Source organism: Coenobita brevimanus, chromosome 1, assembly GCF_032717465.1.
Source record: "Coenobita brevimanus isolate Jiangsu-jjx chromosome 1, ASM3271746v2, whole genome shotgun sequence".
In the NCBI taxonomy this organism is placed as follows: domain Eukaryota; kingdom Metazoa; phylum Arthropoda; class Malacostraca; order Decapoda; family Coenobitidae; genus Coenobita; species Coenobita brevimanus.
Window position 1 is genome coordinate 21862351 of NC_136954.1, and position 72089 is coordinate 21934439.

The following is a 72089-nucleotide window of genomic DNA, read 5'->3' on the forward strand; positions in this document are numbered from 1 at the left end:
ACACCTGTACAATTTCGTGATGATATCTTGAGCGGTTACGAAGTTGTGCTACACACACACACACACACACACACACACACAGACGGACAAATTGCAATCAATTCCAGCTTCGCTATCGGGGCTGGTAATAATAAGAATTAGAACCCCTCGAAACTGTCCAAGGATAATTTTAATTAAAAATATAATCCCACACCATTGCCTTCTAGAAGCTGAGCTGTATGTAAGGGATCTTGAGGTCAAAGTCACAGATCTGCATGTCACCTTAGGTCATCAAAATCTTTAAGTCCACCAAGTTTGGTGGCTCTGTCTTTATTCCTTCATGTAAAATCTGGTAACTTTTCTTGGCGAGTGGTCGAAATTGTTGGAGCATAGGCGATATTAGAGAATAATGATCCGATCTGGTCTGTACTGAGCACTGCATTCCGGCCAAGTCCCAGGTGTAAGCCATGATTTTTTCTGCTATCTAACGTACGTGGTTCTTGAGCTGTAGTTATTATTTTTTTTTTTTCTGGATCCTGTCGGGGTCCGGTTGTCGGATCAGGATGATATTTGATCACATGAAGAGGCTAACCAGTACCGTACTAAAATATGGCAATTAATGAAGGCTGTAGCTCAAACGGTGTACGAATGGCTGCGATTTAGGTCTTCCCTAGAATAACAACATTATTAATAAAATAGACAAAAACAAAATACTTCCCACAGGGATGTGGGAAGTTTTAATGATGTTGATAGTGGTGATGGTGATCGTGATGATTTTAATCGTCAGGTAAAGGGTAAGTTCAATATAACAGTATAAAAGAGCATAACAATATGAGAGAATATAAATTGCTGTAAGGTTTGCATTATAATACAGTGTTCCATTATCTGACTAACTGCAACGTCACTTAGACGAAATGTTCATTTGGCAATTAATTACCACCACCACCACCACAATCACCACCATCACCATCATCATCATCATCATCATCATCATCATCATCATCATCATCATCATCATCACCACCACCTTCATCATCATTTTCATCATCATCATCTTTATCATCATTACGGTATCTTTTTTTAACCTAAGATTGTAAAATATTTGGAAGAAATGGAGAGACAGGAAATTTACGTATCATATGCAAATAAAACCACCTATAAAACTGTGTTACGACGTACGGCACGGTGTCCAAACCATTTGTATTACTTGATATTTTTGTAAACAGATGCGTCAAGACGGGGGCGGTATTCTCGTGCGGTTAGCAAGCTTATCAATAACTTTTCCTTACCGGTTTATTCATTATTCTTCTCCGTTACTATTCTTCTGTGTTATTCATGCAATGTAGGTCGACAGGAAAACGATATAAGCTAAAACGAGGATATTTGTGGGTAGTCTGGAAAATAAATCGTCAAGGAAGAGATGCTACGAAGTCTTCTTACCCGACGAGAATACGGGCCGGTGTAATAACGAATGGATTTTGCAGCACGTAAATGAGTGTTAACATGGGCTAATTACGAGTATTTTTTTTTTATGTGTCCGACTCTGGGCATAGGCTACACAGCCTGCTCCCAAGGCCTACCACACACCTCAACATGTCACCACTTCGGCGCTATCACCCACCGTCCATATTGAAAACATGCTGGGGCTGTCTTATACAGGACTGATGTATCGGTATTAGCGGGGGTATTTTTACATGTCGGCTGGTCTTATACTTTTCATAAAATTCAGATCCAAAAACTGTTCCCTGCCCCAGCGGGGAGCTGAACTGGGGTCCGTTAGGACTGCAGGCCACCTCTCTACCGATGGAGCCACCGCGTCCCCTAATAACTAATACCATTATGGGTTTAGCTCCTCACACTTTATACCTTATTTTGTCTACCATGATGTCGATGTCAGGACAGAGAGAGAGAGAATTATAATTCCAGATTAAGGCCTGTATTCTCGTCGCTTGAGGAGGCTTCTTAGCACCTCTCCCTTAGAAATGTAGTTTTAGATATGTATGGTTAATATACTTTTTGTAAGCTATTTTTGCAGAGCATGGCGATATTAGAAGGATTTATGTAACACAGGGGAGGACAGTAAGGTGTACTCAGCAAAATAAATCGCTTAGGAAAAGGTATTAGGGTGCTTCCTTACTCGACAAGAATACGAATCCTAACCAGCTCTCGTGACCAGACAGGAAACACAAGGGTAATTACGCTTGCATTTAGACAGATTATTGATCAGACTTTATTTCCTTTATTTCCATCAGTGAGAAATAAATACAGCAGTTCTTTCAGTTCACCATATATCACTGGCAAAGCCCAGCTCTTACCACAGGCTGTGAAATTTTGAACCCGTGTCTAAAGCCAATAAAAATAGTAGCCACATTCTCGGTAGGTTAGGATGCACTCTGTCACCTCCTCCTGATGTGTTTATTTTTGCAGGTGGTGCTGTTGCGGACGTGAATATCGCTCTAGTTTTTAGTCTGACAGTTACGAAACTCGTGCGCAGTAGTATGAAAAGTTTGATTCCGTAGAACCCATTACCTTGTTTCGAAAGTCACTGTCCACTCATTATTTTTATCGATGTGCAACGATCGAGGTTTATGTCGGTAACTGTACACTGGAGGAAGTTCCGCGTTTCGCCTACTGCTTCGAACCATTGAATGTGAGAGAAGTGACAGCTAGGTAGGCCCAGACACTCGCCTCTGTGGTAGGCCTATCCTCCTATATGGCACTGTGTGAGAGGAATTGGGACGGGAAGAGGAGGAATAGGAGTCATCACCTCCTCCAGTCCTTCTCCTCGCATAACCTCATCCCTCTCACAAATACCAAATAAGCGAGTACCAGTCTACTGCTTCGCTATCACGTGTCTTTCATTTAGAGATTCGAACTGGCAGGAGAGTTTTTATAAGTCCATATAATTATTTTTGTATATTATTTTTGTAGCGTTTGTAAAGATGAAGATAGCATAAAAGAAGACAGAAAGGTGTAATATACAAAATAAACTGGAAAGGAAGGAAACCTGGAAACTTTTCTTAGCTGACGAAAATTTGATTCCAGGACCGTGAAAGTTGGACCACCTCCTTAAGGTCGGCAGTGCTGTCTTGAAATGAAGCCGACGGCTGGTGTGTGTCGTTTTGATGTTTTATATTTTTATTTTTGACCTCCCAAGACGTCGATAGGTGTTCACAATGAGTGTACATCAGTGGTATCTCTGGCCCGTATACTGATGGGAAGCTCTCTAACATCACTTCCTTAGCTCCTGTTTTTTAAGTCATGCCTTCCTCTTCTGTGTTGCTTAAATCATTCCAATATCACCATACACTGAATCAGTTACGTACAAAACGACATTAACCAGCTGCATCCAAGCATAAATCGGGAAGGAAGAGGTGTTAGGGAGCTTCCTAACCCATTAAGAATACGAGCCCCTAAATATATGTAGGTGGCTGTTTTATCCTTCAGTGGTATAATTATTGAGGTTAAGATGGAGGGGTATATGAGAGAGGGAGGTCTGGACGGGGGAGAGGGCAGCGAAATGACGGGGGACAGGGCGACATAGCGTTTTGTTTGTGGCCCTTACGGGACTGAGGCGTCTGGCAAAAGATAGATAGAAGAATACCAGTGTGAAATGAGCACAGAGTCCGGATTCACAGCCAGACGTACGATCAGTTCACTATCGTATCTTACATTTGTTTCTGTAGGACGGATAGTAAGAACAGTGAGTGCAGTATATCGCCACACCATTCGTTCTTGTATGAGTTACGACAGAGGTGTGTGTGTGTGTGTGTGTGTGTGAGAGAGAGAGAGAGAGAGAGAGAGAGAGAGAGAGAGAGAGAGAGAGAGAGAGAGAGAGAGAATGGAAGCTTGTGAGTCTGCAGGTGAGAATCCAGGCCCAGGCAGTAGGTAACAGTCGTACCTGGGAGATTTCGTGACAACTCTTTCTCACCGATTTATTTGGGTTCTTACCTGTTTTTATCCTTCTGTATGTTACTGAAGCAAACTGTATTGCTATTAAAAGCTATAAATATCATAAATGCCAATACTAACGTCAATGATGCCAGATAAATCACTCTGAAGGAAGAGCCATGAAGTTTCCAATGCAACGAGAACACAGCGAAACCTCTTTGTGATACCTCTTTGTTGTCTTGGTTTCGCAGGCTTCCCAAGTGTACAGGGACGGAAGACGAGTGCATAATGTTCAAGCCAGTCATATCTTGAACACACACACACACACACACACACACACACACACACACACACACACACACACACACACACACACACACACACACACACACACGGGAATAGTAGGTAAGAGGAAAGAGGTTAGGTTCTTTATAATATCAGAGAAATAAACAACTGAGTTCTTTGCCGTTTCTTTGGACTAAATTAAGTCCTCCGTTGGAAGTTAAAATAACAAAGTTCTTTAGTCTCAACCAAAACGTTGTTCGTGAGAGATACTAATATTTCTGCTGTCCTGGGTTTGTCTTGGGGATGGTAAACTAGTCATTAACGGAAAATGCGTAGTCGATGATTTGCAGTAAAAACAAAAATTCTTTTCGGTATTATCCTTCCACATTTTTAACCCCGTTCCATTTCAGCTGAGAGCTAGTCATTAGGGCCTGAGTATTAATATTGTCAGCATTTGCCCTTCCATGGTCGGGACAGATTTAACGTTCTAGTCCAGTTAATCCAGACGATGTAATTAAGTTGATAGTGAGTCATCGGACCTGCAGATGTTAAGAGGAATGGAACTACCCTGAAAGAGGTCGTATATATATATATATTATGAGACTGCACTTCCCGCTTGTAATTATTGATAACACCGAACCTAACGTACACTTACTTTCCGACTCCTCCCCCTCCACCTCCTCCATCCCCCCAACTTTAACACCCCCTCCCCTGCCATGAGCCAGCCAGATAAGACCACGACGAGATAATGTACCACCCTACATCTTGCCCTACTCAGCCCTCTCTCTCCCCACTTTCCTCTCGTTTCATTCGCCTCTGCTGATCGTGTTCTCCTCCCTTCCACCTTTTTTCCTTCCATACCCTTTCACTTTATTTTTCTGTCCCCAGCCTCTCTGTGTCTGTCTCCCCATCCCCTCCTCTCAGTTTTCATTTCCCTTTTCCTCCCACACCTCACACTCCCTCTACTCCCTTTCCCTCTAACTCTTCACAACTACCGGTACTCTCCTCCTCCTCCTCCTCCTCCTCCTCCTCCTCCTTCCCTCCCAAACTAACACATCCTCTCTCCCAGCCTCTTCAGCCTTTCTCCCCTCACTCCTTTCCCCCCTGCTCACTCACACCTCTCCTCCTTATCCTTCTCACTCCTCGTCTCTCCCTTTCCTTTCCATTCTGACACTTTTTCCCCTCCATCCTCTCTCCATTCCCCCACTTTCACACGCTTTCTCCCTCCATTTCACTTCACCTTCACCCCTCCCTTCTTGCATCTTGCCTTCCTCCACCTCTGTCTTTCCTCGTATTTTCCCTTCTCCTTCCACCATTCCCTTCTCTCTCCCACTAACCCTTCCTCTCTCCCTCACCCTTCCTCTCTTTCCCTACTTCTTTCTTCTCCCCATCATCTCATATGTCGCTCTCCCCTTTCTTTAATCTTTTCCTTTCCCTTCTCACATTCGTCTCTCCCTTACCCTTCCCCCCCTTCTTCCCTCCTCTCCTCGCTCCCTCTCTCCTCTCATCCCCCCTCTTCCTCTCTCCTCCTCTTACACACCCCCTCACCGTCATCTCCTCCCTCACCCAAAAATATTGTTTCTCCGCCTCCCTCCTCGCTTCTCTGTCTTCTCACCCTCACTATGAGTCTAGTCTTTGCCCTCTCTTACACCCCCCCCCCCACCTCCCCGTGACACAGCTTGTTTCCTTTCCCTCTCACTTTTCTTTTCCTCCTCCTCACTCCTCTCCCCCCTCTCCTACTCCTACTTCACACCTCCATCTCCTCACGTTTCTCCTCCCTCCCCTACTTCACGCCTCCTCTTCTCTCTCTCTCTCTCTCTCTCCTTTCCTTCCTTTTACTCTCCTCCCCCCTTCCCTCTCCTCATTCTTCTCCTCCCTCTTGCCCCTCCTCAGTTTTCCGTCTTTCCCCTCTCACTCTTCTCCTTCCTCCCTCTTCTCACTCTTCTCCTCCCTCCCTCTTCTCACTCTTTGCCTTCTTCCCTCTTCTCACTCTTCTCCTCCCTCCCCTCCCCTCCCCTCCCCTCCCCTCCCCTCTCTCCCCCTACCTTCATTTCTCTACCCCTTCCCTTACTCCTTTTCCCCTTTCCTCTCACTCCACTCTTTCCTCCCTCCTCACCCCTTCTTACACCTATCTTTCAGGTATATAATGTAGAATAAGATCTCCTTTCCCTCTCTCCTCTAAATTTCCATGACAGCTTTTCTATGTTGCATGGTAGTTCTACTCACTATTTCCTGTCGGCTTCAGCTGGAAGGTTTAGTGGGGGGAGGGGAGCCTTTCTGCTTTTCTGTCATTGTCTTTAGCTGACAGAACAGTTTCGTCAGCTATCAGCCACGAATGGACCAACAGGTATGTTTTTGTTTGCTTTCCTTTGTGCCCCTTGTACTCTTCCCCTTACTCCTTTCCCTCTCACTCCTTTTCCTCTTCTCCCCTTCATATCTTGCTTCCCCACTACCCCCTTCACTTCTCTTCCTCCTTCTCTCTTCCCTGTCCTCCTGTTTCTCCTTCCCCACCCTCATTCCCTTCCCATCTTTCCCCGGCCCCTCTCCTCAGTCTCCCTACCCCATACACTCACTCCTCCTCCTACATCACACTCCCTCCCTGCCTTCACTCCCTCCCCACCCTTTCACTCTTACCCTCCACCTAGTTTTTCTCTCCGCTATCTCATTCCTCCCCCAGTCTTCTTCCCTTGACACTCCTCGTTTCCTACCTCAGATACATCGCTTCCCCCTGCCCTCCCCTGTTCCATCTCATCCCTTCATAGTTCATTTCCTAAACTTATCCTCCCACATCTCTCTCTCCCCTCCTCTTTTATCTTGTTTCTCCCTCTTCATTCATTCCTCACATCTTCTTTCCACCTGTCGTCCCTTCACTCCTTCTCAGCCCTCCTCCTCTCGCCGCCTCATTCCTCCTCTGTCCCTCCTCCCTCAGACTTTCCCTCCTCCGCCTCCACCATCACACCGGCCTCACTCCATTTCCACTACAAAGATAAGACTTCAGATAATTACCGCCACATAGTTTATATAATTCCACCAACACAAGATAGCGACCTGCCTGTTAGTGTGGCCTTATAGACTACGCCGACCACGGTAGATATTAACCTCCTGTGATGGTAGATATTGCCCTCCTATGATGGTAGATATTAACTTCCTGTGATGGTAGATATTAACTTCCTGTGATGGTAGATATTAACTTCCTGTGATGGTATATACTAACCTCCTGTGATGGTAGATATTAACCTCCTGTGATGGTAGATATTAACTTCCTGTGATGGTAGATACTAACCTCTTGTGATGGTAGATATTACCCTCTTGTGATGGTAGATATTAACCTCCTGTGATATTATATATTAAACTCCTGTGATGGTAGGTATTAACCTCCTGTCATGGTATATATTAAACTCCTGTGATGGTAGATATTAACCTCCTGTGATGGTAGATATTAACCTCCTGTGATGGTAGATATTAACCTCTTGTGATGGTAGATATTAACCTCCTGTGATGGTAGATATTAACCTCTTGTGATGGTAGATATTAACCTCTTGTGATGGTAGATATTAACCTCTTGTGATGGTAGATATTAACCTCTTGTGATGGTAGATATTAACCTCCTGTGATGGTAGATATTAACCTCTTGTGATGGTAGATATTAACCTCTTGTGATGGTAGATATTAACCTCCTGTGATGGTAGATATTAACCTCTTGTGATGGTAGATATTAACCTCCTGTGATGGTAGATATTAACCTCTTGTGACGTCATTTTAGGTATGTTCCCGCTGCAACCATACGACTTTGTTCAGTGCAAGAAAGGCCTGTTGCATTTGTTGTTATTGTAGTTGTTGTTGCTTCTGCTGCTGTTGTTGCTTTTCTTGTTGTTGTTGCTTCTGCTGCTGTTGTTGCTTTTCTTGTTGTTGTTGCTTCTGCTGTTGTTGTTGTTGTTGCTGCTGCTGTTATTGTTGTTGTTACCCCAAACTTATCTTGACGTGAAGCAGGACGCCAGGCTAAAGTTACTCATCTGCCGTCCACCATCCTCCTTTCGGGGTATAGAGAGAGAGTTGAGGGACGTTTTTATAGCGGCCGTGACTATATCGGTGCCACCACGTGAAGGCGTCTTTCTCCGGCACCCTTGTAGTATTGGGGTGTATGAAGTTTAGTGAGGGTAAATTCTCTCTCTCTCTCTCTCTCTCTCTCTCTCTCTCTCTCTCTCTCTCTCTCTCTCTCGTTCTAAAAGTCTAAGCTGGATTGTCTGGATATAACAAGAAATACACGTAAAAACAAATCCCTGGTGTCCCTAATAGGAGAGGAACCTTTGTGTCCCCCCCCCCCATGTCTTATCTCTGAGGGACGAGGCAGGTGTTAACGTTATCTTTCCACCTGATTATGCTGAGGGAGGTGACAGCCCCTTCACTACCAGGACGTGTTTCTCGCTTCATTATTGTGCTGTTTACAGACGGTTTTATTCAGCTAAGGAGGGATTTAGAACTGGAGGGATTAATATGGTTTTGATTAAATCCTTGGTTCATATTCTTGTCGGTTAAGGAAGCTCCCTAGAACCTCTTCCTTAGCGATTTATTTTTGGTTATGGATGGTTAATATGATTTTGTACCATTAATATGCAGAGTATGACGATAATGGAATGATTTATGTAACACACAAGAGTACAGCAAGATGTGATAAACAAAATGAATCGCTAAGGAAAAAGTGTTAGGGAGACTTTTGGAACTGCAAGGAATACCATCTTTAATCCATCAATAACCCTTCAGTAATCCTTTGGTAATCCTTTGGTAATCCTTCAGTAATTTTTCAGTTTCCTTTGGTAATCCTTGAATAATCCTTTAATAATCTTTCAGTAATCCTTCAGTAATACGTCAGCATCCATCACTAATTCTTCAGTAATCCTTCAGTAATCAATCTGTAATCCTTTAGTAATCAATCTGTAATCCTTCAGTAATCCATCTGTAACCTTTCAGTAATCCTTTCACTACTATACATTGTTCACTTCAACCTGGCCCAAAATCGCCATCTCTCCATCTTGATTGCTGAGTTGTAGCGAGCGATTAACGCTAGAATATAGTACTAGTCACGAAGAAGTGCCATGGAAAGGATGTAGCGCTGCAACATTGTCTTTTTCTGCCACTGAGCGACGCGAAATAAGCTACACAAGGACGAAAATCTGGGCCAAGTTAAAGTGACTGAACTGTAGGATCTTCTGCTTGGCTAAAGAAGACTAATATCACTTTCAACACAACATTTTTATTTATTTATTTATTTATTTATTTTCTTGTTCAACCCTTGCTCCCTCCAGACGTGATTTTCCAAGCAAAGGAGAGACGTTTGGAGAGGAACTGATGTAACACCAGTTATTTCACAGGCACATATTTTTTGCTTTAATGTGTGTGTGTGTGTGTGTGTGTGTGTGTGTGTGTGTGTGTGTGTGTGTGTGTGTGTGTGTGTGTGTGTGGCTGATGGGGTTTTAACAGTCTTTCCACAGTATTATGCCAGTGTGGTGAGAAGCATTAATAGCCTTTTACCACACTCGTGCGTTTGTCTCTATTCAAACGTTTCCTTGAAGATTAATGAGGGTAAATCTCCCCCCCTTCTCTCTCTCTCTCTCCCTCATTACGATTGATATGCAACCTGATCGTAGTCTAACTCTGCCTCACCCCAGCCCATATCCCGCAACAAATGTCTCATTGCTACTTAACCCCTCAGCTGCAATGAATTTCACCGAGTTTAATAAAATCGTCTGGCATTATCAGTTTTCCAGAGCCAAATGAAATCGTCTCGTGGGAATAATCAGAATAAAATACAAAGTTTACCTGCTGCGGCGAAAGGATTGACGATTTCAGGCTCGCGTACGCAACCTAAGCTCAATAAAATCGTTTGGAGAAAGCTGTAATGAAACATTGGAGTAATTCCCACCATAAAAGAGTTAATGGCAGCACACGGGCAAGAGAGTTTGGTGTTGTACGATTTTCATTTTATTTTTTTATTTTTTTGCCTTACACCATAATTTACTGGTACATTCCGATTTTGGTATAATTCCCCCACTTTTATTTGGTTCAGAGTTTCGTCTTCTTCCAAATTTTTTCACGTGGCTTAGTACCAAAGATAGACAATGCTACGAGTTTATGTCCTTTCCATGTCATTTTATTTTTTTCGTGGCTACCATTATAGTCTGTTGTTAATATATTGTTACGGCTCAGCAGTGAAGATATAGAGATGACAGTTGTAGGCCACGTCAGTGTAAAAGGAGTATAACCCCCAGCTCCTCCTCCTCCTCCTCCTCGCATCTACTAACCTTTACATTCAGAGAGGCTGAATTTTGATGCAAGATGGAATCGCTCAGCATCTTCAAAATAAAACTCTCTACATTCCTGGCACATCTATTAACATTCCCAGGGTCTTCTGACTCACTTCCATGTATTCCCCTGGCGTTATTTACCGATCATGAGAGGGTAAATATTGACAATATTAATACCTGTAGGCCCCCATGACTCTCTAAGATAATCGTTTGTTTGGATTTGACATGAAGATAATGAATTTGCTCCGTCCATTTTAGCTTAGCCGGTAATATAAGCACTCTCAGGCTCCAGTGACTCACAGTTAACATGCTAAAGTTGTCCTAACCATGACCTTCATACACAACGAAAATTGATTGAAAATTACAAACCCATACAACCATCTCCCCAATCCAGCCTCTGCCAAAATTATAATCGTTTACTTTTTGGTCAGTTACGCTCGCTTTTAACATTTTATTATATATTGATTTTTTGGTTGCATTCGTTATTGGTAGGTGATTTTTTTTGCCCCATAATTGTTCCGTTAGACTTGCTTCTGACGGTATGCTTTATTTGACTATCCTGCAGCTGAATGTAAAGTTTTCCTGTGAAAAAATAATTAAAATAAAAATGGTACCCGAAAGATTATGTGCAGATGCTTTGGTCAAAATAATTTCATACTTTCCTCCTTCATATTTCTAGAGTCGACTTTACTCCATTCTCTGGTGGAGAAATAGGTCTGGATGGTTATGAGGATGATGACATGTCGGTGACGATGATGATTGATGATGATGACGATAGCAGTGACGATGACGATGATTCATGATGATGGTGATGATGGCGATGATGATGATGATGTTGATGATGATGATGATGATGATGGTGATGATGATGATGATGATGATGATGATGGTGATGGTGATGGTGATGGTGATGATGATGATGATGTTCTGTTGCATTCTCTTCTGGCAATGACCTTGATCGTTTGTTTATATAATCCGGGATTGATTTCACCCTTGTTGGCAATACAATAGGCATTTCTATATTAATGTTTCGTTTCCTTCCTCCAGGTGAGTTTTGCTTTGTGTACCTGCCTGTGGGCGTCGCTGTGGTATGTACTGAACTCATATTCTTTACCATACTCCATTTTTCATCTGATGGAACTGGGCAACTTCCCTCTACTTGCAAAATTATGGGTGTACGATAGTGAACCTTAGTTATGGGATCGGAATGTGTCTGTTGTACGCGTGTCAAACACATCTTCCAGTCCCACCAGCTGCCACAGCCGCCACAAACTACCATCACTACCACAAATTACCATCACCACCACAAACTACCACCACCACCACAAACTATCACAACCACCACAAACTACCACAACCACCACAAACTACCACAACTCCCTCGAACTGCCACAACCGCCACGAACTGCCACAACCACCACAAACTGCCACAACCATCACAAACTGCCACAAACTGCCACAACCACCACAAACTGCCACAACCACCACAAACTGCCACATCCACCACCAACTACCAGAACCACCACAAACTACCACATCCACCACAAACTACCACAACCACCACAAACTACCACATCCACCACAAACTACCACATCCATCACAAACTACCACATCCATCACAAACTATCTGAACCACCACAGACTACCACAATCATCACAAACTACCACAAACACCACAAAGCCCACCACCCGACCCCGGGCGTAAAGTAGGCTGCCAGAATAGACCTAATTACTGCTTCTCAGTTACCTCGGACAGGCAATTTCCTCAATATTGAAGGTCTGTGTTTCTTGTGTATTACCCTCGTAGTTCTAACTCGCTGTGTTAATTACAGGCCTGTTTTTAAGGCACAGTAATTTGTTCTGTAATCTGGTAATCACCATTCCCAGACATGTCTCACGGGTACAGAACCAGACAATAATATCGTTCTACTTTTTTGTCGAACAGTTATGAAGCTTATATAACATTCTGGAAAGTTAATTCGGTTTCAAAGATTACTAGGTTTTGAAAGTAGCTGCTCATTCCAGCTTATCCTACGTCTTCTTCACACCTCCATCTCATTCACGTAGCCTACATTTTCCTTGACAGTTCTTCATTCTCATCCCCTACACATGGTCGAGCCATCTCGGAGTCTTTCCCTTAATACTTTCAGTCACATCCACACCAATCATATCCACAGGAGTCACATCCACACCAGTCACACCCACACCAATCACATCCACACTAATCATATCCACACCAATCACACCCACACCAATCACACCCAGTCACAACTACACCAATCACATCCACACCAATCACATCCACACCAATTACTTCCACGCCAGTTACATCAACACCAATTACATCCACACTAATCACATCCACACCAATCACACCCACACCAATCACATCCACACCAATCACATAAACACCAACCACATTCACACCAATTACATTCACACCAATCACATTCACACCAATCACACCTACACCAATCACATCCACACCAATCACACCCATATTATAATTCACCTGGAAGTATTAGACCAATTCAGTCAAGCTAACAGGTTTTGCGGTTTACTTGAGCCCACAAAACATGTATGAAAATTAGACAGATCCAGTAAAAAAAAAAAATGATCCCCATCATTGTCTGGCTCATGATGGATAAGCAACAAGCGTCCGCTCGCTGACACGTCAGTCCCCTTTAGGCTGTTGTAGACAATGTATTTAACTAAGGTAGAGATGCTCAGAGCGCTCCTTTAGCACCTGAAGTATGCCCCTGAAGTCTTTCCTACACACGTATTTACACATTTACAAATCACACACCGTGGCACTGAGTTACGACCGAACTGTGATATGTTTACGTCGACAGTGTGATAAATATGATACGTTGAGCAATTATCAGATCAGTGAGGGAGAAATTGCATAAAATTGTGCATGCATAGACCTGCCCCCCCCCTACACACACACACACACACACACACACACACACACACACTGTGAGGCCCTGTGTGTGATGTGCGAAACGAAGGGAAAGAGGGTGTTTTTGTGACTGTGTGTGTGTGTGTGTGTGTGTGTGTGTGTGTGTGTGTGTAGGGGTTGTGGACAAAAAAGACTAGATATATTCTGGCCTTGGCCAACCCCTCACTGGATCCGGCGTCAGACTGGAAAAAAAAAATTCATCGCATGGATTCCTTCAGTGGCCATCACGGAAAAATAAATGGTAAACAGTCCATAAATTAAAGAACTGCCAATGAAAGAAGTATTGTTTAGTGGAAAGATACAGTAATTTCGGGGTGACTTGGAACCTCGTCAGTTGTAAACAGAGACTGATTATAGGTGTGTATCTATAACCAGGTGAAGAATGATAGGGGTTGATGAGGAGGCAGAAGGTAGAGAACGGAGGGAGGGGGAAGGAGAGTGGGAAGCAGAGGAGTTAGGTAGGTAGGTAGGTAGAGAGAGAGAGAGAGCACAGAAGCAGCTATAGAGAAGACAGGGAAGGAGAGTTATAGCCTCGCAAATCTGAATGCCAGAGACAAACTGTTCCAAAAACTGTGTCGAAAGCTGTGATTTACATCGGGGGGAATTCTTTTACGGTGTGGTCTGGGGGAGGGGGGAGTTCCAAGCAGGAATTCATAAACAGACTGACGCATACAAAAACAGCCATTACCGTCCCTCATACTTTGTCAGGATGAGGTAAAGTTAATTCGGGTTACCACTCTCTCTTTCATTGCAGGTGCCTCTTAAAGATGGTAGTGGTTCATGCAGGGGTTTACTAGCTTGAGCAAAATGAAAAACACGTCCTCGGGTTGAAGGTTTAGCCCGACTGAAAGACACATGGAGGAAGAACCAGAAAGAGAAACAGAAAGGAAAGACAGAGAGAGGAGGGGGGAGAGTGTACGTAAGTTTATATACATTTAAATAAAAGTATAAAAACCTGGATAAATATAAATATGCATTTATACATAGATACATACATTCGTATATGGATATGTGCATATTTCTGTGTATGTATATCTATGAATATCTCTCTATCTGTCTGTATTTACCCATCAACTTACATGTATGAATTTCTGTATATCTTCACCTGTCTCTGTCGATCGATGTTTATATTTTTCTGTACCTATCTGTCTATCTCTCTGTGTATCAGTCTATCTATCTACATGTCTGTCTTTATACTATATAATTATACATATACAGTATATCCTACTTAACACTGCCAGTCTCACTCTCTCTCTCTCTCTCTCTCTCTCTCTCTCTCTCTCGTCGGCCATTTTGAATGAGAAGAAAATTACAGGTGAAATGCAGCCTGGCTTGGGTGTTGAGTGTCGGATGTACGAACACGGCTGGTGCCACTGACGCCAATCTGCACTTCACTAGAAAAGGCCATTTGGTTCGCCAATATGGTTTTTAGTATATTCGGGTTACTACCACACGACTTTATTATATTTAAGAAGGGTTTCTTCTTCGAAACAGGTTTTTTACACCTATGTCTAACACCTGTAGTTCGATAAATCTATCCAAAGCTGAATATAACAGTGAGGGTATAGCAAGAAGGAAATGAAAAGAACGTTCTGAAGCTCATTCACTTCAAGCTGGCTCAAATTTCATGTTTTTGCGTATTATTTCAAGTAGTTCAGTAGCCCAGGAAGACAATACTGCGTCACTACATGCATTCTGTAGTACTTCTTCGTGATTAGCATCATATTCTAGTGTTAATCTATTGTTATGACTCGGCATTGAAGGTGGAGGGATGGCAATTTTAGGCCAAGGTACAGTGGGTTGGAGGAAAAAGTAATATCATAGGTGAAATATTATCCAGGGAATTTAACTGTAAAAAATCAGGCCTCGTTGCAGTTATAGTGAGTCGGGATTTACAGCAGTATAAATACTCTCTTGGGGCTGTGTGTACTCGCTGTTTATATTATCCCTTCAGTCACGTGACAGATTTATACTGTATGCATTATTCCTGCTGTGTTCAGACGATTATTCTTCTCTTAAGACTGACCTCTAGTGGTCAAGAGGTAAATAGAGGGTTCCAGAAGTCTCTCCAGCTAAGTTGAATCGTTGAGAGAGAGAGAGAGAGAGAGAGAGAGAGAGAGAGAGAGAGAGAGAGTGAGTGAGTGAGGGTCTTTCACTGTGAAACACTGGGTAGGGGCGAGTCACTTTCCCATTAATAGATAGTAGTGTTCCTGCGTCCTCAGTATCAGATAGATAATGATGTTAATGGGCCCTTTGACTCAGATAGTGGTGTTCCTGCGCCCTTAGAATCAGATAGTGGTGTTAATGGGCCCTTAGGATCGGATAGATAGTGGTGTTCCTGCCCTTAGGATCAGATGCGCTTCCAAACCCATAAAATACGACTAGAACATGTATAAGAGAGAAGTGAGGTCATGTCAGGTGCGTACAGGTCATCCGCAATACGTACACCCGAGGAAAGTTCCGCCTTATACACCTGCCTGCGAGTTCGTACCTTTATGTGTGAGACAACCACTAGCGAAGCAGTAGCCAGACACTCAAATGTCTGGCACCACTGTGTGAGAGGGGAGAGGTTAAGGGAGGAGGAAGGTTGGGGAAGCTGATAGTTCCTACCCCTCCCTCATCCATCCCCATCCTTCTCACAGTTACCAAATAGATGAAGGTTGGCCACTGCTTCGCTACCACTTGTCTCACGTTTACTATTTCGAAGTGGTGAGCGAGTGTATAACGCGGAACTTTCCTCGGGTGTACTGTACATCGCTAAGAAGTGTCCTGTCGCTCGTCTCACCTGGTTTTCTCTCCGTGGATTTGACTCTCAGCCTCTTTGGTCACAGGAGCCTGGGAGCCTTAATGGAGTAGGTTTGTACTCCAACATAACCCCAACCTTACATGGGGAAAACGGACATGATGATGATGATGATGATGATGATGGTGATGATTATCTCTTCACCACCAGATACTCGTGCCAAACGTTGGGGAATTAAAAAACAAAGTAGACTTTATTTATTGTTACATTGTTTTGTTTTAATTTATGTGTGGTAATATCCAGTTCTGTTTTCATAATGCAATTAGTGGAGCGAGTTCTGCATATTTGATGGAGGTATTTTATGTTGTGTGAATTAAACTGAATATTTATCCCAGTGGCAGTCCTCTCTCTCTCTCTCTCTCTCTCTTTCTCTCTCACTTCCTGCAGCAGAGTGAGGGTTTATGTGGGTTCCGTCCAGAGCCTGACTTCGTGATTTATAGCACCACTTTCAACCTTCCGACGACTTTGGTTTTGGATACTCTCTCTCTCTCTCTCTCTCTCTCTCTCTATTCAAAAGGGATCCAAGGACGGGGCTGTAATGGAGGTGGGGGGGGGGGCGAAAGGAGGTCTTAAGCGGGGTTTGAGAGGAGGAGGGCGAGAGAGAGTCAAGAGGAAAACCTAAAGGTGAAAGAGGACCAAGAGGGAGATTTCTAGGAGAGGAAGGGGGACCTGAAAGGGGGGGGGGATGAGTGGGACCAAGAAATGGACTTAAATGGGAATTAAATGATGATTTATTAGGCAGAGTGAGTCAAGAGGAAGAGCTAAAGAGGGTGAGGGAAGGGAAGAATATTACTTCAAGGGTTGGAGATAAAGAGAGTACCTAGGATTGGTGCCTTATTAGGGGGTGAGAAGAGGACTTAAATAATGTCAAAAGGGGGACTAGAAGAAGACTTACGGGGACATATCAGAGGAGACGACAAAGGGGATAAAAGGGGACTCACAAGGAACGTAAGGGGTGCCACGAATGGGAGGTAAAGGGGTCTAAGAAGGAGACTTTCAAGGGGACATGAAGAAGAACTTATATAGAGAGCGACGGTGCTTAAAAGGAGAATTAAAGATGGTGGGAGAGGGACGTGAAGGGGATGAGGGAGGGCCTGAGAGGGTACTTACAGGGGCTGGCCAAGCGGAGCGGTAATATCTCAGGCCGACACCAAGCTACACCCAGCAAACATATATAGTGTTAATGGAGCCCGGGCGAGGGGGGGGGGGAGTAGAGATAAGGAGGGAGATGAGAGAGAGGTGGAGATAAGAAGGGTGATGAGAAAGGGGTAGAGGGTAAGTGGAGGAATGTAGGAAAGAGTGTAAAAATACAGTGGAGGAGGAGAGAGAAGGGTGGAAGTGAGAAGGGAGGGAAGGAGAGGCAAGGGAGGGTAAGGAATTGAGGAGGAGTTAAGAGAGGATCGGAAAGATGAAAGGTAAAGGCCTGGGGAAGAGGGAAGGGGAGAGACAGGAGGGGAGAGGAGGGAAGATCTTGAGAAGGGAAAGGAGGGGAGAGAAGGGAGGGGAGGGGAGGAGACAGAAGGGAAGCGAGTGGAGAGGAAGGAATGGGATAGATGGAAGGTAAATGACGGGGTGGGAAGAGAGAGGGAAGGGAGAGGACTGGATAGAAGGGTTGGAGATGGGGAAAAAAGAAAGTGAGTGAGAAGCGATGAAAGGAAGTGAGAAGAGAATGGAGGGGATTAGAAGGGAGAGGAGGGAAGAAGAAGGGAGGTGAAAAATAAGGGAGAAAATGGGGCCAAAAGGAGAGGAAGACCGGTAGGAGAAGGCGAGAGGGTTTCGGAAGGGTTGAGAAAAATGTGAAAGGGGAAAAGTCGAGAGGAAAGCGAGGTAGAAAAGAGGAGTGGAGAAGAATAGGAAGAACTAGAGAAAGAAGGTGCAAAACGGATGAAATAGGGCGAAGAAAAGTTGAGGAATGGAAAAGACAGAGGGAAAGATTACGTTAGGGTATATAACAGGAAGTTTATGGGTGCTCAAGATTCAAGAAGAGGGGGCGAGGAGGAGTGAAAGAGAAGGAAGAAATAGATGGAATTGAGCCTGTGAAAGTTTACACCTGCGGGCTAGTTAGAACATAGTTCAGACATAATGCCACTTGGGAGTGGTGCTGCTTTCCCTTGCCTTTAATGTCAGGACTGAGTGGGGTAGCCCACGGGTTCTGCGCTCCTAATGGAACGAGAAAAGGGTTTGGATGAAGATGATGATCGTTGGTGGTGGTAGTGGTGGCTGTGGTTGTTGTTGTTGTTATTTACTATGTTTACCATCGTCCTTTATTATATTAATCTTTCCTCTGATGGTTTTCACATCTATTTCGAAGTCTGTTTAAAAAAAAATCTAATTTCGTCCTTTCCATTCTACAATCACTTTCTCGAATATGTGTACGCAACGGTACCCCCATTTCGTATTCGCCCTTTTAAACATATATATTATAAGTAATTGTCCTTCAGTTTTGATTTTGTTTTTTATTGATATTCCTTTACTCATTTTTTCTTAGTATTTCCCACCCTTTGATATAATCCGTTATTATAGATTTTACCCTTTGCATTTTGCCAAATATTTTCTCTCTCATTATTTTTGCATGTTTCTTCCTGCTAATTCGCCTTTTTTTCTTTTTCCCTTTGTGGTTTTGCATACATTATTGAAATTTGTTGTTTTTGCTCACGTTACTGTGTGTGTGTGTGTGTGTGTGTGTGTGTGTGTGTGTGTATGTGTGTGAGAGAGAGAGAGAGAGAGAGAGAGAGAGAGAGAGAGAGAGAGAGAGAATGTGACAGAGATTTACAACTAACCTGCAACAGGTCCCATGAACTCTCCCCCACATTTTCTCCTTCCCTCCCCCGCACATCCTCCCTTATCACCTATTTCCGCCTAACACACTCTCTTTCTTCCCTCCCCTTCCCCATCGCCATACTAACCCCTTCTCCGTCCATTCCTCTCTTTATATCTTTTATATCTCCTGCACTCTCAACTCCATCCCCCCCTTCTTCCTTCTCCTCCTCCTCATCATCATCATCATCACCATCACCATCTTCATCATCTGGCATCCTTTAAATCAGACACGCACTCTCCCCTCCCACTCTAATTCATCAAGCCTTCCATCTTCCCCTCACCCCCACCCCCCATTTTCTATCCTCTCCTGCCCACAGTGTAATCTAGCAGTCTCTCTCTCTCTAATTATCTTCCATCTTCTGTCTCCTCCCCCTGTCTGTCTTCCCTTCTCTATCCCCTCATTGCCTCTCCCTCTTATATCCCTCCTATCCATTCCAAGTCTCTCTTGCATCCCTTATCCTCCCCCATTCTCCTATCAGCTCTTCCCTCTATTCCCTATCTCTCCCTTCCTTCCACTCCCCAATCCCTCTGCTCACCACCCTTACCTGCCACACCCTTTCCTGGCCCATTTCGGTATCATCCAATCTTCCATCCCTCTTCCTTTCCTGTTGCATCTGTCCTCCTTTCCATTTCCTTTTTTCCATCCGTCTTCCATCTCTCACTCATTCCTTTTCCATTCCTCTGTTTTCCCTCTCACCTTCAGTTCCCTATCTACCCCCCCCCCTTCTTTCTCCCTCCCACCCTCTCCCCATTCCCCATTCCCTCTGCCGACCCCCCCCCCCGATCCGCCACACCCTCTCCATCCCACTCCACCCCATCCAATCTTCCAAATCACCCTCCCGTCCCATCAACTAGACTACCATCCTGTTCGCTCGTTCGTCATGCAGTTTTGCTCCCCCCCTCCCTCCACCCCCCAAAAAAAAGTAAAAAATCACCCTCATTTAGCTTTCCTTCTTATTTTTAACATTGTTTTCCTTACCTTTTTACACTAGTGGCAGTAGCACCATTGTCCTCCGTCCAAGAGAATCCCTCATCAGGCCAAACTGTTATATTTTGCAGTCGCTCGTCACAAAGCTTTACGAAAATACTTTACATTTAACTTTCGCTTCCCTTATTTTGTCATTTTTCTCTATCTTTATTTTACATCCGAGTGGCAGTATCCCATTTTCCTTCGTCTCGGAGAATCTTCCATCAGGTCAAACTATTGTAATGACCACTTTTTTGTCATACAGCTTTAGCAAAAATTATGACAGTAATGGATGGATGGAGCAGGTGCAGGTGCAGAAAGAATACTCAGTAGGCGGTGGTTTCTTGAGTTACTGAACTGAGTGATACAGGTGTGTGTGTGTGTGTGTGTGTGTGTGTGTGTGTGTGTGTGTGTGTGTGTGTGTGTGTGTGTGTGTGTGTGTGCGCGTGTGTGTGGTGTGTGTGTGTGTATGTGTGTGTATGCCTCTATATGATTTTATTCAGATTAGGAAGCTTGAGAAAATGGCAGCAACTTAAGGGTGGGCCAGATTTCGCTGAGCCTGTAAAATTCTGATCTATCCACAGCACAGTTCCTAACAGCTAGACTATGCATTGCTATAACTACATCATACAACTAGCACTACGTTAAGGCATAAACATTGCAATATCCATGGCAGTCTGCTTTACTACCCTCTGCTAGGCGACGGATTCTTGATGCTATTTTTTCTGCCTCTAGGGTACATGATTTTATTCAAATTAGGAAGCATATTTCGTAATGGTGCGAAGGAGGAGGAGAGAGAGAGAGAGAGAGAGAGAGAGAGAGAGAGTGTGTGTGTGTGTGTGTGTGTGTGTGTGTGTGTGTGTGTGTGTGAAGAAAATTAACAAAACAGTTTTAATTTGACTTGAGCCTAATTTACAGCAGTCCAGGGGTTGATCTGTTGTTACTGAGAATAACAGATCAAAGGCCAAGGGCAGAGGTGACCTAGCAGTTTCGACTTAAGCAGTTCATGTTCGTTTAGACCAAACTAGGTGGAAGGGTTGAGCGTAATGCAGGAATGAAGGGTTCAGAGAACAGTCAGTCAGATGTCAAGATCACAGGGCAAGAAGTCAAAGTTTGATCTTATGTCTGTGTGAACAAAATGACTATATCAGTATTTATCTGATTTCGACAAATGGTTGACCTGTTGTTATTAAGATCAATGGGTCACTATATCCAGTCTCTCTCTCTCTCTCTCTCTCTCGCTCTCACCTTCATCTTCCACGTCATCATCCCTATCTGGTCACTGTCTTCTTTGATGCCAAGCGATGATTAGAACTCGAATGGCTTTTAGTAATGCCCTCCTCCTCCTCCTCCTCCTCCTCTATCAAGGCAGGTAAGCCTCATCACATGCAGAGCTCTCCCCTCTCCTCGCTCGTCCATCTCCTTCAGTTGCAAGAAGACTCCTCCATTACCTCCCTCTTTCTCCTTCCCTCCAGCTCCTCGTCCTTCCTCTTCTCTCCCATCCTTCCCTTTTCTCTCTTTGCCACTCTCTCTGTCCTTCCCTCTCTCCCTCCTTTTCTCTCACATCTTCCTCTCTTCCCTCTTCCCTCCGCATTCCACCTCTCTCTCTCTCTCTCTCTCTCTCTCTCTCTCTCTCTCTCTCTCTCTCTCTCTCACCTTCATCTTCCACATCATCATCGCTATCTGGTCACCGTCTTCTTTGATGCCAAGCGATGATTAAAACTTGTATGGCTTTCAGTAATGCCTTGTTCCGCCATTCCCTCCCATCCCACCTTCTAAATACACCCTCCTCCTCCTCCTCCTCCTCCTCCTCCTCCTCCTCCGCCTTCTCCTCCTCCTCCATCAAGACAGGTAAGCCTCATCATATCAAGAGCTTTCATCTCTCTTCACTCGTCCATCTCCTTCAATTGCAAGAAGACTACTCCATTACCTCCCTCTCTCTCTCCTTCCCTCAAGTTCTTCTTCCCTCCTCTTCTCTCCCATCCTTCCCTTTTCTCTCTTTGCCACTCCCTGTGTCCTTCCCTCTCTTCCTTCCTCCTTTTCTCTCACATCTTCCTCTCCTCCCTCTTCCCTCCAGCACTCCTTCTCTCTCTCTCTCTCTCTCTCTCTCTCTCTCTCAGATATAAACCCATTCAGGTCCCGTTCTGTTGGAGTGCCTTAAATGGTTCTTATTTTACAGGATGCCATTTACCTTGTCACTGTGTGTAGTCATTTGAAAGTAGCACCTAAGCCACTGGGTAGATGATGGGCGACCCCATTTACCAAATATCAATAATAATAATAACAACAACAACAATAATAATAATAATAATATTATTATTATTATTATTATTATTATTATTTTGCATCATCATCATCATCATCATCATCATCATCATCATCATTTTCATCATCGTCATCATCATCATCGTCATCATCTCACCTCTGTTTCCCAACAGCTGGCTTCAGGTACGGTATAAAAAGGAAAGAAAACGGAAAAAAGGTGGTGGTAAAAAAACTGCCCAACAGCAAACTTAGTGAAATGGGCCACACACTCATTCATTTGCCATTCAAGCTTTCGTAATCCTGGCTCCATTTCACAGGTACAGCATTCCACACTTAACATTATAATTACCTGTTGGAGGAAGTCAGTCTGATCTTAGTTAATTAAAAAATAATGTCAAGCCCTTACCGTACAGCATTCCACACGTAACTTTATAATTACCTGTTGGAGGAAGTCAGTCTGATCTTAGTTAATTAAAAAATAATGACAAGCCCTTACCACGCACTTTTCCTTACAAAACTTATCCAACCAGCTGGATCTCTTGTCAGTTCTCGTCAGCTTCCATAACTCTCTCTTACACACTTATTAACCATGCATATCCACCTTCTTCTTGGCCTACCACTCCTCCTCACACCTTCAGACAGACTCGCGTATACTCTTTTTGTTCTCCCCCTATGACCGTATACAGTAAGCACACCGTCAAAGACTACCTTGTGCACTGACCGTCCTATGCCACATCTTTTCACGAATCATATTTCCTATCCTGTCCACTCATCTCACTCCACACACGTTCCTTAAGACCCCCACCTCCACCGTTCTAACTCCTTTCGTTTTCATGGCACACCAGGGGCCTCACACCCGTATGTTTGTTTGGGTAATAATATTCTTTCTTGTATTTCTCTTCTAGCTGCAGTGTTTAGAATTTTGTTTCGTAATAAGGCCTTCATAGTACAGTCCATTTTGTTTCGTAATAAAGCCTTCATAGTACAGTCCACTTTCCTTCCATATGACACTCTACTCTCCATTTACCTTGCACTTTTACATCTTGTAAATCACTGCATTCAGATACTTAAATTCCTCGTATAAATTCAGGTCTCTTCCCATTCAGTAGAACATCACACCAGGAGCCATCTTCTCTTTCAATACACATCACTTTGCTCATACATACTGTACATTACTTTTATTATTATTACTATTACTGTTACTATTATTATTATTATTGTTATTATTATTATTATTATTATTATTATTATTATTATTGTTGTTGTTGTTGTTATTGTTATTGTTAATATTATTATTATTATGTATTCCTTGAAGTCCTGCTATATTCACTCATGGAGCCGAGTCCAACCCTTGAACTTAGGGCTCCCATGAGGGTGTGATGGTTCACTTGATGGATAACGTCTTTCTCAACATAGGAGCAGTTCCTAGCAGGACGATCTTCTGCAACTCGTTTACCTTGATGTTTCCGGGGATTTTGCTGGTATATTTTTCCACACATCCTTTCACTTCTATCTCCAGGTCTTTGTATCTGGAGAGCTTTTCAATTGTTTTTAGAGAGGTGTTACTTTCGTTGGGGACGGACATATCGATAAGCACACACGTTCTTTCTTTTCTGTCTTTCACAACTATGTCGGGCCAGTTGGTTTTGATTTCTTTATCCGTCTGGATTGGCATGTTCCATAGTTTAGTAGCTTCTTCGTTTTCTGTAACACTTGATGGTTCATGTTCTTAGTAATTGTCTTTGATGTTATAGTACTTACAGATTGCCTAGTGGAGGTATGCTGCTGCTTTGTTGTGCCTTTGTATGTATTCTGTTTTGGTCTGAGCAGCCGGAGATTAGATGGTCTATTGTCTCTTGGTGTTTGTAGCATATCCTGCACATCGGACTGGTGCCGTCTTTCAAGATCTTGTTCCGGTAATACAGTAATTAGTTGTAATGCACTGGTCTTGAGCTGCGATGGTAAACCCTTCCGTTTCCGATTTTAGGCCTCCTGTTTTTAGCCATCGGTTTGTTTGGGCTTGGTCCACATCTCTGTCACTGACTTGTTTCGGGTACTGCCCGTGTTGAGGTTTTTCTTCCCATTTACTCTTTAAGTGTTCTAGTGTTTGGTGTTTAGCTTTCAGTTTTATTCTTCGAGCAAAGCTGGTGGCTTGCTCATTTTCCATGATTTGGAACTCTAGTTTATTGAGCTCTCTTCTGAATTTGACAGCTTCATGGTGTACTGATGTTGTTTTCTTTGCTTGTTTATGGCCTCTCGCAGTCATAAGAAGACTGTCCTCTTTGGTCTTGAGGTACATGCCAAGACCGATCGTGGTTGTTTTGTACGTTGTCTCAATTTGGATAAGACCCCTTCCCTCAGATGTTCTTGGGAGGTAAAGCCTATCCACGTCCGCTTTAAGATGGTGCATTTTTTCCATTGTCAGCAGTGTTCTTGTTTTTTGGTCAAGTTTCTTTAGTTCTTCCATTTTCCAGGCGATGATGTTGAAGCTGTAGGTGACGACTGGGATTGCAAGGGTGTTCATTGCTTCTATTCTGTTGGTGGCATTGAGTTCTGACTTAAGCACCAGTCGTATGTGTCTGTAGTACTCTTTTCGTATTTTCTCTTTCATCTTAGCTTGCTGAATTCCATCTCCTTCATTCACACCAAGGTATTTGTATGTTCCCTCTTCTTCTAGATCTTGGATGATGGTATCTATATCAAACTCGATGTTTTCAGCATTTCTTAATTTTCCTCTTCTGAAGGAAGCTTTGGCACTTTTGTCAAGGCCGAACTCCATTCCGATGTCATCACTAAAGCCTTTAACGATGGTGAGTAGGCCTTTCTGTTCTTCGTCGTTTTTGGCATATGTTTTCAGGTCATCAGTGTAGACCAGGTGGTTGATGATAGTGTTGCCTGTCTTGTAACCATAGCCGCTGTTGTTCAGAAGAGAGGATAGTGGAGCAAGAGCAATTTGGGAGAGAGGAGGTGAGAGAGAGTCCTCCTGCAAGGTTCCGCTATTGATTTTGATCTGTCTGGATGTTAGAGTTCCCTCCGTGTGGTTGAGTTTGAGGGTTGTCTTCAATTTCGTCATATTGGTTCTGATGAAGGCTGTCATAATCGGTGAGGTGTTGTAGATTTCAAGGCCTTTTATTATCCAGCTGTGGAGAACAGAGTCGAATGCCTTCTTGTAGTCAACCCAAGCTGGTGTGAGGTTCTTTTATCTGGTTTTGGTCTCCTCCAATATGGCTTTGTTTATGAGCAGCTGGTCTTGGCATCCAGCACTCCCTTTTCTACAGCTTTTTTGTTCCCCTGGAGGTAGGTTGTTATCCACCAGGTGCTTGTAGGTTTTGGCTGTTAATATGGATGTTAAAATCTTACACATTGTAGGGAGACATATAAATGTGTCTAGTTATTATTATTATTATTATTATTATTATTATTATTAATATTATTATATTAATATTATCATTATTATTATTTATTATTATTATTATTATTCCTATTATCATTAATACTTCCCACATCTCTATAGGAAGGGGATATGGTATACGGATGTGAGGGATGGGTTGGGCTTGGTGGTTGTGTGGGAGTGAGAGTTGAGTGTGCGGTGTGAATGAGTGTGGGAGGGTTGGCTGAAGCATGTGGTGAGGCAGGGAGAGATGGGGTGGGGATGACGAGTGACTGAGAGAGGGGTGTGGGGCGAAGCGTCAGGGTGAAGTAATATATGTGTTGTATCAGACCCGGCAGCCTCCTTTCCTCGCTACTCACTCGTACACCTCGCTGCACACTCACTATTCTGCCCTCTTTACACACACACACACACACACACACACACACACACACACACACACACACACACACACACACACACACACACACACACACACACAGAGGGATTCAATCTAGGCGGACGTGTGACACCGGCGCTCCGTACCAAATCATCACGGCCAGTGGCATTACCTAAATAGTATCTTTGTATGAGTCAAGCTCAGTACCAGGTTAGACTAAATGATTGTTCATTATAAAAAAGGAAAAAAAAAAAAAAGTTTAAACAAGACTTGTAAAAACAAGAAACAGAACCAAGACGAAAGAATACACTGAGTCATCGCCGAGGTTTGTTTAGACTACAACAACAAGGAGATTGTAAGTACATGCTTTGCACTTTAAGTATTGCAAAATGGATACATACTTCAGTAAAACAAATTTGGAAAAGAAAAGGGATAAAGGTAAAAAGCAAAATGATGATTTCTACCAAGAACTGGTTGAAGTAGAGACCCACAATAGACTGGTTGAACGTGTAAACAAACTAGAAATGGCTTTCAAAAATGAAATTGATGAAATAAAGAAGCAGATGCACTTGCAAAAGGAAGAAATAGAAAAACTAGGAAGGGAGGCCAATAAGAAAGACACAACCATCAGTGAACTAACAGTGGAATTGAGTACACTTAGGAAGAAAATGAGTGAAATGGCAAGTACAGTAGTCAATCACGAGAGTGTTATGGAAGAGTTCAAAAATGACACAGAGACAATTAGGCAAGTTAGCAGTCTTATTGACCAGAGCAGTGATATTGAGGAGAAGATAACACAAGTGAATGAAGCTGTGCAAAGCTACAAAAATGATGTAGAAACCACGTATGCTGAAATGGTGAAAGTAAAGAAAGACTTAGAAACAAGGGTGGAGGAAAAAAGCATTAAAAAGGAGGTGAAAAGAATAATCCAAAACAATCCAAAGTTAGTCAGAGATTCAGTAGAGATAAACAAATCAATAGTAATCACTGGTACAGAAGAGGAAGAAATTAAAAACAAGATCACAAGAGACAAAAAGGAGATGGCAAATGTAATGAGCTTACTGAAAGAAGTATCAGAGGAAACCTGTAGTAAAGACATAGAGGAACACAAAAGGTTAGGGAAATACGAGAAAAACAAGACAAGACCTCTAAAGGTGACTTTCCAGAGTGTAAACACTGTGGAAGAGATACTAAAAAAATGCAAAGAATCTTAAGGAAAAAGAGGAGTTCAAAAATGTATGGATAAAAAGATGCCTAACACAAGAGGAACTGGAATTACTGAAAGAGAAAAGGGAGGAAGCAAAAACAAAAAATGAGGGACGATCAGAAGAGGAGAAGAAGAATTTTTTTTTTACAAAGTAATAGGATTGCAGGTACGAATGTGGTACACAAACAGGATGGAAGAAAAAGGAGGAAGGTAGTAGAACCATGTCATGACAAGTATATAAACAAGATGATAAAGTTGATGTACTCAAATGTGGATGGAATGGTATCTAAATTACTAGAGATGAATGATTATGTCAGAGAAAATGAACCACAAATAATATGCCTAACTGAAACAAAATTAATACCAAGGATATCAAATGACATACTAAACTTAGAGGAATACAATATATGGAGAAGAGACAGATATTTTAAAAAAGGAGGAGGAATTATAATATTAACTAAGAAAAATCTAAAAGTCAATGAAATAAAACTAGATATACCATCACAAGTAGAACTGATTGCAGTAGAGATCGACACATCTGAAGGTAAAGTAATTGTAGCCAATTTGTACATGCCACCCAGATCAAACACATGGGAAAGAGACGAATATGAGGACCTGGCAGAGAGTACAAGTCAGAGTGTAAGATCATTGCTACATAAAATGGAAGAGAAATCGGAAAGAATTATACTAACTGGGGACTTCAATACAAATATAAATTGGAATACTCTAGATATAAATAGCCAAGAAAGCTGTTGGGACCAAAAGCTCCTGGATCTCGTACAAGTTTTTCTTAACGCAACATGTGAGGGAAACCACCAGAAAAAGAGGACTTGATGTACCTTCAGTGCTAGATCTAATATTTACAAGGCAAGAAAATGATATTGACAGTTTAATATATCACCCTCCACTCGGCAAAAGCGATCATGCAGTACTAAATTATAACTTCAGGATAGCATATGACATAGTAAACAGCAATGATAGTTACAAAAAGAGCCTAAACTATAAAAAGGGAAATTATCAAGACCTAAAGAAGTATTTCTTAGAAGTTGATTGGGAAAATGAGCTTAGAGGACAAGATTTAAATGCTGTATGTAAAAAATTTTGTGAATTTTATGAAATAGGAGTCCAGAAGTACATCCTACAGCACAAAGAAGCAGATAAGAAAATACAGAAATGGTTCAATACAGATTGTAAAAAATCAAAAGAAAGAAGAGATTTGTTGTGCAATAGATACAGAAGACATAATAGTGAAAGGGCGTATAATAATTACAAACAGGCAAGAAACGACTATACAAGAATAAGGAGGGAAGCCCAAAAACAGTTTGAGGAGGATATAATAAATAAAAGTAGTGATCAACCAAAGCTGTTTTACAGCTATATCAGAAGCAAAACTAAAGTAAAAGATATAATACAATCCATTACGGACGAGGGAATCACTTATACACAAGAGAAAGATATTTGTGAAGCACTAAATAAGAATTTCCAATTAGTTTTTACAGAAGAAAAAAATTTTGAGAGGGACTATGTGGAACACGCATGTCCACACATACTACCAGATATACAAATAGCAGAAAAAGTAATACAGGAGGAGTTAAGTAGATTAGACAGAGAAAAAGCAAGTGGTCCTGATGAAATTTCATGTTGGGTATTACGAGAATGTGCAAAGGAGTTATGTAAACCATTATTTTTAATTTTCAAGAAATCCTTGAGTCAAGGTAAACTACCTGATATTTGGAAAAAAGCAAATATTGTCCCCTTATTCAAGAAAGGAAATAGACAAAATCCACTCAACTACCGACCAGTATCACTGACCAGTGTTGTAAGCAAGGTATTAGAAAAACTTATAAGAAAAGCTTGGGTAAATCATCTAGAAGAACACAGTATGATAACAGAAAGACAGTTTGGTTTCAGAAAAGGAAAATCATGTGTTACTAATCTGTTGAGCTACTATGACAGAGTAACAAACACAATCCAGGAAAGGGAAGGATGGGTGGACAGTATCTATTTAGATTTCAAGAAAGCTTTTGACACAGTACCTCACCAAAGACTTTTATGGAAACTGTACCATCAAGGAGGAATTCGAGGCAAATTGTTTTGTTGGATGCAAGACTTTCTCATAAAAAGAGAAATGAGGACAGTACTAAGAGGAAACTACTCATCAGGGAAAGATGTGACTAGTGGAGTACCACAGGGTTCAGTGCTGGCACCAATCATGTTTTTAGTGTATATAAATGATATATACAGTAACACTGGAAATGAGAGCTATCTGAATATGTTTATAGATGATGCAAAAATACAAAGGAGAACTACTAACACAGACTCTTGTAAAGAGCTACAAGAAGAATTAAATAAACTTCATGAATGGAGTAGTACATGGCAAATGGAATTCAATGTGGACAAGTGTCATGTAATCAAGTTTGGTAAAAGTGGAAAAAGACCTGACTGGGATTATAAGTTACGAAATAAAACCCTATACACATCAGAAAGAGAGAAAGACCTAGGTGTGATTAACAATAACAGACTATCTCCGGCTGACCTCATCAGCGAGAAGGTACGGAACATGTATACACTGCTTGGAAATATGAGAATAGCATTCACATACATAAATGAAGACATGCTAAGAAGGATAATAACATCATTCATTAGACCAACCCTGGAATATGCATCAGTAGTCTGGAGTCCTCATCTCAAAAAGCACATAGACAAGATTGAAAAAGTTCAAAGGGCCGCTACAAGATGGATACCAAGCTTAAGGGACCTAAGCTACGAAGAAAGACTAAATAAACTGAATCTACCAACACTACAGGAGAGAAGGAAAAGAGGTGACATGATAATGCTATATAAATGCATATCAGGAAAGGAGAAAATAGACATAAATGATTACTTAACATATGGAGAAGCATCAGCATGAGGACACTGCAAAAAATTGCATAAAAAGAGAGGTGATAAAGACGTAAGGAAATTCAGTTTCCCAAACAGAGCAATTGATCAATGGAATGCACTACCGAATGAAATAGTGTGTGCCAAAACAATCCACAAATTTAAGGATATGTACGATAAATATGGTTTAAGACACGGGACAGTACGAGCTTGACTCATTCCCGTAAAGATACAATTAGGTAAGAACAATTAGGTAAGAACACACACACACACACACACACACACACACACACACACACACACACACACACACACACACACACACACACACACACACACACACACACACACACACACACAGACTCTCTCTCTCTCTCTCTACAAACACCAAGGGTAGGAGGAGAGAGCTGTCGTGCTCTGATTAGACTTCCACTCTTTTACATTGATTCGTCAGTCGTACGTTTAGTGTTGTTACTTTGGGTCCAGGCTCCTTGAAACGTGAACCCAATGGACTGCAGGCTAATGTTCCCCCTCCTGCAGTCTACCATCCTCAGTTCGGGTAATAAGGACGGAGCTTAGAGACGTATTTACATAACCAAGCAAGTTTATTAGTGCAAACCACGTGAAGGTGTCCCTCTTCACCACCAGCCAGATGCTAAAACATAGATAAGAGAGTTAATTTTTCTCCTCTGATGAGATGAACCTTGATTATAGGTTTTAATTTCATGCGCCCACACCCACGAATATTGACACCATGATCTCGAAATGCATTTACTCATTCACTACCAGGACGGATTTACTTCTTTAATCCTTTCAGTTCGATGAGGTGTGTGTGTGTGTGTGTGTGTGTGTGTGTGTGTGTGTGTGTGTGTGTGTGTGTGTGTGTTTATTTTAACCAGGTCATCAACACGCAGTTTTACACAGCTTACGAAAGATGTCTAGTTTGAAAAGTGTAAAGAAACCACTGTCAAACCTATCTAGCTCGGATGGTCTCTCCTGGACTGAATAAAATAGTCTGGTAGGCACAAGAAAAAAATACAAATGAGAAACTACACTTTGTTCACCTTGGCCCAGACTTTCGTCCTTATTGGCAGTAAAAAGACAGTGCTACAGCTCTACCTTCTTTCCGTAGTACATGTACTTCTTCGTGACTAGCATCATATTCTAGTGTTAAAATATTGTTATAACTCAGGATTCAAGGCTGACAGATTGCAATTTTAGGCCAGGTTGGAGTAAAAAGAGTATAGTTTTAAGGTGATAATTGTGGTTACCAAACACGTGATTTTATGCAGCACAGGAAAGTTACTACCGTGGCAAAGACGTTAATGAAGGCTACATCTAATTCCTGTCGCTCAAAGGGTCCTTTGTTTTATGTGTCCGACTCTGGGCATAGACTTCACAGTGTGTTTCCAAGGCCCAGCAATCCTTCTACATACCATACACCTCCACATGCCACTACTTCGGCGCTAACACCCACCCTCCATATTGAATAAATGCTACGGCTGTCCTAAGCTAAATAAAATCCCTTGGTACTAGTAAGAATACAGTAAATGAAAAGGGTGGTTGTATTGAAAGGCTTATTCAGTTCACTGCAGTGATGTTTTATTATTATTATTATTATTAATATTATTATTACCGCTACCGCCAGGAAGCTTTATGCCAAATGGAAGAGGCCTCTCGTAGGGAAGGGGTTCATGGAGACTGTTTCTTATCGCTTCAGCGTTAGGGATTTTCACCTCAGTTGAATGAAATCGTCTGGATATATCAAGAATAATATGATAGCACGTCCTGGAGTTGAAGGAGTAAACAAATGTCTCCATTGAACTTTTCGCTGCTTTGGACATACAGAATCGCATTGTATACACTTATTTATTTATTAAAATTTTTGGACACCTCATCCTCGGTGATTTAATCTGCACAATACACTTACTCTTCTCTTGTATGTTACTGATGCAAATTATTTCAGTATTAAGACAGATTAGAACATGAAAAACAAATATGACGTAATACGCACAAGTCGCCAAATGAAAGATGTTCAGAAATCTCTTATGCCACCAAAATACGAAGTTCTGAATCACCCTAACGTTTCAGTGCAAGGACGCTTTTCTTTTCTTTTCTTTTTTCCCTTAAATCTTTGGCTGTGTCGCTTTTCCGCCAATGGGTAATATTGTTTGTGGCACATAGAGGCGGCCGCCATCCAGTGACTCGATTTAATGCTGCCTTGAGGTGACTCTTCTAGTACGTGACTAGCGATACGGTTTTCCTACGACGTTGGGTGGTAACTATAGCACTAACTTGATTGTTATAAAAATGATAATGATGATGTTCATGATGATGATTACCTACGCTCTAAAAGCTGCTATGCTCTCTCTCTCTCTCTCTCTCTCTCTCTCTCTCTCTCTCTCTCTCTCTCTCTCTCTCTCTCTCTCTCTCTCTCTCTCTCTCGCATAAAACAACTGTTGAGTTAAGGAGTGGTGATGCTGAGTGAAGAACGGGTGGTGCTGGGTGAAAAAAGAGATGGGGCTGAGTTAATAAGGGATAGCGCTGGGTGAAGAAGGGTTGGGGCTGAGTGAAGAAGGGATGGGGCTGAGTTAAGAAGGGATGGGGTTGAGTGAAGAAGGGATGGGGCTGAGTGAAGAAGGGATGGGGCTGAGTGAAGAAGGGATGGGGCTGAGTGAAGAAGGGATGGGGCTGAGTGAAGAAGGGATGGGGCTGAGTGAAGAAGGGATGGGGCTGAGTGAAGAAGGGATGGGGCTGAGTGAAGAAGGGATGGGGCTGAGTTAAGAAGGGATGGGGCTGAGTTAAGAAGGGATGGCGCTGAGTGAAGAAGGGATGGCGCTGAGTTAAGAAGGGATGGGGCTGAGTTAAGAAGGGATGGGGCTGAGTTAAGAAGGGATGGGGCTGAGTTAAGAAGGGATGGGGCTGAGTTACGAAGGGGTGAGGTTGAGTCAAGAGGGGTGAGGTTGAGTTAACAAGGGTGAGCGCTGAGTGACGGGTCGAGGGTGAAGCTTTAGGGTGAGGTAATATACTCGTATGGCTGACCTATTCGTATGCGTTTGACCTGTTTGTATTTGCACTACACAATTATTTCACTGTGTGTTAGATAATATTTGCCATATTCTGATTGTCTGTTTGCTTTATGATGCGGATGCCCGAATCCTTGACAGACAGACAAACAGACAGACAGGCAAATGAAAACAGATAAATCTATATAGATAGATGGATAGATATATATAGGGATGGGGATAGACATATATGGATAGAGACAGATTTAGAGAGATATGTTGGTAGATAGGTAGACAGATAGAGCTACATAATATAAATAGATAAATATACAGGTAGGTATATAGTGTAGATATAGATAGATACATACTGTAGGTAGATATAGACAAATAGAAAGGTATACAAATAGGTAAATAGATCAACAGTTAGATTTTAAGACAGATGAATAGTTACTCGTAGATACATGGACAGACCAGTGGTTCCCAACCTGGGGGTCGCCCCACCCTAGGGGGGGCGTGAGGACTCAGAAAAAAAAAAATAGTGAGTGGGTTGAACAATGTGTGTGTGTGTGTGTGTGTGTGTGTGTGTGTGTGTGTGTGTGTGTGTGTGTGTGTGTGTGTGTCACATTGAACTATTGGTTTATATTCAGTATTCACATTCTGCCTGTGTTTCAATCTTCAAAGCACATTTTTCTTTGAAGTTGGCTTCTGTTCTTCATGCATGTCACCTGGTTGCCCTCAGGATAGCTTTTTTCTCTAATGTGGTCGTTTCGAGAGAAAATTAAAGATACCAATAAATCACATACTGCAAGACAGACCAAACTCAGTTAAAATATACGTGTCCCTGAACTTCCCCCCTATCTCTCGAGAAGGGGGATAGTGAATTGCAGGAGCAGGGCTAATGCAGCCTGTATTCAACTGGGTTAATGTCCACTTGAACCTGCGGCAATAATAATAACAATTCTGGAATAAATTAATGAAGTCATATGATGGCTGGAAGTGTGTGTGTGTGTGGGGGGGGGAGGCTGGATATGTTGACCAAGGCTAGGGAGGCTCGTGAATATGCGAACCAAGGATAATGGAGACACGACCTGGAAAAATTTGGGAACCGCTGGGGTAGACAGATGTACTGTACAGATAGATAGGTAGGTAGGGTAATAGATAGATGAATAGACAGACTGAGCTGTATGGTAATATAGGTAAATACATAGATAGACATAGATACATAGAGCTATAAAGAAAGGTAAACAGATAGATAGATACTTATATAGTGCGCACAGAGATTGGGTATACTCAAGGGCTCCTAAGCACGGTCTTCAGGTTAAAAATGGACCTATGTCACCTCGTGAAGACCCACTGAGGCGGTTAGGACAACAGAGGCTGGACTGCTTAGGCGAGTCCGGAGCTGCCTTAACACTGACCATACCTACTGTGACCTGAAATAAGCAAATAAATAAAAAAATATATACAAATAAATATAAAAATCAGTTGTATTTTATGCGCTGCACGAACGTACAAAACTTCATGTCATTCATATGTTAGTGGTTAAGTCGGTGCTGTCATGTCATGTTAGTACTGTCATACTAAGTCGTATACTTTGTCATTGTTGTCATGGATGATGTTAATGTCATGTCGTGTCACTGCTGACATGCTAAATCATATCGTACATTGTGTAAGTACTGTTGTGTTTCATGTTAGTGAAATGTTACGTCTGTCAGTGATGTCATGCCGATGCCATCTTGTTACATCGTGTTACAAAGACTGTCATGTTATTTCATGCCATATCAGTGCTGTCTTTCGTAATTTCATGCATCTCATGTCATTAGTCTTGTCACAACGTTTCGTGCATGCTGCTTCTGTGACCACGTCAAGTAAATAATTTAACAGCATGTCATTTCATATTATGTCATGTCTTTTGTCGTTTCAGTGCTGTCAAGTCACGTAATGTCAGGGTTGTCATGTCATATCATATTAGATTAGTGGTGACATGTCGCGTTATCTTATGTCAATACTGTTTTGTCATGCCCTGTAAGTTCAGCCTTGTCACGAAACATCAGTGCTGAACAGTCATGTGTTGTCACGTATGTCGTGGCAGTGCTGTCATGTCATGTCACGGGAGTAGTTTCCTGTCATCAACTCATGTCATGTCTGTTGTCATTTCATGTAATTTCACTTCATGTTTGTACTGTCATGCCATGTTATATGCCATACCATGTCATGTATGTCAAGCCAGTGCTATCATGTCATAACATGTCAGTGTTGTCTTCATGTCAGGACAGTATTACTATCTCGTGCCACTGTTGTCTTATGCTATGTCAGTCCTGTCATGTCATCTCACGCCGGTGTTGTCTTATGTCATGTCAGTCCTGTCATGTCATCTCATGCCAGTGTTATCCTATGCAATGTCAGTCCTGTCCTGTCACGTGGTGTCATGGTATGTCATATCAGTGCTGTAATGTCATGTACGTTATGTCAGTGCTGTCATGTCTTGTGTTCACATGTCAAGTCACTGCTGCAATGTAATGTCATCTCACTATGTCGTTGTGTCATGACATGTCATTGCGGGCATGTTAATGTTGTACTGTCACGCCATGCCATTGCTGTCATTCGTTCTCATGTCAATGCTACCTGGACGAGTCATGCTCTAGTCCTGTCATGTCATTGTTTTTGTCACGAATCAAAATCGCGACATTTTCCTTTTGTGAGAAGCCACGAACTATTAGTGGAAAACTCACTGTGTATCGAACCGATCTAATGCACGTCATTAAGTGCTCTACTGAGCGATATTATTGTTTCTTTATTGTTCGCCCCTGCTTGCCTCAACCGTTGGCCACGCCTTTTCCGCTGGCCTGTCCATTACCCATACATCGTATTTGAATTCAGTCAAGTGTCTGTCGTGACGGAGTGAGGTTCTGTGCTCCAGCAGTGAGAGAGTGAGAGGTCAGCTAGCACCCAGACTCCACTAGACTACAGTTCTCCAGGCTCCCACCCTTCTTAGGTGATACACTACATTCATTGACCAGTATTTCCTTTTCGTATTTTCCTAGGTTTAAGAGTTTAGATAAGTGTGCTGTTTCCTCACATGCTGGCCGGCTGCGCCGCATGTTGTTTTTTTCTCTAGGCGTAAGAATTTAGCTTTTGAGTGAGTGAGTGAGTGCGATCTCTTATTTGAATTCATTTTGAGATGTAACGTTAAATTCATTTCTTTGTAATCAATAAATTTAACAGTTCTTTTTCTTGAGCTTAATGTAATGAAAACTCGTGTTTCATTTCTCCACAATTAAGCTTATTTCCCTTATAGCTCCTAGCTTGCATAAACGTTTTGCCATTCATAACTGGTACTTAGGCCAGTCTTGTTGTATTAAGCTTAAAATCCCTTGTGCCTTCTAGGAGTTACGCATCAGCAAGAACCTGATATTATTAATAGTATTAGTTATTTATAGTCAGCGGTGAAGTAACTTTCTCCAGAGGCTAACAGTACTAATAAACAGCAATTGAGTAATTAGTCTCTGCTGTGTACTGTTGAGAAAGTTTATAAATTCTCGTTCTGAGAGTCTCACAAGCGGACTGGTATAAAGTAATCATTGCTTGATTTAGCAAGACAATTCATTGTCCCTGCTCTTCAGTATCATTGAGAATTATCATTTAAATAATTTTGCATCTATTTTAAAAATCCCGTGACAATTGGCGACCTCGCCAGGATATTAACTCCTAGCTCTAAAGCTATTCACGAGATAATACTCACTTGTTCATATTTAGGTATTTATCATTAAAGTTTATAGGCACAAGCTTACTGGTGTTTACCGTTAATTTAGCAAGTGAATTTCTGCTTTATTAATCCATAGAGTATTTAACTCTATTTAGTACTTTATTCTTGGTAACGCCAGACGATTTTATTCGCTCTTGGGAAGTCGCTGTACCCATTGCGTTAATTACTGAGTCTTCCCAGTCATTTGCATTTTTGCTTTATTCTTTTCCAGTTAAGTAGACAAGACTGGTCACCATTAGCTTGTGTCTGTATTCTTTACTTGTGTTATTAGCATTCGTTTGCAAAGCAGCAGTCAGTACTCAGTTTAGGTTTGTTTAGTAAATTAGCGTCATGGCTACCACTGTATTTTTACAAGAAGCCAAAGACATGGGGCTTACCGAGCCCCAGGATATTAAAGAGTACATACTCTCACGGCATAATCAGAAGCAGCAGTGCGAGAATGATGCCCATGAAGAGCATAAGATTCAGCGCGAATACGAGCGAGAACAGCGTGAGGAACGTGAAAAGGAGCGCGAATACGAGCGGGAACAACGTGAATATGAACGTGCCGAACGTGAGGCACGAGAAAAACATGAGCTTGAGGTTTTGAAGTTCAAGCGAGATTCCTTGGCTTCAGGCACATCTGCTGCAGCCAACCCAAACTCCACTAGTGCTCTTCCTACACATGTCCTGGCGACCCCACGCATCAAGCTTCCTTCATACAAGGAAGGCGAACGAATCGAGCCATACATAGCTCGTTTTGAGGACATGGCAGACATGTATCAACTGGATGAGGCAGCTAGGCGGCTCCAATTTCTTAGTTTATTTGAGGGCCCTGCCCTCGATATTCTCCACAGAATTCGTGGAGACAATCTCACGTATGAGATGATGAAAGCTGCACTCATTAAGGCGTTTGGTCTCACAGTAGATGACGCCAAAGTTCAGTTCATGCGAGCTCGTCTCCAAGACAAGGAGACAGCTGTTCAGTTCCTCGACCGTCTCACTGCTTACTTAAATGAGTGGATGGAGAAAGATGAAACTCCTTCCACGCATGAGGGGATAATTGACCTTATGCTGCGTACACAGCTAGAGAGGTCGTGGCCTGCTGAGCTCATAGCACAGCTTAAGATCTGCCAGGTGAAAGATGCCAGCCAAATGGTAGAAAAGGCTGACACATATTTCACTGCATACGGGTATCAAACTCGTAAGCAAAACACCTGGAACAGCAGAAAAGATACTGCCAAGTCTGGGAAGCCGTCTCAGACTGAATCCCAGCACCAAGGCCGTTCTCAGAGTAATGGCCAAGGTCCAAGCAAACAGCAGAAGGACCAGGGGCAAAATACACAGCAGCCTGCTTGGAAGCGGTACAACAAGCACCCCAACCAGCAGCAGTTCCCCAAGCAGCAGCAGCAATACAAGGACAAGCCACGTAACCCTCAGTCAGGTCAATCAGTGTATCGGAGGCAGGAGGCAAACGCAGCCTTCATTCCACGACAAGCACACGGTGGTGCCATCTCTACCAGTACAGGTACTTCCCAACAGTTCACGAGTCTCCCTCCGACCATGAACTCTCCTCCACAGGTAGTCAATGCTCCACCTCCTCAGATGGTGAGTACGACTCCTCAGACACCTAGTTCTCAGGGCGCCACGTTTGCTGCATCGGTTGTTCTGCAATCTCATGAATGACTGGCTGCTACCTCCTCAGACCCTTCCACCAGCAACACTGCCTTTCTTGTACAGCCAGGTTTTGTGGGAGGTGTTTCTGTAAATGTTCTGAGGGATAATGGTTCCTCAGGTTGCTCTGTTAAGCAGAGTTTAGTTCGGCCTGATGAGTATACAGGTTGACAGATCCAAGTTAGATTTATTAATGGATCAGTGAGATTGTTCCCTGAGGCACGTATCCAGGTGGCATCTCCATTTTTCACTGGCCTGACAGCTGCAGTTGTCATGCCAGAACCTTTATTTGACCTCATTATAGGCAACATACCTGGCATCAAAAATAGTTGCACCGTAGATGTTGCTACTCAGACTTCGGCTGCTGCGGTAACACGAGCCATGGCCAAGGCTCCCAATCGCATCACTCCGTTGACCGTTGCAACTCCGCAAGATCTGATTCGTAGTCAAGATGTTGTCCAAGAGCAACAGACTGACTCAACACTTGCCTCAGTGCGTAAGAAGCTGGAGGGTAAAGTGATTAAGTATTCACGGGGAGGACAAGCCAGGTTTCTTCGTAAGCGAGGATGGCTGTACCGTGAGTCACAGACACCCCAGGGTGAGGTTTGACTGCAGTTTGTCGTTCCTGCAAAGTATCGCCGAGCAGTGTTTGAATTAGGTCATTGTTCAGCGATGGGAGGTCACATGGGTCAAAAGAAGACCTCTGACCGCATCCATGCTGACTTTTTCTGGCCAGGAATGGGACGGGAAATAATGAGGCTCGTACGTTCCTGTGATGTGTGTCAGCGTACCACTGACCGGGGACGTGTCCGTCCTGCGCCATTGAAACCAATGCCTGTAATCTCTGAACCATTCGAGAGAGTAGCAGTTGACATAGTTGGGCCAATCTCCCCTAGGGCTAGTGATGGATCAAAGTATATCCTCACTATTGTTGATTTCAGCACACGGTGGCCTGAAGCCGTGGCCCTTAAGAATATAGAGGCCGTCACTGTTGCTGAGGCATTAATTGAAGTGTTCTGTCGTGTAGGTATCCCTAAGGAGGTCTTAAGCGACCGGGGTTCGCAGTTCACTTCAGCAATGATGAACGAAGCGTTCAGGTTGCTGTCCATCCGAGGCTTACGGACTACGCCGTATCATCCCATGTGTAACGGGTTGTGTGAGAGGTTCAATGGGACTCTTAAGAAGATGTTGTGGCGCATGACCGCCGAACAGCCAAAGGAATGGCCGCGATTCATTGCTCCTCTTCTATTTGCTTATCGAGAAGCCCCACAGCATTCATTGAAATTCTCACCCTTTGAACTGGTGTATGGAAGGTCGGTCCGGGGCCCACTTCAGGTCCTTCGTGAGTTATGGGACAATGAAGAACCCGACCCTGAAGTCAAGACCACCTACACATACGTCCTTGATTTGGCTGACCGCCTCCAGTCGACGTGCGAGTTAGCTAAGGAAGAACTGATCAAGGCGCGTGAAGTTCAAAAGGCTTATTACGATAAGAAGGCAAAGCTTCGGAAGTTTAGTCCAGGTGATAAATGCTTGGTATTACTCCCCACTGCCCAGAACAAGTTGTTGGCGCAATGGAAGGGTCCATTTGATGTAGTAGAGCGCATTTCAGACCTCAACTACATAATTCAGATGGGGAATCTTCGTAAAATGTTCCACATTAACATGTTGAAGGCTTATCATGAGTCAGACCCCGAGGAGACTGGCCTACAAGTAGCTGATGATAGTGACCAGCCACTGGAAGAAACTGGGGCAGCCGCGGTGATCCCAGCTGATGACCATGATGACGAGCCCTTAACCGCTCAGTCCCATCAGGAAGAGACTGTCGGGGATGTCCTACTTAACCCTGACTTAGCAGTAGGAGACCAAAATGCCTTAAGGTCACTGCTCTGTCAGTATGCTGATGTCTTCTGAGACCAACCTAGACTTGCAAAGGTTGCGTGTCATAAAATTGAGTTGACCAGCAATGCTCCCGTAAAGGTTAAGCCATATCCGATTCCCATGCGACTACAGGACGCAGTAGACAAGGAAATTGCCGATATGGAGACTGCAGGCATTATTGAAAAGTCCTCATCTCCTTACTGCAGTCCAATGGTAGTAGTTCGCAAGAAAGATGGTGGAGTCAGGATCTGTGGCGACTATAGAAGGCTCAATGCAATCACCAAAGTGGATGCTGAGCCGATGAGTGACCACATTGCCATCTTCTCCAAGCTGGCAGGGTCATGATATTTTACGAAGCTCGATTTGGCGAAGGGATTCTTCCAGATTCCCCTTCATCCTGAGAGTCGTCAGTTCACTGCCTTTGCTACTCCTAGGGGGTTGTACCAGTATAAAGTCCTACCGTTTGGACTTACCAATTCCCCAGCAGTATTTAATCGTGCCATGAGACAAGTGCTCCATGGTATCGTAGGAGTAGAAATGTTCGTTGACGATGTTCTCATTCATTCTGCCACGTTGGAGGAGCACCTCAGACTCTTGGAAGTCGTTTTCAGTAGACTCCAGAGTTTCAACATGACTGTGAAGCCTACCAAGTGTAAGATTGCTCACAGTGAGGTGGAGTTCCTAGGACATATTGTTGGCAACAATCACTGCAGGTGTCAGGGTGACAAGATCAGGAAGGTTAGAGAAGCCCCGAGACCCATGACCAAGAAACAGTTTAGGGCATTCCTTGGCCCTAAGTGGGATATTATAGGAGTTTTATCCCCAACTTTGCTCTCATTGCCCAACTGTTGTATGAGGTGCTACAGAAATATGCTCCAAACACCATTGAATGGGGAGAAGCGCAAGAGAGATCTTTTGCCACCCTCAAGAATATGCTATGCAAGGAGCCTATCTTGCAGTTGTCTGATTCCAATAAACCTTTCATAATGCGCACTGATGCTTCACAAGATGGAGTAGGTGCCATATTGATGCAGGAATCGGAAGGTGGAATCTTCCCAGTGGCATACCACAACCGTAGGCTAAAACCTGCCGAGAGGAATTACAGTACTGTTGAGAAGGAACTCTTGGCTGTGGTTGACGGTGTTAAAAAATATTATTTTTACTTATTTGGGGCACCATTCACTCTGGAAACTGATCATATGCCACTCACTAGTCTTAGCACGACCAAGACGGCTAATGCAAGGTTGACACGCTGGACACTGTATTTACAGCAGTTTAACCTTGTTGTGAGATACATCAAGGGAAGTGATAACGTAGGTGCAGACCTGATGTCTCGCCTGCTAACTGCTGACTAACACGGGCAACTGTTGTATGTTGGGTTCCGTAACATAGGCGTTCTCAGAGATTTGAGTAATCCAAGGACCAGCCTGGTTCCCAGTTAAAAGTGTAGACCTGATGTCTCACTTGTTGGCCCCATAGGACACAGTATATCCAGGGCCTGTACACACATGTATACCATAAGTTAAGGGGGAAGTTTGAGAATCCTGCAGAGACAGTCCGAGGCTGTGTATGAATTACCTTGTGGAACGTCGCACAATATCCACACGAGTGTTCACACCCACGGTGGGTGTTAAAACGTGACCTGCCCGAGATTGCGTAGCGATTCTCAGCTTCCTGTCATTAATCGTAAACGTAGAGTTAGTCAAGGTGCTGTTCCCTCACATGCTGGCCGGCTGTGCCGAATGTTGAGTGAGGTGGACGCCAGGTTAGAGCTCCCCCTAAACTGGGTGATGGGATGTTGTTAAGGTGCTGTTCCCTCACATGCTGGCCGGCTGTGTCGCATGTTGAGTGAGGTGGACGCCAAGTTAGAGCTGCCCCTAAACTCGATGATGGGATGTTGTTAAGGTGCTGTTCCCTCACATGCTGGCCGGCTGTGCCGCATGTTGAGCGAGGTGGACACCAGGTTAGAGCTACCCCTAAACTGGGTGATGGGATGTTGTTAAGGTGCTGTACCCTCACATGCTGGCCGGCTGCGCCGCATGTTGAGCGAGGTGCATGCCAGGTTAGAGCTTCCCTGCTAAGAACCCTTACGACTACGTTTCCTAGTTAATAATGTATCTAATAAATTAATGGAGACCTCAAATATACGAAGCTTAGGCTGTCAATTGTATTTTTCAGCTACAGCGTACCTTTTGTAGCATGTACTGATTGCTAGGCAGAGAGAGTAATTGTAATGTAATAAGAATTTTTGTCTCATTGACACTTTTGATGCTCCACCTTAATTGATTTTGCAGGTACAGCGATGGGTGTAGCAGTTTTGCTGTGCGGGCCAGCTGATCGTCTGCTGCACGCTGCCGCCTCTTCTCCTCTGCCTTCGTCGTCGCCATATTATTAATATTTACTATAAATTTGTATTACATGATTTTACATGTAGGTACAGTTACACTACAACTGTCACACCTACACCGTGTATCACATACACCATGCTACACAACAATTAGTTATTAGTGTAAATGTAGCGAACTTTCGCTCAGTTTGACCTGAGTACAGGATTTTCACCGTCGTCACGGAGTTTTTTCCCTCAAGCTTGCCTCTATTAACGTAAATACGAGGTTTTTACGCTCATTGGCGATAGTGATTTTCTCCTGTAGCAGGATAGCACACACACCACAGTGTGAATCTTGTGTGAATGAGTTAGGATGTGTACATATATATATATATATATATATATATATATATATATATATATATATCCACAAATTTTTTCCCATAAGGAAAAAATTTAATTTTGTAGGGGCGTAATGTCACGAATCAAATTCGCGATATTTTCATTTAGTGAGAAACCACAAACTATTAGTGGAAAACTCACTGTGTATCGTTCAGTTAACAGTTTCTCTCTCCATTTCGGTGGTATACTTTTCAAAACATTCGTCACTGTTTCAAAAGTGACCGATCTAATGCACGTCATTAAGTGCTCTACTGAGCGATATTACTGTGTCTTTATTGTTCGCCCCTGCTTGCCTCAACCGTTGGCCACGCCTTTTCCGCTAGCCTGTCCATTACCCATACATCGTATTTGAATTCAGTCAAGTGTCTGTCGTGACGGAGTGAGGTTCTGTGCTCCAGCAGTGAGAGTGAGAGGTCAGCTAGCACCCAGACTCCACTAGACTACAGTTCTCCAGGCTCCCACCCTTCTTAGGTGATACACTACATTCATTGACCAGTATTTCCTTTTCGTATTTTCCTAGGTTTAAGAGTTTAGATAAGTGTGCTGTTTCCTCACATGCTGGCCGGCTGCGCCGCATGTTGTTTTTTTTTCTAGGCGTAAGAATTTAGCTTTTGAGTGAGTGAGTGAGTGCGATCTCTTTATTTGAATTCATTTTGAGATGTAACGTTAAATTCATTTTTTGTAATCAATTAATTTAACAGTTCTTTTTCTTGAGCTTAATGTAATGTAAACTAATGTTTCATTTCTCCACAATTAAGCTTATTTCCCTTATAGCTCCTAGCTTGCATAAACGTTTTGCCATTCATAACTGGTACTTAGGCCAGTCTTGTTGTATTAAGCTTAAAATCCTTTGTGCCTTCTAGGAGTTACGCATCAGCAAGAACCTGATATTATTAATAGTATTAGTTATTTATTGTCACGGGTGAAGTAACTTTCTCCAGAGGCTAACAGTACTAATAAACAGCAATTGAGTAATTAGTCTCTGCTGTGTACTGCTGAGAAAGTTTATAAATTCTCGTTCTGAGAGAGTCTTTCAAGCGGACCGGTATAAAGTAATCACTGCTTGATTTAGCAAGACAATTCATTGTCCCTGCTCTTCAGTATCATTGAGAATTATCATTTAAATAATTTTGCTTCTATTTTAAAAACCCCGTGACTGTTTTCATGTCATGTATGACATGTGTGTGCTGACATCAGTTTTTAAAATGTTATGTCATGTCATCTCGTATGTCATATCAGTGCTGCCATGTCATGTCATGTCATCTCGTATGTCATATCAGTGCTGCCATGTCATGTCATGTCATCTCGTATGATATACCAGTGTTGCCATGTCAGGTCAAATTATGTTAACCTGTTATGTCATGCAATAACTGTCGTCACCTTAAATTAGCGTTGTTTTCATGTCACTTGTCATGCTATGTCATACCAGTTCAATCATGTCAACATGACAGTCAGTTGAAGTCAGCCAGACTTTAAATAATAATTTCAAACAATGTAACTGGTCCTACGTTTACGTGTTTTGCATTCTGACTGGTCGAGAGATGCCCCCTCCCCCCCCACTAAGTTCTTTTTGCCTCAGACTTGCCTTGTCGGGGGGCGGCGGGGTAAACTTGAAACAGTTCATTGATCTCTCTAGCGGTCGTCCAGCATCGGCCTGATGGATATGGGTAGCTTTAGAGTGGCATTATATATTAACCGTAAAGCTGGTGTTAAAGCTACTTCCCCTCAGCTAAGCCTCCCTCCCAGCCCAGCGCCGTCTGTTGTTTGTGTGAGGCATTAACCAGCATGTTTGTGTAGCTATGCGTATTTTCGTCTCGGATAAAAGTCTTTCTCCATAAGTCTTCACTTCATGATCTCTGAGTGCCACCTTCTTTGCTTGCATCTGTTTGTGCGTCTTTGTGAGTGCACGTGCTTTCGGAGTTGCGTTGCGTTAGTGACGAGTGTTAATATGAATAGTGACATATTATTTACTTTTTTACTTGCGTGCAGATTTTTACGCTACCGGATTCAATGAAAAGTTCTATAATTATCTATTAACGTATAAGCAACTCAGACCTAAGCTAACGGATCATATCTAACCGTGCAGCGATTTACTCGTGACCTAAATCTACTGAGATCTTTATCATGTCAGCTCCTCAAGTAATGGAGGTCCATGGAAAGGCTTCGGCGTTAATCTTTCATTGTGAAGCGACATGCGTTAACTTCAAGACACAGTGTTTGGTGCTGGTGCTTGTGATTATGTCTGGCGCATATTGCTGCTCACATATAATGCCGGGAAAAGTGCAGTAGACCAGAAATGCTGTGGGCAGTTGACGGTGGGGGGTTTTGATATGGACAATTGGTGTGATGGACAATTGGTGTAGTGGACAGCTGAAGAAGCGGACAATTAAAACCATGGACAAACATTACGGTGGACAGATGTGATAAATTGTATGGAACAAATACAGTATGTTCAGTAAACCGAGGATGCAGTGTGATGTATATACAGTAGATGGGATATAAAATGAATAAAGTGGAGAAAAGGGATGATGTGATGGACGACCAGCCAGCAGGTGGGTGGTGTGGGTTGGGGCTGGGTGGTCTGCCGTCCTTACTGTCTCACCCACATCCTTGCGCACCCACCCACCCATCCTTGACTCAACCAGATTCTTGCCCCGCCCACCCATTCCTGTCTCACTCACACCCCTGCCTCACCCACACCCCTGCCTCACCCACACCCCTGCCTCACCCAATCTCTTGCTTTAGTAACAGACCTTGCTCAGTAATAAACCTGCCTCACGCATCTGCTGCCTCAGTAACAAACCTGCCTCATCCCTCATCCCTGCCTCGCCCACGCACTCCTGCCTCACCCAGATTCCAGCCTCACCCAAAATCCTTACCCTCCCACCCATCGCTGCCTCACCATCACCATCTCTACATGGACATCTGTGTGAGTACTGACTCAGGTTTACATAAGGTTACACACACACACACACACACACACACACACACACACACACACACACACACACACACACACACACACACACAGAATAACACATCTACCCTTGCAGTACACCCATACACCCTCTCTTCCTTCCTACACCCTCTGCCACACCCTCCACTATACCCTGGAAAGTTTCATTAACACTGGGGTGGCTGTGTTGGACGTCTGTGTTGATTAATGGAGACTGTCACAGCAAGAGGGACCACAGTCAAGGCTTTAGGGCGATACCAGGCACAGGAACTGACCTACCCATCACCAACCTATGTCACTTACCTACCTACCTACCACTTACTTATATACCAACAACCTACCTACTACCTACCTACTTACCTTCCTACCTATTAACCTTCCTGCCTACCCTCCTACCTACTTACCATTCATGTCACAGTCAAGACTATTAATTTGAGGGATTGCGAAGGAAAAGAACTGACCAGCCAACCTACGTGCCCATCTACCTACCGCTTTACAGTCAAGGTTTTGTTTGAGGCGATACCGGGTACAGGCGCTGACCAGTCAACCTATCTGTCTACCATGTGACCATCAAGACTTTATTTGAAGCTATACCAAGCAGATGAAGATACTAACCAACCAACTGGGCCAACTACCTACCGCACCTACCATGGTCGAGGCTATTATAGGCGATGCCCGGCACATGGACGAATCAACCAATCATCTTTGCTGTCTGCCTGTCTACTTACCTGCCATCTTACCTGTCAGTCCATATCCAACTCAACATCCATCACACCGATTTAATTCCCAACACTTTTTCTTCCTTTGAAATAAATCCTTTTCGGGTGTATTCTAAGTAGCTTTGAAGTCATTTCCTCAGCTATACCTCATACCAATTAATCTGGCCAGGCATGTATGGCAACACTGTTCCTGCCGAGATTCTGATTGGCTGGAGGTGTTTCTTCGATTTCGTTGTTGCTTAAACCGATACTCTATTATCAGATGTGATATTGCGCTTCGAACAGTTCCTTTAAATCTCTGACACTCCGTAATAAAACAGAAAATTAAGGAAACATGCTTAATCTAAGCATTGGTATAACATTTAAATTTTAAGATCAGTCCGTACTGTGATAATAGAGGATATATAATGAAATAGTTTTCCTTTAGCCTACTTTGATTTTTCGCGATTTTTTTCAAACCTCCCTCCCCGCAGAACTCGTCTTTTCATTAGATTTTTTTTTATTCAGAGTTGTGGGACGATTTAAGGGTGCGGACTGATCTTAAAATTTAAATGTGTTATACCAACGCTTAGATTAAGCAGGTTTTTTAAAATTTTCTGTTATATTACGGATGTTGGAGATTTAATGGAATTGTTCGAATGTTGACCTTGACTTGGACTGTTATAATAATTTGTTGACTCAATATTTCTATCTTCCTACGAAAATTTCATTGTTGATGAGTATATACCGGATTTCTTATTGCTTTTCACAATTGTATTGTTGACAAACTCAGTATCACATCTGATAATAAAAAGAGTATCAGTTTTAGCAACAACGAAATCGAACAAACACCTCCAGCCAATCAGAATCTCGGCAGGAACAGTGTTGCCATACGTGCCTGGCCAGATTAATTGGTATGAGGTATAGTTAATCTGCACATTAACACTTCATTATCCTCTTGTTTGTTACCAATGCACACTTTTATGAGAATGTTAAGGTGCACCATGCAAAATCGCTTTAGAGAAGGTGCCACGGGCTCATATGCCACTTAATTTACGACCATTAATCCAGTGACGTATGCGAATGATGAGGTGAAAGAGAGAGAGATTGTCCAGGTGCTTGAGGATGCGAAAGTGGATGTATGTGGAATAACTGAAACAAAATGGAGAGGAGAAAGTGTGAGAGAATGGGAGTATGGATGGGGTATATGTGCAGGAGTAGATGAGAATGAGAGGGCAAAGGAGGGAGTGTGTATAATTGTGAGTAAAAGATGGAAGAAGAGCATAAGACAGTATGGATCAGTTGGGTCAAGGATTGTGTGGGTAAAGTTGAAAGTTGGAATACAAATGTGGGCGATTGTGTGTGTGTATGCGCCAACGCAAGATCGTGCTAGAAGAGTGAGAGAAGAGTTCTGGACAAATGTGGAAGTGTGCATGGAAAAGTTTGGAAGGAATGAGAGAGTGTTTTTGATTGGTGATATGAATGGTAAAGTTGGTAATGTGAAGGTGGATGGAATAGTTGGTGAGTGGGGTGTGCCTGCTGAGATAGATGAGAATGGGAGTGCGTTAGTGGACATTTGTGCTGGGAGGGGGTTGGTGATAGCCAATACCCTCTTCAGGCATAAAATGATCCACAGGTATACATGGCGAGTGATGAGAAGGGTGGGTGGTGAACTGAATGAAAGGAAGGCAATGATTGATTATGTGTGTGTGGATGAAAGGATGCGAAGATGTGTAAAGGATGCAAGAGTGTATAGAGGTTGGGGGAGTGGACTTTCTGACCACTACTTGGTGGTGGCCAGAATTAGGATGCAAGTAAGATGGAGGAATAGAAGAAGGGAAAGACGAGAGGAAGGAGTAGTTGCAAGGAGAGTGGAAAGGTTACAAGAGGATAAGAAAAAAAAAGAGTATAAGAGAGAAGTGGAGGAACGATTGGGCAAATATGAATTGGAGCAGATGGGAGACGTGGAACGTATGTGTAAGATATTTACAGAAGAAATATGTGCAGCATGTGATGTGGTGTGTGGAAGGAAGAGAAGACGGAGGGGGGTGCAAGGAACAGCGTCGTGGACTGAAGAGGTGAAACAGGCTGTGGCACAAAAGAAGAAAGCATACAATGAATGGATGAGAAATAGGGGCGTGGAAGAAGTTGAGAGGCGGAAGAGAGAGTTATATGTGGAAAGGAAGAGAGAGGTGAAAAGATTAGTAAGAGAGAGTAAGAAGAGAGTGGATGAGGAATTTGGAAGGAATTTGAGTGTAAAGTGGAGGGACTGTAAGAAAATGTTCTGGAGAGAAGTGAAAAGAGTAAGACAGGGTGGAAGTGAAGTTAGCAGGGAGTGAAAGATAAAAATGGTAGATTACTAGTGGAGAAGGGAGAAAAAGTGAGCAGATGGAGAGAACACTTTAAGGAATTGTTGAATGTAGAGGATGGAAGTAATGCAAGTATAAGTGGCTGGGGAATGGCTGGGAGAAGGAGGGAGGTGAGAAGACAGGAAGAAATCAGTAGGATAGAAGTTGTGGAAGCAATGAAGAAAGTTAAATCGGGGAAAGCCCCAGGAATTGATGGAGTGTGTGGTGAAATGCTGAAGCATGGGGGAGAGATAGTAGTAGAATGGATGTGGAAGATGTGCAGATTGGCCTGGGAGGAAGGTAGAGTCCCGGAGGATTGGAAGTCTGGTATAATTATTCCCTTGTACAAAGGAAAAGGGGAAAAAGAAGTGTGTGGTAATCATAGGGGCATTTGTCTTCTTAGTATAATAGGAAAAGTGTATGGTAGGATACTTATAGACAGAGTTAGAGAAAGAACAGAGAAATTAGTTGGAGAAGAACAGGGAGGCTTTAGGAAGGGAAGAGGTTGTGTAGATCAGATATTCATTCTTAGATCTTTAGTGGAAAAGTTTCTAGAGAAGGGAAAGAAGTTGTATGCGGCTTTCATGGATTTGGAGAAAGCATATGACAGGGTGGATAGACAAGGATTGTGGAAAGTGTTAAGAATATATGGAGTAGATGGGAAGTTGTTGAATGCTGTGAAGAGTATGTACGATGGTGCAAAGGCTGCAGTGCGCGTGGATGGTGAACTAAGTGAATTTTTCTCTTTGAAAGTTGGTTTGAAACAGGGATGTGTCATGTCTCCATGGTTGTTCAATCTGTACATGGATGGGGTAATAAAAGAGGTACAAGGTAGGGTAGTGGATGTTGGAGTGGCCCTGGTGAGAGAGGATAGTGTTTGGAAACTCCCTGTACTGTTGTTTGCAGATGATACTGTGTTGTTGAGTGAAGACGAAGGGGAGCTGCAAGGCTTGGTGGATGAGTTTGAGAGAGTGTGTAAGAAACGGAACCTAAAGGTGAATGTAGGGAAGAGTAAAGTGATGGTCTTTGAGAGAGGTGAAGTTAGTGAATGTACAGCGAGGTTGGATGGTGAGGAATTGGAAAATGTGAGTACGTTTAAGTATTTGGGTAGTGTGATGAGTAAGGATGGAGGTTTGGAGGGTGAATTGCTTGAAAGGGTACAGCAGGGAAGAAAGGTTGCTGGTTCCTTGAAAGCAGTGCTAAGAAACAGGGAAGTGAGCATGGAAGTGAAAAAGTTACTACATGACAGTATTGTGATACCAACTCTAACGTACGGAAGTGAAGCTTGGACATTGTTGGAAGGACACAAGTCAAGAGTGAGAGCAGTGGAAATGAGTTATTTAAGAGGAGCCTGTGGAGTCACGTGGAGAGACAGGCTGACGAATGAGGATATAAAGGAGCGTTGTGGTGTGGATGTGGATGTGATAGGAAGCGTTATGAGGAACACACTGAGGTGGTTTGGCCATGTGGAGAGGATGGAGGGTGAAAGACTGACGAAGAGAGTGTATGTGAGTGAGGTGGAGGGGGAAAGAGGGAGGGGGAGGCCGAGGACGAGATGGAGAGATGGGGTGGAGAGGTATATGAGAGAGGGGGGTGTGAGTTGGGAGCAGGGCAGTGAAATGGCGGGGGACAGGGCGACTTGGAGGCGATTTGTTTGTGGCCACCCCAAACGGGATTGAGGCGTCTGGCAATAGATAGATAGATAGATAGACGTATTTTTTATTTATACCGAATTTAGATGGGTGTAAGTAAAGCCTTTATTAACCAATTTATCAATAAAGGTTTTTACTAAGTTGATATAGGCTACAGTTGTCGTCTGAAGGAGGATCATGAATAAACTGAAATATACGTTATTGGAGTGAATGGGTGAACTTTCATACCATCAAGTTCTTCTTCCGTCCCTCTCCATCCTTCCAGTAAATAATAATAATAATAATAATAATAGTAGTAGTAGTAGTAACAGTAATAATAATAGTAGTAGTAGTAGTAGCAGTAGTAATGGTGGTAGCAGTAGTAGTATATAATGATGATGATAATAATAATAATAATATAATAATAATAATAATAATAATACATGAAATAAAATGAAATTAGTGATAATTTTTGACACTCGAACAACTATAATTTCTCAAGCGTGCCTTCTTTTTTTTTTTTGTACTCAATAACAACCGTAAGGACGACGCTGGGAGTGAAGTTAATAAGGATAGGTTATTAAGCCTGTGGCAGCTTCGATTTCACAGGTATTGAAAATCATCTGGTGTTAGGCTGAATTTAAGTGGCCAGACCTAGCTAACTCGTTGGTAGGGTGTTGGTAACGTGATCGGCGTTATTTTACGAGTGCGGGGTTCTAACACTAGACCTCGCCGGGCATTTGACTTGGGGGCTTCTAGGTATGTAATTTCCTCCTCCTCCTCGTCATCATTACCATCATCATCACCATCAATATCGTCATCGTCAGTCAGTCAGTCAAACGTCATCAGTCAGTTATTATCAGTCCTCATCCTCCTTTCATTTCTTGCCCCATCAGAAGCGTAGGGGCCCTGGGCTAGGCTACTTGATTGCAATATTGAAGGAAAAAGTAACGTGATGCCACCCGTAACTGCCTCAATGAGAACACTTACCCACCCTCGGACGCAAACTGTTGTAGTCAACATCCAGTTGGTGCGCCTTAAACCATCAGACTTCTGTATGTTTGTATGGTTACCACTCAGCGCAGCAAATATTCTGTAATTTATTCATGCCACCACGAAACGACTGTGTGAAAATGTTTGAGATATCCAGTTCGGAAAGAGAGAGAGAGAGAGAGAGAGAGAGAGAGAGAGAGAGAGAGAATCGTCTGGTAATATTAACAACAAAACCAGGGGAGTGTCATTGGAGTGAAGTGTTTAAAAACGTCAAATATTCTAATATCTTCCAAGCCCCATCATGTACTTTGTCTTCACTTTAAACAATATTCGTACACATGGATGTATCGAAAATATTGAAACTTAGTAGCATAATACTGTACTATATTTTTTCATGTTCTCTCCTTCCTTGTTTGCCGTACCCAGCATCATTCCCATTCTTTGGTGGGAAACAGCTAAGAATTCTAAATATAAAACAAATAATAAAAGAATGCCATAAAACAACCGGACTGCTGTACTAAGAATAGAGTGATATGAAATTTGTGTAACTGACCAAAGTAAACATAAATATATCACGAATATTTTTAAATCATTTGTCATATAAGGTGCCAACATGTGGTGGCGCTGTGTACCTTGGGCGGAGAAAGAAGCTGCGGCGTCCATCCCGGAGCCAAACCTCCTCATATTTCCCAGAATCTCGCTGTGAGAAGGACCCTGATCCAACCCTGATGAGGCGCCGTCTACCACGAGCGGTGCCGGCTCATATTGTGGTGTAGATACTGCACTGTGCCTGTAGGACGGCTCCACAGAGGCAGTTGCTTGCCTGTGGTTGACGGGACTGCATTGTCAGGCAGATCAGGTAATACAACAATGCCATCTCCGTGATCTTCCCATCGGCCCTACGATGACCCAATACCCCCCTATCACACACACACACACCCACACACACACAAAGCAACAACACAACAAGCCAAGTTTTTCACGTGACGACCAAACCGGGAACTGAACCGCAGCCAAAAGCCACATGTTTTGTTGTGTCGTCCTCTCAACAATATGACGCTGAAAGTATTCCTCTGGGGTCGAGGCAGGACAGAAAAACAATACGAAACCAAAGAAAAAACAAACAAAAAAGCACACCCCGTAGAAAGGTCAAAGAGATTCAATATGAGTGTCAGTGAGTTTGGGTCCTCTCTCTCTCTCTCTCTCTCCGGGCATTTATTTTTCCTAGGTTACACGCGAATTTTGCCCTGTTGAATAACATAGGAAGGCGAGGAGCCAATGGATGTTGTTGTTGTTGTTGTTGTTCGTGCCTCTACTTTGTTTTTATTGTTGTTGGTGCTGCTGTTATTATCATTATCATCATCATTAGTAGTAGTAGTAGTATCACTATTATTATTATTAATATAGGTATTATCATTATTGTTATTTTTATTATGAATGTTGCTGTTGTTCCTGTTATTATTATTATTTATTATTATTATTATTATTATTATTATTAATATTATTATTAGTAGTAGTAGTAGTATGAATGATCTACGCCAAAGACACTGAACGAAGTTTATATATTCACCGGAGCCGTTTGTGTGTCTGTGTACAAGATATCTCAAAAAGATGCTATTGGATATCAGTGAAATCTGGTGGACGGGTGGACAGTGGGTCAGGGAAGAGTTGACTAGATCTGAGGTGGACTCGGATAACGGTGCAGGAATAAATCATATATTTTATTGGCGTTAGCGGAGGTATGCTCTCTCTGACATTGTGTAACAGGGCGGCAAAATTAGTCTGGTAGGAAAGAGGAATTGTAGAAGATGATATGTAGTCGGACAGGCGGTGATCTGCTGTGACCACATTCGTTAAAAAAATTCAAGAGGCAAGTGGAGGTTATCGGACAAGTAAATAATATCACCCTGGGCGCTGGCGGCTCTAATTTCAATCCCTTCAGACCTATGGCGGGTTTTATTATTGATTTATTATATCTATTTGTCTATCAATGTTTATTTACTTATCTATCTGTGTATCATTTATTTATTTATATGTATTTGTTCTCCCCAGACGATTACATTCAACTTAAAGCTTTTCACCTGAAGGGGTCAGGAACAGCCTTCGTTATCTCCTCAGTATAAAACATCTTTCCTGAGCTGAATAAATTTGGAGGAAACTTGATTAAATGGAAATTGATAATTCATCCAACTGAAGGCCACGTGAACCTAGCCTCAGGCCCCTACACTTTGCCGGGGATTATTCGGATTTGACTGCTACTTTTTTTTTTATTTTATTTTTTTTTAACGATGATGATGATGAAATGACAATCAGTAGAATTTAAGATATTCCTTGTGCTACGTTCATGATGATGATAATAGTAAAATAATAATAATAATAATAATATGATAATGATGGTGATGATGATGGTGATGATGATGATGATGATTGCCGCAATAATTGTGGTAGTATTAATAACAATGATGACAGTGACAATAATAGCAGCAAATAATGAAGAATATTGGCAAATAATGCAAAGCGGTTGATGTTTGCAATGGAGCGACATGACATTGTTTCATACCTTGAATTAATTACCGTGTGCGTGTGTGTGTGTGTGTGTGTGTTTGTGTATGTGTGTGTGTGTGTGTGTGTTATGTCGAAAAGCTTTGGACGAATTTTCACCAAACTTTTAGGAAATACTGCAGCAACTAAGTGGATGTGCAGAAACCTATTACTTTTGGTGAGAATTTGATCAGACAAGCGAATACCAGCCGCCATGTATGTACAAGTATAAATAAATAAATAAATAAAGAAAGAAATAATATATATATTGTTACGCTGTCCGCCTTTCCGTTCCCACGGATGCAGCCGTTACAACTGGGCTAGGGGGATTATGCAGTATGTATCCGTGTCATTCGCGGAGTTTACATTAGCGAGTGTTACAAGTTCTTTTGTTTCTTTCGTTCCTGCCATTGAGGGCAATTTTATTTAATACCATGCTGAGAATGCATTTGATTATTTTGATTGTCTTGTGTGAGCTACCAGTATATTTAATGATGTTTTGCTTGCATTAGAAGTACCAATTTATTGTAGAGAGAGAGGGGCACGAATATAAGTTCGTATTAATTAATTTGATTCATGCATTCGCGCTTGGCTGCACACGAGCCTAGCATTCGTTCAGTCTCTTCCCAGCTAGCTTCCGTATCGTGCGTGTGTGCACACTCTCTCTCTCCCCAGTCATTTTTTTCTGCCGAGCTGGCGTTTTCATTTAAGTTTAGTTTTTATTCTTTTGTTGCTGACTGAGGGAAGTAGTTATTTTATTTTGTTTTTCTGACCTTGTTGTCTTTGGAGGGCCAGTCTGGCTCACCGTAGTCTCTCGCTGCCTTAATTAACGTTCCCCAACACACGTACATACACACACACACACCCTAACCCCTACACATTCTAATCCCATCTACTTGCACAAGGCTAGTGAGAACTATCGTGAGCCGTCAACTGCGTTCCCCCTTGGACACGGGTTAAGTAGAAAGTCGTCACCACCGGAAGTAAGTGGGAGGTGTTCCTGTATACTGTCTCGGGCGGTATTACTTCCGGTAGTGACGATAGTAGGCTAGATCTATAGGTAGGCTGTTCCGTTTTATTATCAAAGTACAGAGTGTTGCGTTCTTAAGTAAGTACTTTTCCGTTGCGCAGTTTTTCTCTAGTTTGCGGAGTGTCAGTGCCGGGGTCTGCGTTATTTTTGCAACGCAGTGGAGGCCGATCATCTAAGGCTGACTTGTTGTCTTTTTGTAATAGCCCCGGGCAGGCGCTTCCGTAACAGTGGCGACCTCGCATCAGGATATCCTAACAGTGCCTTCTTCTTGCTAGGATATCGTTACCTTGGCGTTCTCTGTGCTTTGAGGTGAAGTTGATGTGTTTGTAGTTTCTCAGTCAGCATTAGTATTTCATTATTCAGTACTGCCATTGATTTGTCGCCATGGAGTCACGCGTGTCTACACCAGATCGCGTACGTGCTGAGTCACCTGTGGATATGGAAAATATGGAACAACGAGAGGCACATAGCAAAGGTACTCCCCGTGTGAGCCCTGAGTTTGACTATGGGGCTGAGCTGCCTCGTTTCGCTACCCCACTATTACCATCTATGATGCCGCCGAGCCAGTTTAGAGCAGTTCCCCCAGGTATGTCTGGTGCTTTCCCTGGAGTTGTTCATTCCACTCCCATATACCCTGGAGCCTTGTCACCGGAGGCTCAGTTGCAGTTGGAGTTGAAAAAGATGGAGATGGAGATGCAGCGTGCAAGAAAGAAGAGAGGGAAATGCAGCGTGCAAAAGAAGAGAGGGAGATGGAAATGCAGCGTGCAAAAGAAGAGAGGGAGATGCAGCTGGAGTTGCAGCGTGAAAAAATGCGATTTGAGCTGGAGAAGACTCGCTTGGAGGTGACTGCTAATAGACCAACTTCAGATACCCAAACCTCAGGCCGTGCAGAGGATAGGGAGAGTTGGTTTTCAAGGAGTCTAAAATTAGTGCCAGCATTTGATGAGTTGAAGGTGACAGAATGGTTTGTCAGGTTTGAAAAGAAGGCTAGGGAGTTTGAGTGGCCAAGGCAGCGCTGGGTGGGCTTGGTATCTAATGTGCTGAAGGGAAAAGCCTTGGAAGTGTATAATAGGTTGAGCCCTGAGGATGTAGATGATTATGATGAATTTAAAACAGCCATCCTGAAGGCATATGAACTTAGACCAGAGGCTTATCGGTTGTTGTTCCGTGGTGCTCGGAAAAGACCTGCTGACACCTATATGGCCTATGCTAGGTATCTGGAGGAGAGGTTAGACGAGTGGTTGCTGAGTGAGAGCGCCACTTCGTATAACGAGGTGCGTGAACTGCTTTTGATGGAACATTTTACCAACATGGCTGACAAAGAAGTTGGTGTTAAAATTAGGGAGAAGAGATTTAAGACCGTGAAGGAAGCAGCGACGTGGGCTGATGACCGGGTGTTTGCCTTGCGGAGTATGGGGGTCAAGTATGCTAATTTTCAGTATTCCAGGGAGAGGACTGTGAGTGGCCCTGCATGGGATAAATCTCCCGTGAATCAGTCCAAGGGAAGTACAGAGGAGAAAAAGAATTCAGGGAGAAAGAGCCCTGTAACCAGTTCGAAGCTACTTTGTTATTTTTGCAAACAGAGTGGGCACATCAAGCCTAACTGTCCTAAGTGGAAGGCCTCCCAAAATGCCAAACCAGTGGCACTAGTTATAGGTTCGAGTCAGGTGAACGAGAGGAGTTGGGAGAGTGGTAACGGTGAGGGAGTCTGTGGAAAGCTGGAGTGTAGCCGGCTGTGCTCGCTGCCAGCTCAGGCTGAAAAAGTTACCCAACATGCTACGCCACCTCCGGATGAACTGCCTCAGAAATCGTCCCTAGACTGGTGTAAACCTTTTATGTGTCACGGCACAGTGAAAATTCATGGGATCAGTTATCCAGTTACTGTGGCTCGTGATACCTGTGCACAACAGTCTGTGTGCAGAAACGTGACTGGAGGGCCTGTAAACTCAGGGAAGTATGTGCTGTGTAGAGGCATGAACTCAGATGAATACTATGATTATGTTCATGTGGAACTCGATTGCCCAATTGTTCAGGCTGCAGCTCAAGTAGCTGTTGCTGATGTAATGCCAGTAGAGGGGATTGATTTTCTGCTGGGGAACGACCTGGCTGGGGAGAAAGTATTTCCATCTCTTCCCCCACCAGTTGTTGTGGCAGAGAAGTGTTTTGACGCCCCAGAAATTGGTATTGAAGTTGATGCAGAAGTGGAAGCCATGTTCCCGGTCTGTGCAATTACAAGATCTATGGCACAGGTTGCAGCCCGGGAGGAAGAACTGGTGAAGTCACAGGTTCTTGGGGTCGACTGTGATGAGGCAGGGCCACCAATGGAGGAACCTAGTGAGCAGAGTGTTGCTGTGGTGGGTGAGGAGAGTGGGAATGCGTGCATGGGTGCTGCCCCACTTCCCACTCAGGACACTAGAGGTGGTGCTGAGTGTGTCTGTGTGGAGACTGAACCCAGCCCACCGACTGAATTAGAAGAATTTCAGGACGCTGGGGTCGACTGCGGGGATGCAGTACCACCGTCAAACGCGCCTGAGGAACAGAGTGCCTCTGTTGAGGGTAGAGGTGATGATGTCAGTGTGGAGTCTGACATTCCTCCCCCTGTCGAGTGTACTAGAGGTGGCGCTGAGATTGATCGCCCTTCGCAATCCAGTGTCCCGACCACTCCCCTATCTCAGTCCTCAGTAGAGCTGGCGGGTGTTAGGCCAGCAGAATTGAGGGTGAAGCAACAGGAGGATGTAACATTAAAGCCCTTGTTTGCTCGAGTAGGGGAAGAAAGAAGTATGGAGTGTGGTAAGGAGGAGTTCCTGATTAAAGATAATGTTTTACATCGCCGATGGACGCCCACTGGCGCCACGGTGGATGGAGGAGTGGGTGAGTTAGTGCAGGTGGTGGTGCCTGTGCAGTATAGGGTGCCGTTAATACAGTTAGCACATGAGGGACCTTTAGCCGGTCACTTGGGAAACAGAAAGACAGTGCAGCGCTTAAGGTATAACTTTTGGTGGCCAAGTATGCCGGGACAAGTTGCTGCGTACATCAAGAGCTGTCACACGTGTCAGATAGTGGGCAAGCCTAATCAAGTTCTTCCTGTGGCCCCTTTGACTCCCATTCCTGCAGTTGAACCTCCGTTTACCCGGGTAATCATTGATATCGTGGGCCCTTTACCTCCTACTTCTGCTGGAAACAAGTATTTGTTAACCATAATGGATGTTACAACGCGATACCCAGAGGCTATACCAATCAGAAGCATGCAGGCAAAGTTAGTAGTCAAGCAACTTGTCCTGTTCTTTACTCATTTTGGCCTGCCCAAGGAGTTGCAGTCAGACCGTGGAGTAAATTTTACATCTAATTTGTTTAAGTAGACAATGACAGAGTTGGGCATCAAACACATTTTGTCCAGTGCCTACCATCCGCAGTCACAAGGTGCACTGGAGAGGCATCATCAGACCTTAAAGACAATGCTGCGCACCTTCTGCTATGATAGTGGAAAGGATTGGGACCTAGCGGTACCCTTTGTTATGTTTGCAGTGAGAGAGGTACCAACTGAGTCGTTAGGGTTTTCACCCAATGAGTTAGTGTTTGGGCACAGAGTTCGTGGTCCCTTGGATGTGGTGCGAGAGGCCTGGAGTAACAACAAATCTGGCAACCAGGAATCCATGCTTGACTATGTCTGCCGCACTCGGGAGAGACTGCATTGTGCTTTAGAGCTTGCCCGTGACCATCTAATCGGGGCTCAAGCGAAAATGAAGGCTCATTACGATAAGAAGGTCAGAAGTCGTGAGTTTAAGCAAGGAGATGAAGTTTTGGCACTGCTGCCCATGCAAGGAAAACCTCTGGCGGCTAGATTCAGTGGTCTTTATATTGTGAAGAAGAGAGTTGGGGAACTTGACTATCTAATTGTTACCCCAGATAGGCGGAAGAGTACTCAGTTGTGCCACATTAATATGTTGAAGCCATACTACCGCCCAGTTGATTCTCATTGTGGGATGACTGCTGATGTCTCTCACCTGGGATGTGAAGGACGGGGAAAGGAGGACGTGGCATCAAAGGAACGTGCTGTGGAGGGAGCTGTTGGTGCCGGTGATGTGAGTAGTGGACCAGGGTTACAGCCACAGTCCCTGGAAGGTGACTTTGGAGTGGACGTCGAGGGAACCAGGATTAAGAGCGCTCCTGTAGTTTTGGCGGTTGGTAGTGAGTTGGAGGAGCAGGAGGAAGTGCTTAGTCGTGGTGAGATGTTACCAGCTGACCTATGGGAGGGCAATGGTTATGCAGCTCTGGTGGAGAAATTGCGACACCTTGATCCAGTAAAGCAAGAAGAGCTGTGCAAGAGATTATGGAAACATCCGAAAGTTTTTGGAGATTCACCGGGATTGACAACTTTGGCTACTCATGACATTGACGTTGGGGATAGTAAGCCTGTAAAATTAGCTCCCTACCGCATCAACCCTATCAGACAGAAAGCTCTCGATAATGAGATCAAGTATATTTTGGACCATGGATTGATCAAGAGGAGTTTCAGTGAGTGGAGTTCACCAGTTACCTTGCAGCCGAAGCCAGATGGGAAGGTTAGGTTGTGTGTGGACTTCCGGAAGGTTAACTCACTGTCTAAGACCGATGCTTATCCCTTACCTCGGGTCGATGACTCCGTGGACAAGGTGGGAAATGCCACTTATATCACCAAACTTGACTTAGTAAAAGGATACTGGCAGGTCCCGCTGACGGAACGGGCTAAACAAGTGGCTAGCTTTGTTGTCAGTGGTGCAGTATATCAGTGCCAGGTGATGCCTTATGGACTGAAGAATGCTCCAGCCACTTTCCAGAGGCTTATGGATAAAGTGGTGGATGGCATACCTAATTGTGTCGTTTACATCGATGATGTCATTGTGTATGACACCAAGTGGGAGGAGCACCTTGATCATGTGGAAATGCTCATTAAGCGATTGGAGGAAGCTGGCTTAGTAGTCAACTTGGACAAGTTCGAGTTCGTACGTGCTAAGGTCCAGTACCTTGGATTTGTTGTAGGACATGGGCAAGTGGCTCCACCTCGGGCTAAGGTGGATGCCATTTCCAACTTTGCAGCTCCCCAGTGTCGCCGTGCCCTCCAGCGATTTTTGGGCATGATCGGCTATTACAGACGATTTATTGGGAATTACTCCACAGTGCTTGCCCCTCTTACTGACTTATTGCGCAAGGATAAGAAGTGGCAGTGGACAGCCGAGTGTGAGCAAGCTTTTACTACTGTTAAGTCTCTGCTGTGCCACCACCCTATATTGCGTGCACCAGATTTTGACAAATCTTTTGTGCTGGCAGTTGATGCTAGCCGAGTAGGGGTAGGAGCAGTGTTGATGCAGCCGGATGAGGGCCAGGTTGAACATCCCATATCATACTTCTCAAAGAAGTTTAATAGAGCCCAGAAGAACTATTCCGTCATAGAGCAGGAGTTATTAGCGATTATCCTGGCCCTGCAACACTTTGCTGTCTACCTGCCCCCTTTTGGCCCTGTGATCAAGATTTATTCAGACCATCATCCCCTGCAGTTTTTGAACAAGTTTAAATTTAAGAACCAGCGTTTGACCCGCTGGAGTTTGCTTTTGCAAGAGTACAATTTAGAAGTTAGGCATATTAAGGGGATTGATAACGTAATTGCTGATTGTTTATCCAGGGAGGGGTCAGGGTCTTGATTCGAAAATTTTGATCCAGGGCTCAAAATTTTCCCTTGGGGAAGGGCGTGTTACGCTGTCCGCCTTTCCGTTCCCACGGATGCAGCCGTTACAGCTGGGCTAGGGGGATTATGCAGTATGTATCCGTGTCATTCGCGGAGTTTACATTAGCGAGTGTTACAAGTTCTTTTGTTTCTTTCGTTCCTGCCATTGAGGGCAATTTTATTTAATACCATGCTGAGAATGCATTTGATTATTTTGATTGTCTTGTGTGAGCTACCAGTATATTTAATGATGTTTTGCTTGCATTAGAAGTACCAATTTATTGTAGAGAGAGAGGGGCACGAATATAAGTTCGTATTAATTAATTTGATTCATGCATTCGCGCTTGGCTGCACACGAGCCTAGCATTCGTTCAGTCTCTTCCCAGCTAGCTTCCGTATCGTGCGTGTGTGCACACACACTCTCTCCCCAGTCATTTTTTTCTGCCGAGCTGGCGTTTTCATTTAAGTTTAGTTTTTATTCTTTTGTTGCTGACTGAGGGAAGTAGTTATTTTATTTTGTTTTTCTGACCTTGTTGTCTTTGGAGGGCCAGTCTGGCTCACCGTAGTCTCTCGCTGCCTTAATTAACGTTCCCCAACACACGTACATACACACACACACCCCCTAACCCCTACACATTCTAATCCCATCTACTTGCACAAGGCTAGTGAGAACTATCGTGAGCCGTCAACTGCGTTCCCCCTTGGACACGGGTTAAGTAGAAAGTCGTCACCACCGGAAGTAAGTGGGAGGTGTTCCTGTATACTGTCTCGGGCGGTATTACTTCCGGTAGTGACGATAGTAGGCTAGATCTATAGGTAGGCTGTTCCGTTTTATTATCAAAGTACAGAGTGTTGCATTCTTAAGTAAGTACTTTTCCGTTGCGCAGTTTTTCTCTAGTTTGCGGAGTGTCAGTGCCGGGGTCTGCGTTATTTTTGCAACGCAGTGGAGGCCGATCATCTAAGGCTGACTTGTTGTCTTTTTGTAATAGCCCCGGGCAGGCGCTACCGTAACAATATATATACTGTATATATACAGTATACACGGTACAGTATATTATTTACTGTAGATTGGCTTTTTTAAAACTCGGTGGCTGGATTCCGTAGAGTTTGGCAAAATTTCATCAAAGATTTTTTGTAGGTTATTTATATCTTATATCAACATATTTTGGCGCTTATCTATCAACATATTTTGGCGGGTGATTAGCATTCGGCCCTCGACTGCTTTTGATTCCCTTCACCAAAAAACGCCTTGTAGTATATTACAGCAGCACCGTACCATCACCAGCACAAGTTCAATTATTTTCACTTGGCCCAATCGGTTGTCTTTTTGCAGCCTATTTCATGGAGCTGAGTGGCAGTAGAATAACAGTACTACAATGCTACGTCCTTCCTATAGCACGTATTCGTGACTAGCACCATATTCAATTGTTAATCTCTTGCAGCAACTTAGCATTCAATATAGAGTGTTGAAACTTTAAGGCCAAATTAAGTGAACAGGGTATACCCCTGTTTGAGTCGATAGTCCCAGCTCGAACCGTACTGTGGTGTGTGTGTGTGTGTGTGTGTGTGTGTGTGTATGTGTGTGTGTGTATGTGTGTGTGTGTGTATGTGTGTGTGTGTGTGTGTGAGAGAGAGAGAGAGAGAGAGGTGAATAGCATCGTCCTACTGAATCTTTTTATTCTCGGTTGAAACAAACATTCTGGTACGTAACCCGTCTCTCTCTCTCTCTCTCTCCCCCCCCATTTCCTCGCTCGCTGTTGTTGTGGGGGGGCTTCGGAGACGTCGATTGGGTCTTGATGGGTGGGGAAGCTGTGGTGGGGTCTCTACTCTACCCTCTCCCCTCTCCTTGGGTCCCTGTCGCTGCCTCAACTAATTTTGCGAGGTTCTTTTCGCTATCCTATTGCTTCTTCCTCTTCCCCTATCATCACCAGATAATGGAGGCCTTAGATGATGATACTAGTCTCCGCCCCTTTTGTCATCTCGGGTGAGACTACTCCCTCCCCACGTGTTTGCGACGCGTGGCGACCCGTATATTCCCTGCGCCCCTCTATCTGGGAGTTGAGTCCACCATGGGGCAGGGTGTAGTTCCCTGTGGTGGGCAACACGCTCCTTTGGTAGGGGGGTTGGGGTGAGCTGGGCGGTCCAGTGTGGCCCCGCTGGGCAAATCGGCTGGCTGTGTGTTGACTCAGTCAACCTCGGCACTGTTTGGTGGGCACCGCATTGGTCCGCCGCTGCCACCCCACACCAACCCGTGTCTGTGTATAACTCTCCCGTTATCCCTGGGGCTATTGGGTGAGTTGGACCCAACATCAGCCTCCCCTCGTTGGGCTCCGTGGTGGGTGGGGGGGTGGGGGGGTGAAGTCTACCAATTCACAAATGGATACAGTTACTTCTTCTCACCCGATTATGGTGACGACCCAGGACCCCCTTTCGACTATGGCCTCAATCTCTTCCCCTCCTCCTACACATTCGATTGTATTAAACACCCCATCCTCCTCACCTACTGTGTCTTCCACTCTTCCAGCTTCTGCTCCGTCTACTTCAGTCAGCGCTTCTACTATCGTCACACTTCATCCTTACCTTCCTCCTTCACCTCCTGCCTCTAATCCTTCCATGTCCTCTGTTTCCCTCTCCCGAACTCGTCCTTCTTCCTATATCCCTGCCCCTTCCCTCACTTCCTCAATTTTCGGTACGCAGACATGGTCAAAAATTTTCAACGTATACGACACGACCGACGACCTCTCACTCCACCTCTATCTCCTTCGACAAGTAGGCAGGGATGTCACCTTCTCGGCCCGTCTGAATGGTTCCCGCCTCCTTGTCGTTCACAGTGCTGCCCAAGCCAAGAAGGTTACATCCTTGGTCAGTAATGCAGGACAACCCATCTCTGTGTCCCCAGACATCCAGCTCAGTTCTACCACAGGCACTGTACGTTTACCATCTTCAATGTCCTTCGGCCATAGGGCTTTCCCAGATTGTACTAATGATATTGAACTAATCCTATCGGAACAACAATACCCAATACGTTCAGTTCATTGCTATACAATTCTTCCTCATGGACGACCCGAAGAGCCTGCTAATATTGTTAAAATAGTTTTTACCTTTCGCGTTCTGCCTCCCACAGTCATCATTGGAGGCACTGTTCTCCCAGTATGCAAATATATTCCATCTCGTCAGTGCACATCTCGTTGGTGCTTTGGCCATCCAGCCAAGTACTGCCGATCATCCGCAGTCTGCGCCAACTGTGCACTGGCCAGTCATACCACCTCAGACTGCATTTCCATCATCCGATGCTGCCCAAATTGTCAAGGTGACCATTCTGCCTCCTACTGACATTGTCCTGCCTACCTCTTTGAAGCAGAAGTGTCTAGCGTCCACTGGAAAACTGGCCTTTCCCTTCGTGAGGCTCGTCGCAGAGTTTGCAGTCTTGGTCATCACCCTAATGTTACTTATGCACATGTAGCCCGTCCTCCTCCTGTAATAACTTCTAATCCCAGAACTATTTCTTCTTTCCCTTCTGCATCTGTCCCCTCTTCATCTCCTCTCTCCTCTCCCCTTCCCACCTCTCACTCTATACCTACTCCTGTTTCTGTTGTCTCCTCTTCTCTTCCTCCTAGCACTCCTGTTTCCACCTCTCCCTCCTCTCTACCTAAACCCCTTTCTTCCTCAATCCTCCCCTTACAGACTTCTCTTGTTCCTGTCTCTAATTCTTTCTCTATTTTAGATTCCTCTACCCCTACCTTTTCTTCAACCCTTTCCTTACCTATTCCCTCTCCTCGTCCTTCCCCTCATTCCCAACCTCGTCCCTCCTCTCTCTCCAATTCTGTCTCTCATACTGGCCGTTTGACGCCTCTGGCCCAACGTACGATCCGACCCCCATCCTCCTCTAGTGGTAAGCGCAGACTACCTATTGTGTCAGACCCTAAAACCTTTCCTGTCCAACATTCTGCATTTCCGGCTCGTAAAGTTCGTGCGACGAATACCCGCCCCTCTCAATCGATACACTCTCCCGCGACAAAGTCTACATCTCAGCAGTCTCCTCAGCTTCGTCCCCTGACTACTTCACAGCCGGCAAATTGTTGCACAAAACCCTCTGGAGATGACGACAGTGAAACGATCCCCAAGATTATGGATTACATTTTAACTTCTACGCCAGATTCAGCAGACAATGCTGTACCCTCTCCTTCCACCCACTCTGTTGAAGTTCATCCTGTGCCACCTGACCTCCCTCCTACTCCTCTCCCTCCTTCATTTCCCCCTCCTTCATCTTCTGTCTCCTCCTCCTCTTTACCCTCCTTCTCTTCTACTTCCAGTAATCCATCCCCTCTATCTCTCCCCATGCCTCCAGGCTATGGTGACCGTCCTGCTCGTTCACCAGTTCCACCTTCTACCCCTATTCCTATTATCGTAACAACTCGATGATTTATTATTCTGTAATATATTTTACTTCCAGTGTACTATATTTTACTCCCAGTGTCTATCTATCTATCTATCTATTGCCAGACGCCTCAATCCCGTTTGGGGTGGCCACAAACAAATCGCCTCCAAGTCGCCCTGTCCCCAGCCATTTCACTCCCCTGCTCCCAACTCACACCCCCCTCTCTCATATACCTCTCCACCCCATCCTTCCATCTCATCCTCGGCCTCCCCCTCCCTCTTTCCCCCTCCACCTCACTCACATACACTCTCTTCGTCAGTCTTTGACCCTCCATCCTCTCCACATGGCCAATCCACCTCAGTGTGTTCCTCATAACGCTTCCTATCACATCCACATCAACACCACAACGCTCCTTTATATCCTCATTCGTCAGCCTGTCTCTCCATGTGACTCCACAGGCTCCTCTTAAATAACTCATTTCCACGGCTCTCACTCTTGACTTGTGTCCTTCCAACAACGTCCAAGCTTCACTTTCGTACGTTAGAGTTGGTATCACAATACTGTCATGTAGTAACTTTTTCACTTCCATGCTCACTTCCCTGTTTCTTATCACTGCTTTCAAAGAACCAGCAACCTTTCTTCCCTGCTGTACCCTTTCAAGCACTTCACCCTCCAAACCTCCATCCTTACTCATCACACTACCCAAGTACTTAAACGTACTCACATTTTCCAATTCCTCACCATCCAACCTCGCTGTACATTCACTGACTTCACCTCTCTCAAAGACCATCACTTTACTCTTCCCTATATTCACCATTAGATTCCGTTACTTACACACTCTCTCAAACTCATCCATGTATTTCCTATGTATTTATATTTTACTTCCTGTGTGTTATTTTTTATATTTAGTATTAATTTCCTTTTATCTTTCGTAGACACTATTTCTCTTTTAGGATTTACTTTTATTTGGTGTTTTAAAATTTTAGTAACATACATACAGTAGTCTTATGGCCCACCGCAAACTTCCCGACCAGACCTCGTTCTTCCAAACAGTTATTAGTTTTTATTTTACACAATGGCTTCCATCAAACAATGGAATGTCCTCAGTTTTACTACACATCGGCCAGACCTCCGGTTTTTAATTTCTCAATATAACCCCCAGATTCTCTGTCTACAAGAGACACGCCTCACCACCCCCCCTCCCCTCATTCTGTCTTATTCATATCTGAGTCCACCACATTCCCAGTATGATACCTGTCTCCTGATACATGTTGACATTCCTTCTCAAACCCTTTTGATTACGACTACTATCAAATGTACCTTCACCAGAGTGTTTCTATCTCGGTGGATTACAGTGGTCTCACTATATCTCTCCCCTTCAGTGCCCATCAGTTTTACTGACCTCGTTCAACATTTATCTGACCTTCCCCCTCCTGTCCTGCTTTTAGGTGATTTTAACTGTCGGAACCCCCTCTGGGGTGACTGTTTTAACTGCACATAGGCGCTCCTTGGAGGATTTCCTCCTTGCCCATGATTTATACATTTTTAACACTGATTTCCCAACCCATTTTGATAACCATACTCGAACTTTCTCTGCCATTGACCTGTCCGTCTGCACCCCAACGCTTTCCTTGGACTTCACTTGGTCGGTCTTGAATGATTACTGTGCCATGGACCATTTCCCAATCCTCCTAACCCCCATGTCATACTATCCGGTCCCCGGCACTCCTCGATGGCGTTTTGATAGGGCAGATTGGGCAACCTTTACATCCCAAGCTGTTCCTCCCATTCCTCTTCCACTCTACCATGATCCAACTGCTATGCTTTCCTGTTTCCATGCCTTTCTCCTTACGGCTGCTGGAGCCTCTATTTCGTGTACCTCCCGTCCCATGTCATCAAAATGTGTGCCATGGTGGAATAACCAATGCAATTCAGCCCTCCGGGTCAAGAGGGCCAGGTGGAAGAGCTTCCGTAGGAAAAAGGGCACTGTGTTGGAGGTCCAAGCATTTATACTTTTTCAGCAAGGTAATGCTCTCCTCCACCATACAATCCGTCGAGCAAAAAAAGATAGCTGGATGTCTTATGTCTCTACTATTGTCTCAGACACACCCATTCCACGGATATGGTCCCACATCAGAAAAATAGCAGGTAAACGGTCACGAACCCCGACTCCAGTCCTCACCACCATTGATGGAGCCATAGGCGATGTTTTTCAGGTTGCCAATCTTCTGGGTCACCATTTTAGTCAGATTAGCAGTGGGTCCCATCTCCCCCCTACATTTTTAACAACCAAAAGACGTTCAGAACGGACGCCCTTACAGTTCACACTGTCGTCAGATGCGGCGTACAATGCCCTTTTCTCCAGCTCGGAACTCAAAGCGGCTCTAACTGCTTGCGGTTCTACCTGTGAGGGACCTGATGGCGTACACTACAACATGATAAAACATCTGTCCCAGCCGGCCCTTCACTTTCTGCTCACTTTCTGCTTAGAATATATAATACTATATCGTCCCCTGGAAACTTCCCTAATGAATGGAAACTGGCTACCTCCTACCATTCCTTAAACCTGGCAAATCTGGGTCGTCACCTGGAGATTATCGCCCTATTGCTCCTGTTAGCTGTCTATGCAAACTGATGGAATATATGGTAAACTCTCGCCTAAGGTGGCATTTAGAATCACGTGGTGCGATCTCGCCCTTACAATATGGGTACCGCAAGGGGCGAGTACCCTAGATCCCCTGATGAGGCTAGCAACCTTCGTCCAACAAGCCTTCACTAACTCAAAGATGGTCATAGCTGTGTTTTTTGATCTCGAAAAGGCCTATGATATGGTCTGGAGGTATAACATTCTCCATGTTCTACAACACTCCAGAATTAATGGCAATATGGGGGTATTCTTACGAAACTTTCTTCGTAACCGGATCTTCTGTGTACGCCTTCAGTATGTCTTATCCCGATCTTATGTACAGCATGAGGGTGTCCAACAGGGATGTGTGTTTAGCACTACTCTTTTTATCCTTGCAATAAATGATATAATTTCATCTCTCCCACATGGTGTTCTTGCTTCATTGTATGTAGATGATTTTGCTATATATGCCACTGGAGCGGATGTCTTGGCCTTACGAGCCCTGCTTCAATCAGCTATAGATGCCGCTGCAGGGTGGGCCACGGATCATGGCTTTAAATTCTCCCCCACGAAATCCTGTGCTATTACTTTTACGACCCTTCATTCAATCCCTCAACCCCCTCTTACACTATATGGTACCCCCCTGCCATATCGATTATCAGCCCCTTTCCTTGGCCTTGTCTTTGATTCTCGACTGACTTGGTCCCCGCATCTCACTTCCCTTAAGACCTTTGCTTCCCTCAGACTTCGGTTATTACAAACTCTTAGTCATATGTCCTGGGGTGCAGACCATACAACTCTGCTCCGTCTCCATACTGTCTTAGTTTTGTCGAAGATTGATTATGGCTGTCAGGTTTATGCATCTGCCTCATCTTCCTCCCTTTGGCGCCTAGATTCTGTTCACCATCATGATTTACGTCTGGCATTGGGTGCTTTTCGCTCCACCCTGGTAACGAGCTTGTATGGTGAGTCGGGTATACCTGCTCTGTCCTCCAGACGTGACAAGCTAACTCTCTGTTACCACATTCGCCTTCTTCAACACCCATCTGCAGGTTTCTCTTCCTCTGTTATGCACCTCTCCCCTCCTTTTCAGCCCTCATTAGCTTCATCTTTTCCTTGTAGGGTCTCCAACTTACTTGCATCCCTTTCTTTCCCTGCTATTTCTGTTCTCCCTCTGAGAGATTCTATGTTTACGCCTTGGCTTCTTCCTCACCCTATTGTTTGTGATGCCCTGCTGTCCTGCCCAAAGTCCTCTTCCACCCCACATGAACTCTATCATCTTTTTATGGGTCATATGCGGTCACTCCTCAGCAACCCCAGTGTACACAGACGGCTCTAAGTCTTCTGTGGGCTTGGGTTTTGCTGTTCTTTTCCCAGACCATACCTATCAGATCCGCCTTCCACCAGTTGCTAGTATTTTCACTGCCGAACTGCTGGCCATTTTACTGGCCCTTCGTGTTATATACCGTTCCAGTTTACACAATTTTATTATTTTCACAGATTCACTTAGTGCACTACATGGTATTCAGTCTGTCCCGGCCAGCAACCCGCTAGTGTTGGAGATACAGGAATGGTTGTTTCGTATTACCACCATATTGAAGTCTGTCTCCTTCTGTTGGGTCCCAAGCCATGTTGGGATACCGGGTAACGAGAGGGTTGATTGCCTGGCACTTACAGCTGTCTCCTCTCTCTCTGTCACACCTCGGCCTATCCCAGCAACTGATTATTTCCCGATTGTTACCCGTCCCCTTGGCCAATGGTGGCAAGCAGAATGGACATCTACAACTGATAACAAACTCCGCTACATCGCGCATACTGTCACTCCCTGGCAGTCGTCCTCCCATCGCAACAGGCGTTGGGAAACAGCCCTAGCCCGTCTGCGCCTTGGTCACACGCGTATCACACATGGCTTTCTAATGTCAGGAGGCACTCCTCCGACCTGTCAATGTTGCCAGGCTCCACTCACCGTCCACCATCTTTTGCTTGATTGCCCTCGGTTCCACGCCGTGCGCAGACGGACTCTCCCGTTCCTTTACTCCCTTGGACGTCCCCCTACCTTAGCCGATCTTCTTGGCGAATCCTCTGTGTTTACCATCACACACCTCATGCGCTTCCTATCTCAAACCCGTATCGTGTCTCACATTTAATGTCTACCCCGCCTTCCCCCTTGCTTTTAGTGCACCATAGCATACCCGTCATCTCTATACATCGGTTTTAGTGCCATATAGTCCTCGTGGGCTTGGTGCTAGTTCTTATTACTTACTTACTTTCTCTCTCTCTCTCTCTCTCTCTTGCAGCCTATGAAGCATTCCTATCAGTGCAAAAATAAAACAAAATCAGTATGTTCGATTGACTACGAGAAAATAATAATGTCATCATCATAAAATAAATAAGGATAAAAGAACGTGCTTTTATTTATTTTTGGCTGGGGCGTATCCTGACTAGCTTTGGGGGTATCGTAACGTTTTTTCTATAGTGATTTATTGTGCTCATCAATTTCCTCTGGTATGCACATCAGTTTCCTGTAGTATACGCATCAATTTCCTCTAGTATACCTATCAATTTCCTCTAGTATGCACATCAATTTCCTTTAGTATGCACATCATTTTCCACTAGTATGCCCATCAGTTTCCTCTAGTATGCCCATCAGTTTCCTCTAGTATGCCCATCAGTTTCCTCTAGTATGCACATCAGTTTCCTCAAGTATGCACATCAGTTTCCTCTAGTATGCACATCAGTTTCCTCTAGTATGCACATCAGTTTCCTCTAGTATGCACATCAATTTCCTCTAGTTTGCCCATCAGTTTCCTCAAGTATGCCCATCAATTTCCTCAAGTATGCCCATCAATTTCCTCTAGTATGCCCATCAATTTCCTCTGGTATGCCCATCAGTTTCCTCAAGTATGCATTTCAGTTTCCTCTAGTATGCCCATCAATTTCCTCTAATATGCACATCAATTTCCTCTTGTATGCACATCAGTTTCCTCTAGAATACACATCAATTTCCTCTAGTATGCCCATTAGTTTCCTCTAGTATGCACATGGATTTCCTCCAGCATGCACATGGATTTCCTCCAGCATGCACATGGATTTCCTCTAGTATGCACATGAGTTTCCTCTAGTATGCACATGAGTTTCCTCTAGTATGCACATGAGTTTCCTCTAGTATGCACATGAATTTCCCCTAGTGTGCACATGAATTTCCTCTAGTGTGCACATGAATTTCTTCCAGCATGCACATGAATTTCCTCTAGTATGCACATCATTTTCCTCTAGCATGCAGATCAATTTCCTCTAGTATGCACATCAGTTTTCTCTTGTATATTACAGGTGCAAACTATGGCGAAATTAATGCCATGGAAATAACATACAAGACAGTGGTATCGTAAAATATGCAAAAATAATCGCTAAGGAAGAAGTAAGGAAAAATATGGAAAATAAATATAGAAATAAATATGGAAAATAAGTATGGAAATAAATATGGATAATTAATATGGAAATGAATATGGAAAATAAATATGGAAATAAATATGGAAAATAAATCGCTAAGGAAGAGGTACAAAGACCCCTACTCCTCATTGAAAACGGGTACGAGGACGTTAGTGAAGTTGCAAAAGAATACAGAATCTAGCCATTCGAGTTGGCACGGATTTTTGTATCACTTGTGTCAGAGATATATTTTGCATAATACATCTTAAGTGTCTTATTTATACCATTTTAATATCTACGTGTGTTCGTGTGTTCGTAGGTGTGTGGATATAAAGTTCGTGGATATAAAGGAGCGTTGTGGTGTTGATGTGGATGTGATAGGAAGCGTTATGAGGAACACACTGAGGTGGTTTGGCCATGTGGAGAGGATGGAGGGTGAAAGACTGACGAAGAGAGTGTATGTGAGTGAGGTGGAGGGGGGAAGAGGGAGGGGGAGGCCAAGGATGAGATGGAGGGATGGGGTGGAGAGGTATATGAGAGAGGGGGGTGTGAGTTGGGAGCAAGGCAGTGAAATGGCGGGGGACAGGGCGACT